This window comes from Herpailurus yagouaroundi, unplaced genomic scaffold, assembly GCF_014898765.1.
Source record: "Herpailurus yagouaroundi ecotype Mexico unplaced genomic scaffold, PumYag 197, whole genome shotgun sequence".
NCBI classification, from domain to species: domain Eukaryota; kingdom Metazoa; phylum Chordata; class Mammalia; order Carnivora; family Felidae; genus Herpailurus; species Herpailurus yagouaroundi.
Window position 1 is genome coordinate 21,233,226 of NW_024412428.1, and position 71,081 is coordinate 21,304,306.

Here is a 71,081-nt window from a genome sequence, read left to right on the forward strand (position 1 = left end):
TGACCTCCTAGGATTGTAGTGCCGTTAGATAAGATAATGTTAAAAGAATCTAGTGTCAAGCCAATATGACCTATTGCTCTTCTGCCCCATACTTTTGCTGCTAAAGCTTCTGCACAGTGAAGGAAAAAATCAGCAAAACTAAAAGGCAACCGATGGAATGGGAGAAGATATTTGCAAATGACATATCAGATAAAGGGTTAGTATCCAAAATCTTTGGAGAACTTATCAAACTCAACACCCAAATAACAAATAATCCAGTGAAGAAATGGACAAAAGGCATGAATAGGCACTTTTCCAAAGAAGAAATCCAGATGGCCAACCAACCCATGAAAAAATGCCCAACATCACTCATCATCAGGGAAATACAAATCAAAACCAGGAGATACCACCTCACACCTGTCAGAATGGCTAACATTAACAACTCAGGCAACAGCAGATGTTGGCAAAGATGCAGAGAAAGAGGATCTCTTTTGCACTGTTGGTGGGAATGCAAGCTGGTGCAGCCACTCTGGAAAACAGTATGGAGGTTCCTCAAAAAATTAAAAATAGAACTACCGTATGACCCGGCAATTGGGATGAATGGATAAAGAAGATGTGGTACATATATACAATGGAGTATTACTCGGCAATCAAAAAGAATGAAATCTTGCCATTTGCAACCACATGGATGGGACTGGAGGGTATTATGCTAAGCGAAATTAGTCAGAGAAAGACAAATATCATATGACTTCATTCATATGAGGACTTTAAGAGACCAAACAGATGAACATATGGGAAGGGAAACAAAAATAATATAAAAACAGGGAGGGGGACAAAACATAAGACACTTAAATACAGAGAATAAACAGGGTTGCTGGAGGGGTTGTGGGAGGGGGGAATGTGCTAAATAGGTAAGCGGCTTAAGGAATCTACTCCTGAAACCATTATTGCACCATATGCTAACTAACTAGGATGTAAATTATAAAAAATTAGTACATTACAGAAAAAAATTAAAAATCCCTTGGAAGCGAGGGAAAAAAAAGGGTCAGAGTAAGCCACAACAGCTTTAAAAAGCCTGCTGGTGGCTGAAAATGCCCTTGGCCCTCACCTCTCCTGCAAGACTTGCAGGATCCTAATTAGACTCTTTGCTCCCTAAAATTCTTCCCAGTCTACGGGCCAAATTTCTAACATTTTGGACTTCACTTTGTTGCTTAAGGTTTTGAACCTTGTGGAAAATCAAACCGCATCAGAAAATGTGGCTCTACTACCAGTCGCTTGGTGTTGGGCTGGGAACAGGTTTGGTTCTGGCAGTTGGGCGACTTCGCGGAGCAAGATCCTCACTCTTCTGAAAAGCTCCGGGCGCAGCTGGGTGGCCGGGACGCCAGACGGGAAGGGAAGCCGTTCACCCGCCCGCCCAGACCGAGCGGCCCCGCCCCTCCCCGGCGGCCCCGCTCCGCCCCTTCTCGGCTTCCCCCCCCTTTTCCTGGCTCTCCCGGCTGCCGCCGGAAGCATGGGCGCGGGCTGGGAGCTGGGGGCTGCGGCGGGGCGCTCGCTGCTGCTGTGCGCCGCGCTGCTGGTCGCGGGCTGCGCGCTGGGCCTGCGCCTGGGCCGCGGGCGGGCGGCGGCGGACCGCGGCGTGCTCGCCTGGCTGTGCTATGACGCCCTGGTGCACTTCGCCCTGGTAAGTGCGGACGCCGCCGCTCTCGGGACCCTCCCCTCCCCGGTAGCGGGAGTTTCCGGTAGAGGACCGGGAGACCCTTTGGCCGCCCCAAGCCCTGGGGCGGGAGGTCTGCGGAGACCCCGAAGGTGCTTGGAGGCCGCGATGCTGCACCCCCTCTCGGTTCCCTAGTCCGTAGAAAGCGCATCTTCCCAGGGGGCGCAGCCGTTCCTCTACCAAATTAAAAACAAGCGAACAGAAAATCTCTGAAAATTATTTCTGTACTGTTATGTTAGTTTGATTATAAGCAGCCCAAAGGCCTTGGCTTTCTTGACTTGTAACCTGCACATTTGAACTGAAACTAATGGAGAGCGAGAGAGTTTTTGAATGCTCCAAAGAGAGCAAGGAGAGATGAGGAGGCGCACTGCGCAAAGTCCGCGAGCCTGTACCAAAACAAAAAAGCCCGGTGTCCTAAAAGTAATCACCATGTTTTGGGTAATGACTGTATGCCAGGCACAGCGCTGTGTTTAATATTTCTGATCTTTACAATACCCTGTAACTTATTTATTGACCCTATTTTACAGAGGAGAAAGCAAGCCCTGGGAAGTTAGGTGACTTCACCGTGCCACCCACCTGGAGTTCTGACTTGAGTCTGGCTCCAGAGCTTGCACCCTTGGTATCAAACCGGGCTTTGAGAATCGTGTCCCTCAAAATTCAAACCACTTTATAAATAGCGAGGAGGTTAGTATTTAAGGGAATTCTATTGAAATGCCCCCTTCCACTATGCACACACTTTTTTTTTCTTTTTTTTTTTTTCAACGTTTATTTATTTTGGGGACAGAGAGAGACAGAGCATGAATGGGGGAGGGGCAGAGAGGGAGGGAGACACAGAATCGGAAACAGGCTCCAGGCTCTGAGCCATCAGCCCAGAGCCCGACGCGGGGCTCGAACTCAGGAACCGCGAGATCGTGACCTGGCTGAAGTCGGCCGCTTAACCGACTGCGCCACCCAGGCGCCCCTATGCACACACTTTTAAGTTTTGTTGTTGTTGTTTTTTTTTAATATTTTTTTAACGTTTATTTATTTTTGAGACAGAGAGAGACAGAGCATGAACGGGGGAGGGTCAGAGAGAGAGGGAGACACAGAATCTGAAACAGGCTCCAGGCTCTGAGCCGTCAGCACAGAGCCTGATGCGGGGCCTGAACTCACCGACCGTGAGATCATGACCTGAGCCGAAGTCGCACGCTTAACGGACTGAGCCACCCAGGCGCCCCTAAGTTTTTTTTTTTTTAATAACTATGCCAAAATAGCTTTCTTGCAAATTTGACCTTGCTTAAATCTAGGCAGACCTGTGGTTGATGTGAAACCAGAGTCTATAGTATTAAGAAAGGAGAAAGCAAGATCTTTCATAATTATTTAGGTTTCTAAATGTTTATCAGTTGGATATGTGCACATACCAGATGTTACTGGAATGCGAAATTCTTTCTTTCCTAACAGTTTACAAGTGGAAATAAGAGACAGCGAATAGTTCCTTCAACTCTTTTGTTTATGGAATTGACTTTTTAAGCTCTCGTTGGACACAGGGTCTCCCAAAGAACAGGGGCAGCAAAACAGGTGGCTAGGCCCGCTTAAAGAAAATGTATTATAACATATTTTAGACGTACAAAAATGTATAATAATACTAAGATATATACCCATATGTCCATCACCTAGTTTAATAAAATCAAGTCTGCCTTTCAAGCGCAGCCTTTTACAGGTAACACCAGGTACATCTCCATTTGTGGCAACTTGAGGTATATGACCCGATGCATGGAGTCGTTGCTCTGGTTTCCTCCCACCCTCTGTCCTGAAGGAAATGTCCCTCCCACAGCTCTTATTATACCTGTCCCAACTGCAGAAGAGTCCTCTGTATGAATGCACCGTACCTTAGTTTTTTAAAAAGTGCACATTTTTCCCCCCATATTAGAATGACCAATGACATAAAACCACTGTGGGCTATTTTATTGATATTTTATGTCTGTGAAATTGGGATGTATCTTTTTTTTTTTTAAATGTTTATTTATTTTTGAGGGAGAGACAGAGTGAGCAGGGGAGGAGCAGAGAAAGAGGGAGACACAGAATCGGAAGCAGGCTCCCGGCTCTGAGCTGTCAGCATAGAGCCCGACTCAGGGCTCAAACTCAGGGACCGTGAGATCATGACCTGAGCTGAAGTCGGACGCTTAACCAACTGAGCCACCCAGGTGCCCCAAAATTGGGATGTATCTTATAATTCATGATGAAATACGATAATTGAACCAGCTCATATTAATGGGTATGTTTCTGTTTTGCCGTTTGCACAGAGTTCTTTGACTAGCATCTGTGTATACTTACCTTAGGGATCGGTGAGGGGGGCACTTGGATTAAGGTTGAGGCCTGCAAGAAAGACACATGCCCGTATTCTCTTTGGTAGGGAGTTTGCTGCACGAATACCGAGAAATGTGGCAGAGGCTAGGATTGGAAAATAGAGCCTCACGGAGAACTGAAACTACAACTCACTTATTCACACTGGAACCTGAGCTGCCTCTTCTTACCCCTTTAACTTTCTCAGAGGGGAGGAAATGTTTGGATTTGTTGGACACCATCAAATGCAGAGCTCCCGGTTCAACAGTGTTTCAAGCTAAGCGTTCCCAGAGGGCACTTCAGCTCCCCGATGTCCAACTGGACTGTGGTCACCAGGGGCTGCCGCACTGGTCTTCAGTTGGTTATGGCCAGGCTGATTTCCCACCAGTGCACCTAGAAGGGGCCATGGCAACATACATAAAGAAATCGGTGGTCTGGCTCACTGTTTCTCAGAGTTGACCGTGGGCGTGTTGTGCACTGGTGCCTCCTGGTTTTTCCCCCTCATCTGCAATCTAAGTATAGCATTCTAGGCATGGCCAGGGCGCGGAGGAAGGATATGTATGCCTGTGTTTTGGGAAACACATCCTGATTGACTAGAACACAGGGTCTACCTGGAAAAGAAATAAATTATCCTGATTGATTCCCCCACGTGCCACAGGACAACACAGTGAGGAGGGCCCGTTGGTACCTGCCCATGCAATGGGTGCATTACCGGTGAGGAACTGCACACTTAGGCTCCCATCTCATATGGAGTTGCTGGTGACCTGCTCCTACTTCTCTGCGGAGAGTGTTTATCTTTACGCAGAATGTAAACAGATCTCTGGGGAGGAAAGGCAGGGTCTTTATCTTTACCACCCTGGAACATCTTGGGAGGGAGAGGTCTCTCCAGGCTTTACTACCTTGGAGTGTCTCCTTATGTAAATATTCTTAAATTGGTGTAAATGCCTGTGCTCAGGGACCTCAGTCAGTGCAGGAATACGAGATATACATGGAGAATGCTCTCCCAGTGCAGTGCATGCTGGATTGCAAAGGATAGTTGAGGGGCAAGAAGATCAGCTAAAAACAATTGCAGTATTTTAGGAGATGAAAGAGGGCTGAGCTAAGGTGTTATTGGAAGTTAAATGGGGAGGAGAGATAAATACGAGAGACCTTCCAGGGGAGAATGTTATAGGTCACAGTGACCGCTTATACATCAGGGAAGGAGATGATGTTGGAGTTTAGAATCTGGCTAACACGGATAATGTTGACAAGGTTAACGAAGACAGGAAGATCAGATATTAGAACTATGAATCTGGGGTTCTGGTGTGTAGTTGAGGAGAAATGGTCAGAAGGCAGTTGAAAGCCCAAGACAAGCTGGTGAGATGGATTCAGGGCAGAATGGAGAGAGTTGGACCTTTTTACTGCGTTGGAGGAGACAGCAGGAAGCTCTGGGAGTGACTGATTTCTGAGGAGAGAATAGAAAGGTGCAAACTCTGAGGAATGAGAGCAGAATCTTCAAGTGTCTAAAAATGTATATATATTGAACGAGTAGGAAGGGGAGACAGTGGACCGGACCAGTGGACCAGACCAAGAACCAGGATAGTGCTGGGCCCTGGGACCCAAGGGAAGGAATTTCAACATCACTGTTAATTATTGTAGCACCATTTAAAAAAAAATGGTGAGGGCTGAGCCAGAGCCTCTGGGTCCAGTGATTAAGAAGCTATTGGTAGGGGGCACCTGGGTGGCTCAGTCGGTTAAGGGACTGACTCTCGGTTTCAGCATGATCTCATCGTTCTTGAGTTCGGGCCCCGCATTGGGCTCTGTGCTGTTAACGCAGAGCCTGCTTGGGATCCTCTCTCTCCCTCTCTCTCTCTGCCCTTCCCCAGCTCGCTCGCTCTCTCTCTCTCTCTCTCTCTCTCTCTCAATAAATAAACTTGAAGAAGAAGAAACCATTTGTAGGGGCATCTGGCTGGCTCAGTTGGTGGAGCCTTTGACTTTTTGATTTTAGGTCATGAGTTCAAGCCCTGCATTGGGTGTAAAGTTTACTTAAAAAAAAAAAAGTCATTGGTAAAAGTGGTATTGTTTGAGAAGCTAAAGACAAGGGCTTAGCAGGTGGGGTAGCAAAGACGTGGAGGCAGCCTATGAAGACCTCCAAGAGATTTGGTGGGAGGAAGAGGTGGGGGGTGTAAGCAGGGAGCTCAACAGACATCGAGGGACCAGGCAGGAATCTTGGGTTCTGTCTGAGAGGGGAAGGTCTGGGAGCATCTGTGAGCAAGACCATGGTCGAAGGAAGAGTGAAGGGGCAGAGAAGTGGGCTGTGTAGCACATGCTGTCTGGTGCGGTGCCTGCCTGCATGAATTAACGCACAGCAGAGCTGAACCTGCCTCAGTCTACCACATGTCCTCGCAACAAACCCGTCTGACTAGTTCCTCCCACACTTCTGTCACTGAGAGCCTGACCGAGGCTTGTCCATCAGGGTGAGGGGCAGTTGTCACTGAAAACACGGGCTTCAGTTGTCTCCATTCATTCCACCTTAACCCCCATGAATCGTTCTTTAACAAGTCCTGAGTCCCAGTGGCTGCCCAAGTCCCTATTAATTTGTGTATTTTGGACATTACCCTTTTCCATTTAGCATCACCATCTGTTCCCACCTTCCACCACAATGACTTCAGCCTCCGACTCTTGGGATTCTAAAAATTTCTTCCTCCTCCTACTTGCTTTATCATTAGGTCTCAAGTTGCCTTTTAGCTCACAGTCTGTTACTGTCTCTGTTTTCCTTTTCCTCTTCGTTGGTTTTGCTCTAAGATAGATACCCTCTCTGGTGAATGCATTTATAGCCTCCGTGCTGTTTGGCAGATCTGGTGAGTCACGGTTGGTCTTGCTGAATATTAGTGGTAAAGCTTTGTGGTGGTTAATTTTCTGTGTCAACCTGGCTGAGCCGTGGCATGGCCAGTTATTCGCCCACGTGTTACCCTGAATGTTCTGCGAGGGTGTTTTGGATAAAGTGAACATTTATGGGGCGCCTGGCTGGCTCAGTCAGTAGAGCACATGACTCTTGATTTCAGGGTCGCGAGTTCAAGCCCTATGTTGGGTGTGGAGCCTACTTTAAAATAAATACATTAATTAAATTAAATGACATTTAAATTGGTAGACTGAGCAAGGCAGATTGCCCTCCCTAAATGTGAGTGGACCCCATCCACTCAGCTGAAGGTCTGAATACAACAAAAAGGCTGACCTTCCGTAGAAGGAGCTAGAATGCCTCCTGGCTGACTGCCTTCGCACCGGTGCATTGGCCTTTTCCTCCTTCAGTCTCAAACTGACACAGTGGCTTTTCCTGGCTCTCAAGCCTGTGTGTAGCCTTTGGACTAAAGCTACATTGTCAGTTCTCCTGGGTCTCAGGACTCTGGCCTCAGACTAAAACTACATCATCAGCTTTCCTGGGTCTCCAGCTTTCACTCACCCTGTGGGTTATGGCACTTGTCAGCCTTCATAATCCTATAAACCACTTCCTCAGACTCAGCCTCTTCGTGTGTGTGTGTCTGTGTGTATGCCCATCCACTGTTCTGTGTCTTGGGAGAACCCTAACACAAGCTTAGAAATGATGCCAAGTTGCAAGTCCAAAGAACAGCACCCATAGTGACCTGCTGGCCTTTTTCAGGGTGTGGGTGCACGGCCCTTGCAGTTCTGCAGACCAGAACTCAGTTTGTTTTCTAACGTCATTGCATAAGACGTGCCACCTAGCAATAGGGACAGATGTCTGTGTAGCCACAGCTCAGAATGAAATCCTATTCTGGTGCTCCTCATGTCCACAAGATTGGAGTCCACCTGGGTGCCCGGTGCTGTGCTGGACACAGAGAGAACGGATGGCCTGTGCCCTCTCAGAACTTCGAGAGCAGCAGAGAATTTTTCCCTAGGTGTTTCATATGGAGAATAACAGTTATTGATGTCACTCTCAGCATAACCCATGTGAGAAATTTCTTTTGCAGGTAGTGCTGGGAGAAGCTTAGTTTCTCCTTAAAAAATTGGTCTATTGCTTTCTCACAGCGAGAACAACGTTAATGTTTTTCCCCTTTCATTTGGCTGCTCGGAAGCTCAGAACCTCATTAAACTATAATAACAAAAGAAGGTCTACATATATATCTTCTTACTGGCCACCTGATCTGGATTCTCAATTTGTTTTTTGTATTTTTTATGACTGATATTTAAAAACTTTTAAGTACATTTTACCATTTAATTGAATGTCTTTTTGTAATTGACCTAAAATATAAGATGAAATGTATAAATACTTCAAAAAATTTTAATGCAGCTAAAATTGATTCCCTTTGAAATGGAAGAGATGTTCTAGGGAAATACCATGTTGATTTTTTTTTTTTCCTTTTGTAACATGAAACACAGTTTGTAAGTATTTGGTCTTCCTCTATCCCCAGTACCTGGCGTGGTGCCTAGTTTGTACCAGCCGTTCTGGAGAATTTGTTAATATTCAATGAATGGAAGAATGATTCTATCATTTTAATTTATAGTAGTTATCGGTCACATGCTAAGCCTCAAATAGCTCAAATATCTAAAAGGTCAGAATGTTTTTTCTGTGTCAGTCTTTTTAAAACAAAATTGGTGTAAATCGTTTTTTAAATTATTGTATTTTTTGGGGCGCCTGGGTGGTGCAGTCGGTTAAGCGTCCGACTTCAGCCAGGTCACGATCTCGCGCTCCGTGAGTTCGAGCCCCGCGTCGGGCTCTGGGCTGATGGCTCAGAGCCTGGAGCCTGTTTCCGATTCTGTGTCTCCCTCTCTCTCTGCCCCTCCCCCGTTCGTGCTCTGTCTCTCTCTGTCCCCAAAATAAATAAATGTTGAAAAAAAAATAAATTATTGTATTTTATTTTTATAAGGAGAGAGAGAGTGCACACAAGAGTGATGAGAGAGAGAGGGAGGGAGAGAGAGAGAGAGAGGGAGAGAGAGAGAATTCCAAACAGGCTCCACGCCTAGCACGGAGCCCGACTCAGAGCTCAGTCCCACAAACCATGAGATTCATGACCTGAGCTGAAGTCAAGAGTCAGATACTTAATCAACTGAGCCACCTGGCGCCCATTTTTTATAAATTTATTATTTTATTTTATTTTATTTTATTTTATTTTATTTTATTTTATTTATTTTTAGAGAGAACGAGAGTGGTAGAGGGAACATTAGTTTAAATTGTGTATTCCCAGGATCGTTGCAAAACATATAACATTTACATATCCAAAAGGAAGAAGGTAAAACTAGCCAGAGATTATTACGGTTAGTATTCTTAAGAATAGTCTTCCAGAATTTATATGAAAATATATATCCAGATAAATGTTTTTCAGAGTTCTTTTTTATAAAAATGGGGTCATACTAATCATTCTCTGTTGCTTTTTTCACTTAACTGTGTTCAGTGACCATCCATATCACTATCTCTTGAACTGCCTCATAATTTTAAATAACTCCAGAGGACTGTATTGTATTTTATTATAATCTATTTAACCAATCCTTAATTGTGGGACTTAAGGCTCTTTTCAGTTGCCGGCAATTATATAGAAGGCATTCTGTGCATTTTCCTGAACTTGTATAATTGTTTACCCAGGATAAATCCTGAAAGTAGGGTTGATGGGTCTGAAGGAAAAGAGTTTTTAAAAACTCCAGAAAGATAGTGACCATTTATATTCCCATCAGCAACTTTCTCACACCTGGGCCAGTGCTAGGTGTCATTATTGAATCAGATACCTCTTTTGCCCTGGCTCAAGTCAGTTCTTGGTCTCATTTCACCCTTGACAAAATGTTCTGTCCAGCCACCACCATGGCAGCCAACTCTAACTTTGACTTCATTCACCTCCCGGAGCAGGCAGCACCTGCTCTCGCCTCCTGCCCCAGGCCCCTTGGACGCAGCTGAGGTGTGAGATCCTTGAGACCCACTCACCTTCTACACACCTGCCATGGAATGAACCTTTGGCAGTGACATTTAGGAGCCCCGGGATCAATTCTTCTTCCTCCCTTCCCCAGAGAAGGACTCCCTAGAGAAGCAGTAGTTCATACAGTCTCTGGAAAAATTCAAGATTGAGACAGCTAGCCTGTTACTGAGTGCTGCTACTAAGTTACTAAGCTTAATAATGCTGCCTCAGACCTGGTTTGTCCTTCTCTTTTTCATTTCCCACCCCCCCCCCCCCCACCTGCTTCCACCTTCCAGTCTCCCTGGGAGAACAATTCCCATAAAAGTAGTGGAACACAGTATAATGCTTTCCAGGGGACCAAAGCCAAGATATCCCTTCTCTCTTTTTTTTAAGTAATCTCTTCACCCTATGTGGGGCTCAAACTCACGGCCCCATGATCAAGAGTTATGTGCTCTACTGACTAAGCCAGCCAGGTGCCCTGATATCCTTTTTCTTAACAGTTGTGTACCCTTCCTTAGCATGGATAATTGAACCGACTGTGCAACCTCAGGTTATGTCTAATTGCTTTTGCCACTAAAACCAGCCAAAAATCTATAATAAATTCCTAGAGCAGGTATCTTTACTTCTGTAGGATGTTTAATAGAACTGAAAACAATCAAAATAAATTGAATTGGCTAGCTCGCATCTTGTCCAGCAGTTGGAAATTCAACCTCAGTTAGTAGGGGTTTTCCTTTTTTTGTAGGGTCTCGTGAGATCCCAGGAGACTTACGTGATTCCCAGAAGAAAAGGAGTGTGTAACCTTTGCTCCATCGTGATCACAGCTGATACCCTCACTGACGGAGCCCCATGCTTTCTAGAAGGCCAGCAAGCCTGCTGTTCTGTGCCAGGCTTAAAATAAGAATTTGAGGCTTAGATCCGTAGAGTCCACCTCCTAATAGCCTGTTTTTCTGTAGGGCTCATCTTTCCTTATTGATCTGAAAGGGATGTCACATGATAGCACAGATGCTGTCACTCACATTTCCTTATGCACGCTCTTCTGTTTGGCCGAGAAGGTGTCTCAGCTGCATTTGTTGACTAATCCATCCTTTTCCCACGTATTATGCATAGATAAATTGGGAGATTTTTTAAATGTGGTTACGGAGGCGACTGGGTGGCTCAGTTGGTTAAGCATCCGACTCTTGATTTCTGCTTAGATCATGATCCTAGGGTCATGGATCAAGCCCCATGTCAGGCTCCATGCTGAGTGTGGAGCCTGCTTAAGATTCTCTCTCTCTCTCTCTCTCTCTCTCTCTCTCTCTCTCTCTCTCTCCCCCCCTCCCTCCCTCTCTCTGCCCCTCTCTGTCTCTCTCTATCTCTCTCTCTCAGATAAAAAAAAAATAATAAGAAAAATAAAAAATAAAATTTGGTTGTTTTATGAATATTTTAGTTTCTGTTCTGTCTATACAGTTTCTATTACTTTAGCCTTATCCTGAATTTTATTTCTTTTTTTTTTTAAGTTTACTTATTTATAATCTTTATACCCAATGTGGGGCTCAAATTCACTACCCTGAGATCAGGAGTCCCATGCCCTACCAACTGCACTAACCAGGCACCCCAAAGGATAATCTCTTTTTTCCCTTTTTTTTATTGAAAAAAAAAAAAGTTTTAGTGTTTTTCTTTATTTTTGAGAGAGAGAGAGACTGAGCGTGAGCAGGGGAGGGGCAGAGAGAGAGAGGGAGACACAGAATCCAAAGCAGGCTCCAGGCTCCAAGCTGTCAGCACAGAGCCATTAGCACAGAGCCCGATGCAGGGCTCAAACTCAGAAACCGCGAGATCATGACCTGAGCCAAAGTCGGACACTTAACCGACTGAGCCACCCAAGCATCCCTTCTTATTTTTTTAAGTAGGCTTCATGCCCAATATGGGGCTCGAACTCGTGACCCCAAGATCAGGAGGCATACTCTGCCGACTGAGCCAGCCAGGTGCCTTCCTTATAGTGAACTTTAGTATCCATCTGACAAAGCAAACTTCTTACCACTCATTTTTAAACACTTTAAAATGAATTCTTCCACATGAATTTCAGATGAATTTGCCAGGTTCTGAAACTTGGTATTTTGGTTTGGGATTTTCTTTCTTTCTTTTTTTTTTTCTTCAATATATGAAATTTATTGTCAAATTGGTTTCTATACAACACCCAGTACTCATCCCAAAAGGTGCCCTCCTCAATACCCATCACCCACGCTCCCCTTCCTCCCACCCCCCATCAACCCTGTTTGTTCTCAGTTTTTAAGAGTCTCTTATGCTTTGGCTCTCTCCCTCTCTAGCCTCTTTTTTTTTTCCTTCCCCTCCCCCATGGGTTTCTGTTAAGTTTCTCAGGATCCACATAAGAGTGAAACCATATGGTGTCTTTCTCTGTATGGCTTATTTCACTTAGCATCACACTCTCCAGTTCCATCCACGTTGCTACAAAGGGCCATATTTCATTCTTTCTCATTGCCACATAGTACTCCATTGTGTATATAAACCACAACTTCTTTATCCATTCATCAGTTGATGGACATTTAGGCTCTTTCCATACTTTGGCTATTGTTGAAAGTGCTGCTATAAACATGGGGGTGCAAGAGCCCCTATGCATCAGCACTCCTGTATCCCTTGGGTAAATTCCTAGCAGTGCTATTGCTGGGTCATAGGGTAGGTCTATTTTTAATTTTTTGAGGAACCTCCACACTGTTTTCCAGAGTGGCTGCACCAATTTGCATTCGGTTTGGGATTTTCTTAAATCCATACATTAATTTGAGATTAAGTGATGTCTTTACAATACTGAGTCTCCTCTAAGAACTAAGTGGATCTCAATTTATTTAAATCTTTTGTTATAGTCTCTTAACATTCTTTTTTTTTAAATTTTATTTTAGAGAGAGCACGATCAGGGGAGGGACAGAGAGAGAGAGGGAGGGAGAATCCCAAGCAGACTCCATGCTCTCTGAGGAGCCCCACATGGGTCTTGATCTCATGATCCTGGGATCATGACCTGAGCTGAATCAAGAGTCAGATGCTCAACCAACTGAGGCACCCCATCTTAAAATTTGCTTCTAGGGGTTTCTGGGTACCTCATTCAGTTAAGCGTCTGACTTCAGTTCAGGTCATGATCTCATGGTTTGTAAGACTGAGCCCCGCATTGGGCTCTCCACTAACGGTGTGGAGCCTGCTTGGGATTCTCTCCCTCTCCCTCTCTCTGTGTCCATCCCCCACTTGCTCTCTCTCAAATAAACTTAAAAAAATTACTTCTAAGTATTCTTAGAGTTGTATTGCTACCATGAGATATTTTTCCTTTGTATTTTAACTGATTATTGCTATAAGTGAAAACTATTGAGTTATATCTATATCTATATAGTAACCAGACACTTTTCTAAATTCTTGTTCTCCCCATTCCAGCTTTATTGAGTGATAATTTGCACACAATAAAACCCACCCATTAGGAATACAGTTTGATGAGTTTAGTGAGTGTGCAGAGCTATGTGAGCACCATTACAGTCACCATATAGAACATTTCTGTCACTTTTTACGGAGGTTTCTCCCATCCCTTTGCAGATGTTCCCCACCCCGACCTCTGGCACCAGGAAACACTGATCTGCTTTCTTGGCATTAACGTTTTACTCTTTCTAGAATTTCCTATAAATGAAATCATACAATAGGTAGTCTTTTATTTAGCTTAAGCTACTGAATATTGTCCCACTACATGGATATATCCCAATTTATGTATCTATTTACCAGTTAATGAAAAATGGTGCTGTTTCTAGTTTTAAATTTTTTTAAGTTTACTTATTTATTTTGAGAGAGAGAGAGAGAGAACATGAACTGAGGAAGGGCAGAGAGAGGGGGGGAGAGCAAGAATCCCAAGGAGGCTCTGCACCATCAATGCAAAGCCACCATCAACGCAGAGCCCAATGTGGGGCTCAAACTCACAAACCGCGAGATCATGACCTGAGCTGAAACCAAGAGTTGGATGCTTAACCAATGAGCCACCCAGGCGCCCCTAGGCGCTGTTTCCAGTTTTAGACTTTTATAAATAATGCTGCTATGAGTGTCTGTGTACAAGTCTTTGTGTGGGCATGTGTTTTCATTTCTCCTGGGTAAATGCCTGGGAGTGTGATTCTTTAACCAGAGTAGCAACTGCCAAACATTTTCCAAAGGGCTCTACGATGTCCATTCCCACCAGCAATGTTTCATTGTTCTAACTGGTCCACATCCTCACCAGCACTTGGTGTCTTAGTCTGCTGCAGCTGTTGCAACAAAAATATCATAGACTGGTGGCTTACAGAACAGACGTTTATTTCTCATGTTTGAGACGCTTGAAAGTTCAAGATCATGCTGCTACCATGGTCGGGTTCTGGTGAGACACTTCTTGCCTTGCGGATGGCTGCCTGTTGCTGAGTCCTGACATGGCTCAGACAGAACCTTTGTCTCTCTTCCTCTTCTTATGAGGGTGCTAATCCCATCATGGGGGCTCTACCCTCATGACCTCATTTAAACTCCATCATCTCTACAGGCCCCACCCCTAAATACCATCACACTGGGGGTTAGGGCTTCAGCAGATATATTTGAGGAGACACATTTGGTACATAACACTTGGTATTGTTTTAATATAGAGAGATCCCATGTGCACTTTATCCAGTTTCTCTAATGATAACACCTTGCAAAATTACAGTATCACAATGAGGATATTGACAGGGACACAATCGGAAGGAAGAACAAGGAGCACATGCTCAGACATTTATGGAATTACAAATGTCAGCAACCCCCAAGCTCATCGCCCCCAGGTTCTCCTATGATTGGTCCAGCAATCAGTGTCTCCCCTTCACTCGTACCCTGTGTTTGAGCAGCCGCTGCCATCACGGCAGCCCTGATCCCGCGGGGCTGAGGAAACTCCATGCCCCAAACCCAACCTGCTGGCAATGGCCAAGACCCAAGAGAATTGCCTTACACCTCACAGTCTATCTTGAGGAAGCTTAGTGATTGTAGCCAAGGGCTCCAACAAGGAGGTGGCATCAAAGGTTTGATAGCCCCATACGCTCCCACCCTGGAAGAGCTGTGGCCGTTTAAATGCTTTGCACAGCCTAGCTGAGTGGGTGGGCACCTTCTCAAAAGAGGGAGCCAGAGGCAGGATGCACATGACTCTCCTTCCTGATGCAGAGAGCTGCTCTGGAGCTGTAGGCACCTCTCTACATTCTCACTAGGCCACCCCCTCCCCGGCCACCTTTTGTCCCCCATGGTGGGGTGACAAACAGTCCCCGTTTCCCAGGGACTGAAGGTGTTCCTGAGATGGGGGGGGGTCACCCTACCTGCTGTCTCTTTCACTTTTGACCTCCATGCCTTTCCTGTGTCTCCTTGTCTTCCTGTTCTAGCTTTTGTCCTGCCTTCTCCCTCCAGAAAATCTGACTCCAGAAAGTCTTCTGTCATCTACCCAAAACTGCCAAGGGTAAAGAAATAGTGATTTGAAGATATCTAACAGCACTGTTTATATTTAAACTGAGGCAGAACAGCTTTTTTTTTTTTTTAATAATACAAAAAGAAGGGAATTAGAAGAAAGCTGGTTTATCCCAAGTCTTGGGATGATTAGTTTCTTGTGGGAAAAGGGCTTTTTACATATTCTGGGTATGTGCGCGCAAACACACACACACACGCACACACACACACGCACGCACACGCACACACACCCCTCTGAGAGAAACCCCTGAGGCAGATTTCATCACTATTTTCTGGTTATCATTATATTTGTGAGCTCTTTATCACGGTGGACCACAGCCTATTTCTGGAGGGGTGTCAGGGAGTTACTGCCTCTCTTGCAGAAGCGGAGAGTCCCTTGGGGACAAAGGCTATTACTTTCCCACCTTTGCATCTTCAAAGATGCACTGCCTGGCTGCATAGTTCATTTGCAAAACTGATTTCATCCCAAAGACCTCAAGATGTTTTATGACCATCAGCTCCATTAGCCAAATGAAAAGCAAGTTGGCTAGAGTGATGCTTTCCACTGGAGAATTTGTTTCTGCCCTTCCAAAATCACAGCCCCAAATCACAACCACTTTGTGGAAGAGATTCAGAGAAGCTTTTGTGTTATTCGAGATTTTACTTGCATGGTATACCTCTTAGTGAAGCTCTTTGGGGCAAGAACCTCTGCATTTATTTACTCAAGCTAGTTCAAGTGATGGATGGGCACACAGGGAAACTCATGGAAATGCAGCAGAAACTGAGATGTAGCTGGGCCACTGGAGGTTGGTTCTGATTCACAGGCAGCTCTGCGTTAAGGTAACTTAACTGCCTCATGGCTCCCCTCTAGGTTTGCTTCTCTTTCTGTTACTTGCTGGCTTTCTCGCCCTTTATTCTTTTTGTGTATCCCCATAGCATCTACTCATATGCATGTATTTTTGGTTGAATTGTGTCCTCCCCTCAACAGAACATGTTGGAGTCCTAACCCTCAGTACATCAGAATGTGGCCCTACTTAGAGATGAGGTCTTTACACAGGTAGTTAAATGAGGCCATTAAGGGTGGGCCTTCATCCAGTATGACTGGTGTCCTTTTAAAAAAGGAAATTGAGGGGCACCTGGGTGGCTCAGTCAGTTGAGTGTCAGACCTTTGATTTTGGCTCCAGTCATGATCTCACGGTTCATGGGTTCGAGCCCCACATCAGGCTCTGCTCTGACACCTTGGGGCCTGTTTGGGATTCTCTTCTGCACCTCCCCCTCTCTTGCACGTGTGCACTTGCATTCTCTCTCTCAAAGTAAATAAATAAACTTAAAAAAAAGAAACAAAAAGGGGAAATCAGCACCCAGAGACACAAACATGTTCCATGTAAAGATGAAGGCAAAGATCAGGGTGATGCTTCTACAAGCCACAGAACACCAAGGATTGCAGGCAAACCCATAGCATCTTGGAGAAGTTCTGGAATACGCTCTCCCTCAAAACCCTCAGAATGAACTAGCCGTGCTGACACGTTGATCCTGGACATTCGGCTTCCAGAACTGTGAGATGGTAAGTATTGTTCTAAGCCGCGCAGCTTGTGGTACTTTATTATAGCAGCCCTAGCAAATACTACACCTTCCTTACTCATCCATGCTTCCTTGTAACTTGAGTTTATTCATAATGTCAAGTTGTTGTCTGCCTCTCATGACCTCTCCTACATACTTGCCTTCAGAATCAGTTTGGATTCACTCCCCTGTTTGTCAGTTTCTGTTTCAGAGAGTTAAGAATGTCATTGGCCCAGCCTGTCCCTGTTTGAATGTGGCTTTTTGGATAGGCCGCTTCGTAGGCCAGCAGCCAGCTTGAGTTGTCTGTTCTGGAGTCCTGTCATCCCTCCTTGTCCTCTGGCTCAGTCACCTCTAGCCAAAGCAGTGCCTGTCACTGTGTAAACCACAATTTCCCACAGCTGTCCCCTCTCTGGGGACTGGGGGGTAGCCTGGGCATGGCATGCATCATGATGAACACATCTAAAGAAATGCCCAGTACCATGTGTGGAGAACAAGACAGCCACCTCGGTCTAGGAAGGGGCTCAAGGGGCCAATAAGTCCCATATCCCCTTTGAAATAGGTATTTTACCAATAACCCAGACAGATATAGGTTGAAAACTTTCAGCCAATACCAGCTTTCCAGAATTAAATAGCTCTGGTGATAAGAAAATTCTTCCTTATGGTGAGGTGAAATTAGTCTCCTTAGGACTTCTCTTCATTGGTCCTAGTTCTGCCCTATGCAACCCAAAAGGAAGTAGAATCCCCTGTCTACACTGCAGCGCCCCCTAGTGTCAGTGCATTCCACCATTTCTCCTGACCTGGTTTCCTGGCGCTTTTCTGTCCTCATTACTCAACACCGTTCCAGAGGGATCTGACTGTTTGTTACTCAGGAAGCCTGGGTCCAGGAGGGAAGGTAGAAAGATTATGGGTTTAGAGGTCTAACAGATGCACTCTTGAATGCTGGCTCTGCCATTTACCAGCTGTGAAATTCTGAACAATACCTTTTCCCTACCACAAATCCTTTCTGTAAGGAGGAAGGGGAAGAAGGAAAGACATTTTCTTTCTGTGTTTCCTTATTGTCTTCATGTGTTTGGGCTGCTGTGACAAAATACCACCGATTGAGTGGCTTATAAACAAAAATTTATTTTTCTCAGTTCAGGAAGCTGGCAGTCCGAGATCAGGCTGCTGTCATAGGTGAGGGCCCTCTCCCTGGTGTCTGGATGGTGCCTTCTTGCTGTGTCCTCTTGGTGGAAAGGCTAGGGATCTCACTGGAGCCTCTTTCATAGAGTCATTAATTGCATTCAGGAAGGCTCTACCCTCATGACCTGAGCAGCTCCCAAAGGCCCCACCTTCTAATATCATCATCTTTGGGAATTAGAATTTCAACACATGCATTTGGGTGGGACACATTCACACCCTAGCATTTACCTATAAAGTATGGAAATATTTTCTTCAAAGCATTGCCATGAGGATTAAATAGAGCTTTGTAATGGGGCAGTATTTCTCAAACTTGAAGGTACATAGGAATCACCCCAGGGATCTTTTCACAGTGCAGATTCTGATTCCATAAATCTAGGTCTGAAATTCTGCATTTCTAACAAGCTCTTGGGAGATGCCCAAGTTGGGATTCACGAGCCACATTTGAATTGCAAGGATGTAGGACACTTGGCATGATGCCTGGCACTTAGCAGAGTTCAGCAAAGGTTGATTCCGTCTTCTTCTGTCCTTTTCGTGACCCCTCTCGCCATACTCTGTCCTAGGATTAGCTTTTAATTTTCATCCTGTCCCTGTGTAATAAAGTAACAATGCACTTGTCCAATTGAGATAAGCCTTGGAAAGTTTCCTTTCAAATCCTTAATCTGAGGAATAACTGTGTTGGCAGGGAAGGGCATATTCTTAAAAGATGTTTTCAAGTTCTAAATGAAACACTAAGCTGCCGCGATGTGGGCACAATAGAACTTTCGCGGGTTCTGAAAAGGCCAGCGCTGTCCTCCATTAATACCAGGCGGCAGTGCGTCTGCACCGGCAGGTTCCATCAAACAGAAGTCATCATGTCATTAAGGGGACGACAGCTGGGCAGCATAGATTTATGAAGTCACCAAAGCCTTGTCATCCAGGTCCATAGGAGGCTGAGCAGCTGATCCTTCCAGAAACAATGATGGGTGCTGTTGCCGTGACATGGAAAAATCAAGTCTGATTAGGCTGAGATTTTGTGAATCTGAATAGGAAATGCTAATAAATTTTGACAGGATTTACATAGTGATTCTATTCTGTTCCACTTTAGTCTCCCACCCTTAATAATGAATGTTGTTCTGTTTTCTCTGGCTCTTCATTCAAACAAGCTAAAAACAAAAAGCTTGCAAATACATTAGAATACGAATTTAGCCTTTACAAATACTAGTACAAATTACAAAAAAAAAGAAATTTGGATTCTTTTTCTTTCTTATTTCTTTTTTTTTAACGTTTATTTTGGGGAGAGAGAGAGAGCAAGCGCACTAGTGGGGGAAGGGCAGAGAGAGAGGGGGACAGGAGATCTGAAGTGGGCTCTGTGTTGACAGCAGCAAGCCCAATGTAGGACTCGAACTCCCGAACCAACCGTGAGATCATGACCTAAGTCAAAGTCAGAGGCGCAACTAACTAAGCCACCCGGTGCCCCTCTTTTTATTTTTTTATTTTTTTATTTCTGTGAAGCCCTTTTTTCCCCCACTAAATTTTCTTTTAAAGGTTGAAATAGTAAATTGAGTATTTTCTCTAAAGTGGTCGTTGAATTACAGAGAGCAGTAACTTGCAGAGCCCAAACTTTTTTTGTTTTTATCTGAGCTTTGACTTGTAGTAGTTGTCTGAAAGCCTACAAAATACTGTGGTTATAATCACATGTCTGTAACACCTTAAATGAAAATTGACACTGGCTGTGGTTACTTTTATTTGCCATGATACGTCTTAGCTTTTAAGTTGATGTTGTTAGCAGCACAATTAGATATATGGTTCCAATCATGTTTTAGAGCATCTACTAGGAATTTTTGTATGTTTTGAAACCAGAAATCCTGATCCGCAGAACTTGAACATTTAAATAAACAAACATTGTGGAATTTTACTCATCACTATAGTTTCACTATCGTTGAAATTTTCAATTGTATGGTTGGAATTTTCACTATAGTTGAAAAATTAATAGCAGGAAAAAGATATTTTCAACATTTATTGCTTTATGATAACCTACACATGGAAAGGCTCCTGAACACTGCCATGAAACTCAGCAACGGTGTCTCAGGGGAATGAGATTGGGGGTCAGGAGGGAAAGAGTTGTCGCTTTCACTTTATACCTTTTTATTTAGTTCTTTTTTTAAACTTTCATTATGTATCCCTTTAATAATATTTTTTAGTAATTAAAATAGTAAAGGTGCACCACCAGAAGAAATGTCATAGAATTAGCATGTGATCCAGTAAGCCCGCTTTTACATAAATATCCAAAGAAATCGAAACCAGGGACTTAGATACGTGCACATAGCAGTATTATTCACCATAGCCAAAAGGTGGAAGCAGCCTAAATGTCCATCAGCAGATGAGCAGACCAACAAAATGTGGTGTATGCATACAATGGAATATTATTCAGCCTTAAAAAGACATGCAATTCTGGTACATGCCACAACACAGGGAAGCTTGTGGACATTATGCCAAGTGAAATAAGGCAGTCACAAAAAGATAAAAATTGGGTGATTGCACTTATATGAGGTACTTAGGGAAAAAGTAGAGTGAAGGTTGCCAGGGGCCAGGGATAGGGGGAGAATGAGGAGTTATTCAGAGTTTTACAGAGTTACACAGAGTTTCAGTTTGGGAAGACTCAGTTATGGAGGGAGATAAATGGTGATGGTTGCACAAGAATGTGAATGTACTCAACACCACTGAATTGTATGCTTAAAATGGTTAAAATGGTAAATTTTATGTCTATTTAACTACAGTAAAAAAATTTTTTTTGTTTGTTTTATTTACACTCTTTTTAGGGGAAAGAAAGCTAGGCCTGGGTACTCAAGACAGAGGAGCTGTGCATGCTCAGGCCTGGAGGAGTAAAAACCAGCCTGAGGCCTTCTGAGAACACACGTATAAGTGCCCTCAGCCCTGGCAAGGGAGCCCAAGGGGCGGGCCGGGGGCTCATCACTGTTTGGCTACAGTGCTGGGCAGGGCAGAGTCTGGACCCACCAGGCCTCACCACGGCCTGCCCTTCATACCCCTGGGCTGCCATCCCTATCCTTCCTTCCACCTCTAAGCCTGCCTGCCAAGGCACAGCTCTAGGACTACCTCCTCCTGGAAGTCTTCCCTGATTGTCCCAACCATAGGCCCCCTCATCTTTTTCCAGTCTATATTGAATTAGAAGTTGGTGTTACTCAGCTAGATAAGCTCTCTGAGGCCAGGGCCCAGGCTAGTCTAAATTTAAATAAATAAATAAATAAATTTTTAAAAGTCCTGGCAATTGATTAAAAAATGTTATTCAGTTAGTAATGTTATTCTTTCTTCCATGTCTCTTGTTCTACCTGTCTGATTTTTTTAATTAAATTTTTTTTGGCCAGGGGAGGTAATTGTAGATTCACATGTGATTATAAGAAATAATACAGAGAAAGCCCATGTACACTTGGCTTAGCTTTCCCCAGTGGTAACATTTTTCAAAACTATAGTGTAGGGGTACCTGGGTGGCTCAGTGGGTTAAGCATCTGCCTCTTGATTTTGGCTCAGGTCATGATCTTGAGGTTCGTGAGATTGAGCCCTGCGTCCAGCTCTGCACTGACAGTGAAGAGCCTGCTTGGGATTCTCTCTCTCTTCTCTCTCTGCCCCTCCCCCCACTCCCTCTCTTTCAAAATAAATACACTTTAAAAAATGTTAAAAAAAAAAAACAACCCGATAACATGTATAGTATCGGTCATTGACGTTGGTGCAGTCCACTCATTCAGATTTCCCTGGATCCACTGGCACATGTGTGTGTATTAAGTTCTGTATCATTTTATCAACTGGTTAGTTTCAAGTGTCCACCACAACAGGATATCAAGCAGTTGCAACACCACAAGGATACCTAGTGTTTTCCTTTTGTATCAACTATCAACTCCCCCCACCTCCTCCAGCCACTAACCCCTGGCAACCACTAATATGTCCTCCATTTCTAAAATTTATCATTCCAGGGGGCGCCTGGGTGGCGCAGTCGGTTAAGCGTCCGACTTCAGCCAGGTCATGATTCTCGTGGTCCTTGAGTTCGAGCCCTGCGTCAGGCTCTGGGCTGATGGCTCGGAGCCTGGAGCCTGTTTCCAATTCTGTGTCTCCCTCTCTCTCTGCCCCTCCCCCGTTCATGCTCTGTCTCTCTCTGTCCCAAAAATAAATAAAAAACGTTGAAAAAAATTAAAAAAAAAATAAAATTTATCATTCCAAAAAGCGTTATATAAATGGGGTGAAAGGGGCACCTGGGTGGCTCAGTCGGTTAAGCGTCCGATTTTTGGTTTCAGCTCAGGTCATGATCTCACAATTTGTCTGAGGCCCGCATCAGGCTCTGCCCTGGCAGTGCTGAGCTTGCTTGGGGTTCTCTGGCTCCCTCTCTCTCTCTCTCTGTCCTTCCCCCACTCTCACTGTCTCTGTCTCAAAATAAATAAATTTTTAATGGATGAATGAGTGAATGAATGAATGGAATCAGAGAGTATATAGTCTTTTGGAGTTGGCTTTCTTCGCTCAGCAAATCCCCTGGAGATCCATCCACGTTGTTGAGTGTATCAATAGTTGATTCCTTGTTACTGCTTGGGAGTGCTCCAGTATGAATGGACTGAGGTTTGTGTAACATTCACCTGTTGAAGGACATCCAGCGTTAAGCTATTACAGATAAAGCTGCTGTGGACATTTGTGTGCTTGTTTTTGTGTGAGCATAAGTTTTTGTTTTTCTGGGATAAGTGCTTAAGAAAGTTGTTGGGTCCTATAGTGACTGCGTACTTCATTTTAGAAGAAACTTCCAGACTCTGGTTTTCCAGAATGGTATCATTTTCATCCCACCAGAAATGTGATCCACATCCTTGTCAGTATTTGGTGTGGTCACTATTTTTTATTTTGCCATCCTGATAGGTGTATAGTACCAACTCGTTGTGTTTTTTTTTTTTTTTAAACGTTTGTTTATTTATTTTTTTTATTTATATATGAAATTTATTGTCAAATTGGTTTCCATACAACACCCAGTGCTCATCCCAAAAGGTGCCCTCCTCAATACCCATCACCCACCCTCTCCTCCCTCCCACCCCCCATCAACCCTCAGTTTGCTCTCAGTTCTCAACAGTCTCTTATGCTTTGGCTCTCTCCCACTCTAACCTCTTTTTTTTTTTTTCCTTCCCCTCCCCCATGGGTTCCTGTCAAGTTTCTCAGGATCCACATAAGAGTGAAACCATATGGTATCTGTCTTTCTCTGTATGGCTTATTTCACTTAGCATCACACTCTCCAGTTCCGTCCACGTTGCTACAAAAGGCCATATTTCATTTTTTCTCATTGCCACGTAGTATTCCATAGTGTATATAAACCACAATTTCTTTATCCATTCATCAGTTGATGGACATTTAGACTCTTTCCATAATTTGGCTATTGTTGAGAGTGCTGCTATGAACATTGGGGTACAAGTGCCCCTATGCATCAGCACTCCTGTGTCCCTTGGATAAATTCCCAGCAGTGCTATTGCTGGGTCATAGGGTAGGTCTATTTTTAATTTTCTGAGGAACCTCCACACTGCTTTCCAGAGTGGCTGCACCAGTTTGCATTCCCACCAACAGTGCAAGAGGGTTCCCGTTTCTCCACATCCTCTCCAGCATCTATAGTCTCCTGATTTGTTCATTTTGGCCACTCTGACTGGCGTGAGGTGATATCTGAGTGTGGTTTTGATTTGTATTTCCCTGATAAGGAGCGACGCTGAACATCTTTTCATGTGCCTGTTGGCCATCCGGATGTCTTCTTTAGAGAAGTGTCTATTCATGTTTTCTGCCCATTTCTTCACTGGGTTATTTGCTTTTCGGGTGTGGAGTTTGGTGAGCTCTTTATAGATTTTGGATACTAGCCCTTTGTCCGATATGTCATTTGCAAATATCTTTTCCCATTCCGTTGGTTGCCTTTTCGTTTTGTTGGTTGTTTCCTTTGCTGTGCAGAAGCTTTTTATCTTCATAAGGTCCCAGTAATTCACTTTTGCTTTTAATTCCCTTGCCTTTGGGGATGTGTCGAGTAAGAGATTGCTACGGCTGAGGTCAGAGAGGTCTTTTCCTGCTTTCTCCTCTAGGGTTTTGATGGTTTCCTGTCTCACATTCAGGTCCTTGATCCATTTTGAGTTTATTTTTGTGAATGGTGTGAGAAAGTGGTCTAGTTTCAACCTTCTGCATGTTGCTGTCCAGTTCTCCCAGCACCATTTGTTAAAGAGACTGTCTTTTTTCCATTGGATGTTCTTTCCTGCTTTGTCAAAGATGAGTTGGCCATACGTTTGTGGGTCTAGTTCTGGGGTTTCTATTCTATTCCATTGGTCTTTGTGTCTGTTTTTGTGCCACGTTTGTTTATTTTTGAGACAGAGAGAGACAGAGCATGAACAGGGGAGGGGCAGAGAGAGAGGGAGACACAGAATCCAAAACAGGCTCCAGGCTCTGACCTGTCAGCACAGAGCCCGATGTGGGGCTCGAACTCACGGACTGTGAGATCATGACCTGAGCCGGAGTCGGATGCCCAACCGACCAAGCCACCCAGGCGCCCCACGTTGTGGTTTTAATTGGCATTTCCCTGTCCGCTAATGATGTGGAACATCTTTTCATTTGTTTGCTGTCTGTATATCCTCTTTGGGGAAATGTGTCTTCATTCCTTTTGCCCATTTTCTAAATGGATTGTTTGGGTGGTAGTGGTGGTTTAACTGTTACTCCCCTCCCCCCCCTTTATTTCTTATTCTTTTAGTAAACATTTGTCAGCATGTACATCTATCAGGCATTTGGGATGCAGAGATAAAAGACAAAGACTTTTCCCTAAAGGAACTGACAGTTTTGAGGAAGAGATAAGCAAGCAGGTTTCTATGTAGGAGAGGCACCCACTTCCCACCAAGAGAATCAGGGAAGCCTTGCTGCCTGGAAGAGGCAGCATCCAATCAGCATGTGGAGGCATGAATATATTTTTTATACTTTACATATATTACAGCTGACCCTTGAAGTCATGAGTTGTACTGCACAGGTCCACTTACATGTGGGTTTTGATAAATACGGTACAATACTGTAAGTGTTTTTTCCTTATGGTTGTCTTAATAATTAATTTTCTTTGGCTCACTTTATTGTCAAAATACAGTGTATAATACATATGGCATGCAAAATATGTGTTAATCAATTGTTTATGTTATCAGTAGGGCTTCCAGTCATCAGTAGGCTGTTGGTAGTTAAGTTTTTGGAGAGTTAAAAATTATATATGGATTTTTGACTGCACAGGGATTGGTGCCCCTAACCTGTGTTGTTAAACAGTCAGCTGCATACTGCCATTATATTTGAGACATTAATATAGTAAGAAATATAGAGTGCCTTCTAAAAGCCCCTCCAGGTACCTTTCTAAGTAACTCGTTATATGAACTTGTCATTAATTCAAGATTAGCAAACACTGGACACAAAATATCATCCTGGGTTCTTAAAGATTCTAAGATAAGACAACATCCCAGACCCTAAAGATGTCTGATCCAATGATCCAATGGTTATGGACGGGAGATCCATAACCAGCAGACAGTTGACTATAGAAGCACAAACTTAGGAACACTGGAGATTGAGAAATTCGTCGCTAAGAGGTTTGGGAAGATTTCTTGGAGAGGAAGGATTTGAGCTGGCATTTGAAAAAGTAATAGAACTTAAACAGGTAGATATAAAAGGGAGAAATTTTGTTAAACACTCATAGGTCCCTGCTTGTTATAGATTGCCAGATCCCCATCTTGTTCTTACTCACAGAGTTGCTTCTGAGGAAAGGTCCTGGACCTAATGCCAGAGTCTGTGTTTTACTAATGCTCCAGTTAAAGAGATTGTGACTGGAAGTCATGTCTAGTTTTAGGATGAGATCCACAATCTAATTTTAGGAGGTCCTTTATCTTACAGATAGATGGACTGAGCCCTATAGAGGGTCAAATTCAGCCCAGACTTATTGCTCCCACTGGCCAGACCAGTGGCTGTATTTTATCTAGAAAGTCCCCAGGCCAAGCCAGGGAAGTGGTGTGGATTTCCTGCTATGTTTCTGCTAAAAAAAAAAAAAAAAAAATTGGTGAAAATAAAGTGCTTCAAAGTGGATGGGGAGTACTTCTTATTTTTAAATATTGCTGTTTATCTCCTATGTAATTTTTTAAAATCTCCTTTAAAGAATATAATGTTTACCAGGGCGCCTGGGTGGCGCAGTCGGTTAAGCATCCGACTTCAGCCAGGTCACGATCTCGCGTTCCGTGAGTTCGAGCCCCGCGTCGGGCTCTGGGCTGATGGCTCAGAGCCTGGAGCCTGTTTCCGATTCTGTGTCTCCCTCTCTCTCTGCCCCTCCCCCGTTCGTGCTCTGTCTCTCTCTGTCCCAAAAATAAATAAACATTGAAAAAAAATTTAAAAAAAAATAAAAAAAAGAATATAATGTTTACATATACTCTGAGGTAAACCCCATTTACCAAGTAAGTAACGTAACAAAACAAACCAACTTTAAAGCTTGTTTGGCAGGGATTAGCATGGGTAAGAAAATGGAAGATATTAATGAGATGGGGAGAAAATCAGATTTCTTCTCTCAGTCAGAGAAAAGAAAGGCAATTACAAACTGTAATGTAAACAGAAATATAAGAAAGTCAGGGCCCAAATATGTAGCAAACTAAAATACAGCATGATTTTGAGAAATTTGTGAGTGTAATAAGGGATATTCCAGCTGCCACATCCTTCCTAAATGACAAGTCAAAATACTCAATCTGGAGAGAGAAGTTGCAGCCCTTTGCAGTGAATGACGTTTACATAATCACCGTGTTGTAAATACTGTTGATTTTCAGCCTTTAGAATCTACATATAAATAAAATAGGAAGACAAATAATGCTTACAGAACAAGAATGGAAATGTAATCAATCTCGGCAATGTACAAAGTAGACAAGAGTGGGGCACTGGAAATGGGGAAGAAAAGAAGAAAGCATGGTGGGGGCTAGCATTCTCCTCTCAGATGGTGTGCAACACTGATGAGTAAGTTGAGGTTTTAAGTTTACTACTTAAGTTACAAATTTGGGTGACTAATGGAAGAATTAAAGAGAATAATATAGCTATTTGAAAGGTTTAGGACATGCCACTCTAAGCTATGCCACTTTGGCATATTGATTATTTTGAGTGGAAGGCAATTGGAAAGCAGCAGATGTGGGAAGGCTTTCTACCTTAGGCTTTCTGGCCTCCTCCTTTCTACCTAAAATCAGATTGTTAAATTTCCCATGAGAAAGGTGCCCTCCCTGTACCAGGAAGAGAAGAATGTTCTTATCACCAGAGACTGGGAGTCTATGCTGAAATGGGCCTCTACAAACAAACCTACTAAAATAACCCTTATCTTCCATTAGTTTCCCTCATATATTTCTTAGTCACTTTCCCACAATTTACTGTCCCTAGTCCAAGCCCCTTTGTCTTGTCACATTTCCATAATTTATTGTTCTTTGTGTAAAAAAGTATGTAAACCTTTTGGCCTAATAGCTTCTTTGGGTCTTTGTTTTCCTTTTAAGGACTTCCATGTACATGTAAAAATATTAAATAAAATTTGCGTGCTTTCCTCCTGTTAGTCCATCATGTCAGTTAATTCTTAGGCCAGCTCCTGGGTCTAAGAGCGCAGAAGGAAGGTTTTCCACCCCTATGCTGTCCAAAAACCTGTAGAGTGTGGGGAAGCAGAGGGTAGACATCTATTAAATCATAGTTTTTCAGGATTGGCAGTTAATTGAGAATGTCTAAAGAAATAGCAGTGTCAAGTGTATTGTGAGTTAGGACAATAATCCCCAGAAATAAATACAGAAGTGGCTCTAAATGGTGAACTCTGGGAAGCAGCACTATAAGTGAGCAGGGAATAGGGAGAGATACGATTTTAATGTCATATAAGCAGTTGCGTTGATAAAAAGAAATGGGAAAAAAAAGTTGTATTGACCAGAGATCATATTTGTTCAAAGGAGGGACCTCTGGGTGGCTCAGTCGGTTAAGTGTCTGACTTCAGCCCAGGTCATGATCTCCTGGTTTGTGAGTTTGAGCCCCACATCGGGCTCTGTGCTGACAGCATGGGGCCTGCTTCAGATCTCCTGCCTTGCTCCCTCTGCTCCTCCTCTGCTTGTGCTCTCTCTCTCAAAAATAAATAAACTTAAAAAAATTTTTTTTTTAATTTGTTCAAAGGAGCAGCATGCCAGTCAGATTCCCCAGTGAATTCTAATTAATTAGTTTTGAAATTTTAAGCAAAGAAACATTTCGGTGATAGAAAAATACTAAGTGTGATTGCAGGTATTTTATTACCTAAAATTTAAAATGTAGCCTGTAAGTGTTTTAATTTTCCTAAATTTGCCCTATGTGCAGGAAAAAGAATTATTTCAGGTCTGGTACAGATAGGTGAATACCATTTTTGTTAAGAGAGATCTTGGATTTTTTTTTTTTTTTTTTTTTTGAGACAAGACAAAATGAACTGCTGTGAGGCACCTCTCAAAGGTGCAAAATTTTTGGAATCATCCAGAATTTAGCCTGTTTAATATAACATTTAAGCTCTTTCCTTGTGCAAAATTTTCAATTTATTTTTTCCCATAAGAACACACCTCTAAATTTATAATGCCAATCATTGAAAAACAGCATTTATTATATAAACCTTCCCTCTGTCTGCAAGGCCTGGGCATCAGTCTCTAGGATCACACCCCACCGGCTTGTGTAGGTGCTTGCAGGTACGATGTTCAGAGGGAGCAGACCAGGAGGTGGGCTCCTGGGGACGTGGCCATGTGAAGCCGTGTATCTCCGGTGCCATCCTGTGGTTGTGATGCTGAATTAGAGCATGTTTTCATTTTCTCTCCAGGAAGGCCCTTTTGTCTACTTGTCTTTCGTAGGAAACATCGCAGATTCCGAAGGCTTGATTGCTTCATTGTGTGAGTAATTTAAAATGTTTGCATTTGAAACGTTTGAGGAGATTAATTGCAAGTGTGGCTGTCCATTAAATGAGTACCTGTAGCACAAATTGTATGATTTCATTTATGTGAAATGTCCAGAATAGGTGAATCTAAAGACACAGATTATAGGTTGATGGTTGCCTAGAACCATGCGGAGAAGGGGTGCCAGAGGAGGGGGGTGAAGAATGAATGACTGATAATGGGTATGGGTTTCTTTGCAGGGGGAGGGGTTAATGAAATGTTTGAAAAATTTCATTGTGATGATTCAAATCTGTGAGTGTACCGAAACCCATTGAATTGGACACTTTAAATGGGTGCCTTGTAAGACACGTGAATTATATCTCAATAAAGCTGTATACTAAAAAATATTCTTAGTGCAGATTGAAGGGTTTGCAGTATTTAAACTGGGTGTTTCCCATATTTTTAATATCAGCTCTCAGTTTATTATATATATGTATCTGCAGTCTTGTAGATAATTTCCAAAACTCCTGCTGCTCTGCAGAGCTATTAACTGGTTTTCCCTATCTTCTTCATGCTTACTGTAAATCAATTGACGTTCCATCAGTTAGTATCGACTTCCTCTCATGTACTGTGTCAATTTTGACAAGTGAGCCCTGTAACAACAGAGTCCTTTGCCACTATTACAGAACTGCCTTGTGCAAGGTAACTTCGTTCAGATTTTGCTTCTGAAATTCTGCGTCATTTATCTCATTTCTTCCTTGATTCTGAAATCAGATCCTCCAGCCAGGATCTGTGTTGGGACTCCGGTTCATCACTTGTGTTAGGAAACTTCTGGAGAATTGAGAGAGCTATAGTTAGTGCTTCTCAAAGCAAACCATGTGTCATCTTTGATGCCTGCCAGGTCCTAGCCAATGGTAGCTCAGGGAGCCTGATCCCCACTTTAGGAGTGAAATGCTGCTTGTGCACCTTTGTGTTTGTAATGTGATGAGTTGGCCAGATTAAACTGTGCTTGGGAATTGCCTGGGAGGCCCGAAGGCTGAAAGACCCCAGCCTAAGTCATTGTCCTCCACCCTGGCTGCCTGGCCTGGCATCAGAGCAAGTGAACAGCCCAGATTTGACTTAGTCCCATGAAATGCAAATGTCTAACATGATTTTTATCAGTCATCTTCAGTTTACATTTTTTGCCTTAAAAAAAGTGAAAGCCCATTTAATGGTGGGGTCCTTTATTCTTGAGAAAAGGAAAATCCAATAGATTTAAGTAGTACTTCTCAGACTTTAAAGTGCACCAGATTGCCTTGGGCTCTTGTTAAAATACAGATTCTGATTCAGAGGGTCTAGGGTAAGGCCTCCCAGATGTTGATCAGTAGACTATCCTTAGATTCACAAGGATGTAGAGCTCGCTTATAAGCATTATGTGGACCCTGTTAAAGGAGAATTATTCATGCCACTGGTTAAAGATGATAAAGAAGAATTTATTTAGGAGGTACTACTAAAGTGGGGGCTTGTAGCAGGGGAGAAAGATCGGGCTCAACTCCAAATACAGCAAGGAAGGTGGACCTTTTTTTTAATGTTTATTTATTTTTGGGAGAGACAGAGACAGAGTGTGAGTGGGGAGGGGGAGAGAGAGAGGGAGACAATCTGGAGCAGGCTCCAGGCTCTGAGCAAGCTGTCAGCACAGAGCCTGACTCAGGGTTCGAACTCACAAACTGTGAGATCATGACCTGAGCTGAAGTTGGACACCCAAACAACTGAGCCACCCAGGCGCCCCAGGAAGGTGGAGCTTTATAGCCAAGAAGCAGGTGGGGTCCGTGGATGGAAAATTACTAAGAAGAAACATTGAGGTTTGGAGGGTTCTTAATAGACTGACTCAACAGGATTCTTGCTGCAGGCAGGCCAGGGTGATATGACATACAGGGTGTAGATGAGGAATTTGATCAGTTATCAAGAGTGATCAAGTATCTGCACCCCCATGTTCACGGTAGCATTATTCACAGTAGCAAAGGCATGGAAACAACCTAAGTATCCATTGATGAATGAATGGATAAAGTGTGTGTGTGTGTGTGTGTGTGTGTGTGTGTGTGTGTGTGTGTATGCACGTGTGCATGCAGTGGAATACTATTTAGCCATAAAAAATCAAAAAATTCTGCCATTGTGACAACATGGTTGTACCTTGAGGGCATTGTGCTAAGCGAAACGAGCCAGACAGAGAAAGACAAATACTATATAATCTCACTTATGTGTGGAATCCTAATTAAAAAAAAAGAAAAGGCAAAAACAAAACTGAAACTCATAGAAAAAGAGATCAGATTTGTGGGGTGTGGAGATTGAGGGAATAAAGTTGATTAAGAAGTGCAAACCTCTAGTTACAAGATAGAGGAGTACTGAGGATATAATGTACCACATAATGACTCTAGTTACCACTGCTATAAGTTTTCAAGAGAGTGGATCCAAAGAGCTCTCATCATCAGGAAGAAAGCACCTCTTTTTCTTATTTTTTTTTGGTATCTGTGTAAAGTAATGGATGTTCACTAAATTTATTGCAGTCATTTCACAACAGATGTAAACCAAGTCAGTGTGTTGCACACCTTATACCTACCCAGTGCTGCTTGTCAGTTACATCTCAACAAAACTGGTGGTGGGGGAAGCGAGCAGATACCAAGAAAGGGGGATTTTTGCTGTCGTGACCTAGTAGGATTCTTGGCTAAAACTGGACTAAGCGAGCCAAGGACAGAGCCCTGGATGGGGGGCCTTGTTGAGGAGAGGGCTCAGAGGACCCCGACTCAAACTTGGTCAAGAAGACAATCTTTGTCACCCCTCACCCTCTCCTAATCACTCTGGGGTGCAGGGCCCAGCTGTGGCTCAGGGACTGGGATCCTACTCCAGCCCCAGCGTGTCTTTCCCTCTAAACTTCTGCCTGAGCCTGGCAGTCAGTCACAGAATAAATGACACTAATCACATCATCAGGCTTACTAACACTCTGTTTGCCCTGTTGCTATCTAGGTGTTTAACCAGCAGAAAAAATGACCAGAGTTAGGTGTCAGAGGAGGAGATGCCAGAGGCTTGATGCACTGGGACCACCTTCCTCTCCAGCAGTGACCCCGGGCCCCATCCACGCGCGTGCGGGCATGCATACACACACACACACACACACACACACACACACACACACACACACAGAGTCTCCTTCAGTTCTGCTGAACTAAATGTGATTTCAGACACACTGTGTTCCCTCCGTTCCGGGCCTTTGTGGTGTGCGTGCTCCTCCCTGAAGCACCCTCTCCTTCACCCAGTTCGTGGGTCACCTCTTGTGGTGTAAGGCCCGAGATTAAAATCCGATATTATGTGTGCCTTGACATCTGATAAAATCTAGAGGGACTCACATGGCCTAACCATAAGAGGAACCCCACTCTGCTTCCTCATGTGAGGTCCCCTAGCCAAGCGACCCTCCTTGTCACAGGGACCAGGCATGGTGCCTACGGGTCCCTGAGGAGCAAGTGGGCTTCAGTTCCTTGCCAGCCCCCCAAATTATTGGAGGAAGCCAATCCCATCTTGCCTCAGGAACCAGGGGCCACCCCATTGTTGTTACTGCAGAACTGGCTCCTGTGGCCCCTCCTAGTTCACTCCGTCTCTAAGTGCACCCCCCACCCCACCCCGTGTGGCCCTGGGTGGTGCAGTGTCATCTCTCCCCAGGCTGTGAGTGTGTGTGACTAGTAAGTTGCCATCAACCTCATCTATCCAGTGCCACCTGTCTTGTGTGGCCGTCCCTATAACCCGAGGGTGGGACTCCTTCCCTCACCAACAGGGGGAAGAGGAAGCGATCAAAACACCTCACCTCCCTCATCTGGCTTAAAGTGTCACTTCCTCCATGTCCCATGCTCAGTTGCCATCACTTACGACAGGGTCCAACCTCATGGAACGGGAGCTCCCAGAGGGCCACCTGTGCCCTAGGCCCTAGCTGATGCTACATTCCCCAGGCCCAGCACAGAACCTTCCATATGCTCCAGAAGATTTGTTGAATTAAAGAATGAATGAATGGTGTTATTTTTGAGTGTCTAAACAACTACTAATCTCTCAGTTCCTAAAGCACTGACATTTTTCTTAAGTGACACTTCCTTAGACTTGGGGTGCACTAGAGGGAACACTTCAGGTATTGTGTATGTGTTTAGATTTACAGGAAAAGCTTCCTTTCACTAGTATGTTGTTTTTCAGTTAATTCCTGGGCTGGCGGTCGGCTAAGGACTAGCAGGAAAGCTCTGCCTGTCCTGCTGGCCCTGTCTGGCCTTTCAGAGTCTCTGCTCAGCTTGTGTCTGTGTGTTATCTCATTAAATGACTAATCCTGTTTATTGGCCTTTCTTTCTGCCAAGACAGCCTTTCATTAGAACCTGTTGTCCCTAGCCCTGAGGGATCCTACCTTGGGCCATTAATGGAGACTAGAGCTTTGTCCTGCTGCTTCACCAATCCCAATTATGTAGCTAATATTTGATGATTCATATCTTGTCTAAATAATGTGAGAATAATATTGAAAGGAGAGAAGAGGTGAAACTTTCATTTAAAAATATTTTTTTTAATGTTTATTTTTGAGAGAGAGAGACAGAGTGTGAGCTGGGGAAGGGGCAGAGAGAGAATCCAAAGCAGGCTCCAGGTTCTGAGCTGTCAGCACAAAGCCTGATGTAGGACTCGAACCCACCAACTGTGGGATTGGATCATGACCTGAGCTGATGTCAGACGCTTAACCAGCTGAGCCACCCAGGTGCCCCAAGACTTTGATTTTTTTTACTCTGATCATTTGAGATCTTAGGACTGGCATGTATTAGTTTGATAAATTAAAAAAAGGAAAGAGGGAGAGAGGGAAGGAGGGAGAGAGGGAAATAGAGAGGAAGGAAGGAAGGGTGGGTTGGCTCTCCCAGTGCATGGCTCTCAGTCCTGCTCTAAAAAGACTTTCTCACCTCATTCTGTCTAGAAGAAACAATCCTGATAATGGGGTCTGGAAAGATCTTTTAGGGCATGCCCACTCCCTGGTGAACACATTTGAGGCCTTTGTGGTGTCTGTTGTTAGTGACTCCTGTCTGGACTGAAACATCCCCTTTGTCCATGTGGGGGATTCATTCTCTGTGTCATTACCATTCCACCGTCCTCCCCCCGAACCTCCCCACTGCCAGTACAGGGCTCAGTTTCTCTTCAGTTATTAATAAACACATGTTTTTTTAATAAACATTTCCTTAATAATAACTTTCCCACATCTGGATTATACCTACAGACTTTATATGGGAATTTTGAAGTAAGGAACTGTAACACAGTTAACAAGCTAATTATTAGAGATGGTCTTTGCAAAATCTGGCTGTGTTGAATTAATTCAGAATTCTGTTGCTTAGAGTAATGATAGCAGGGGTGAAAAGGGCACATGTATGCAAGCACTTTGGGAACGAAATCCTTTTACAAATATACCAAGATATTGTTATTAGTACTTGTGCGGTAAATGCGTTTCAGCCTCCGTTCTCCTCTTGCCTTCCTCTAAGGCATTATGGGCAGCGTAGGGAGTGACAGTTTCTCTCTTTGTCTCCTCGTTAGGGGAAAAAAAGGTCATTTTCACTGACTGTCATAAAAATAGTTGCCAGATGAGTAACAAAATGTATTTCACTTTTAGGGAAAGAATATGGCAAAGCTGATGCAAGATGGCTTTATTTTGACCCAACCATTGTGTCTTTGGAAATTCTGACTGTTGTCTTGGATGGGTCTCTGGCATTGGTCCTCATTTATGCCATAGTCAAAGAGAAATATTATCGGTAAGTGCTCTTCTTCTGGCCTGCTGAAGAGAGGAGAAACATTAGCTGTCTCGATGCCTACATGGCATTTGGAGTAGATTAGGACCACATTCATTTGTTAGATTAGAAATGAAAATTGTTCAATATTAGATAGGAAGCGTGGTGCCACCAGGATAATTTCAGATGATTCAAAATAAAAACGATAGGAAATAGGATTGTAGGGACCACCTAGTCATTCTACGAGGAAGGAAGTGTGAAGAGCATTGGATGATTTTTCACCAATATTTTGGAAAGTAAAGGGTAATGCCTCCAACCCTTTCCCAATCGCCCCCCAAATCTTGAAAACTCCTATTCCAGGGGCGCCTGGTTGGCTCATCGGTTGAACATCCGACTTCAGCTCAGGTCATGATCTTGCCATTCATGAGCTTGGGCCGCATCCAGAATCCACTTCAGATCTTCTGTCCCTCCCCTCTTTCTCTGCCCTTCCCCCACTCGCACTGTCTCTCTCAAAAATAAAAAAAAACCTTTAAAAAAAAAAAAGAAAACTCCTATTTCACTTTACACCAAGTAAATTCTCTTAATTTGGAATTAGATATGCAGGACAAATCTTTTCAGAAACAGGTTGTGGAGGGTGTGAGGAAGGCAGGAGAGAGGAAAGGGAGGAGAAAGGTGGAAGATTAACCACTGTCAGTCAGACTCTGAGACTTTGAACTCTCTTCCCTCCCTCCTACCCTTTCCCTTCCTTTCCTTCTTTCAGACAAAGTGACGTAGGGCAAATAGGATGCCATCCTGGGGATGATTCCCAAAACAATGTCAAATAGGCACGATTGCATTCCACTTTTTAGTGTCTTGAATCAAAGAAGTATTTTTTAAAGCTTCGTCACAAAATTTCAGGTTTGAACGAAACCTCTAAGGTCATTTAGTCCACTTTCCTCCCACCCAGTTTTACTTAGATAGTTGGCAGGAAAAATTAAATTTCTTCCTGGTGTCTTGATATATCTTTGTCTCTATGATCTTGGTTGTAGATTTACTACATGCACCCAATTGTTTAGTACTTGAACCATCTATAATATCTGCATTGTTGAGTACTTACATATCCACGTATCTCGTTTACTCTCCACCATATTCTTTGAGGAAGGAACTGTTATTACTGTCCCCTTTTACAGCCAGTAAAATTGTGGCTTGTAGCAAGATTCGCATCTAGGTCTCTCTTTGCTGGGTGAGATGTGACCTCCATAAATCTTCCTAAGAGTGGAACAGGATACCTGAGAGACTTTATTTAACTCTGAGGATAATCTTCCAGGAAGGGCAGTATTGCTTCTCCAGAGAAAGCATGGATCTCCCATGAATTGGATTGACTTGCCCCATTGAAGGAGCACTGTGGGAAACCTGAGGTCCAACTTCAGAGAGGTCTTCTGCTGTGGAAGACGGTGTAAATGCTGCCATTTAAGACAAGAGGTCAGGATTCAGGGTGACAGGCTGGGCTGAGCTGGCAGCTTCATCCCTTGTTTCTTTCTCTCTAACAGGCATTTCCTGCAGATTACCCTGTGCGTGTGTGAATTATATGGCGGGTGGATGACCTTCTTCCCGGACTGGCTTATGGGAAGCCCCAACCTCAACACCGACAGTTGGCTCTACTTTGGGGTCTATCTGGTATTTTTCAATAGTGTGTGGGTTCTGATCCCAGGACTGTTACTGTGTCAGTCATGGGTAGAACTCAAGAAAATGTATTACAAAGGAACCAATTCAGGGAAAAAGTTTCAGTGACTTTTCAAAATCACAAACACTGATTTCTTGCTTTATAAGCCAGAATGGATCAAACCTTCTTGTTTGGCCAAAATGTAATGCATTCCAGTGTATACTTTCCTTTTATAGTGTTGTTCCTCAACAGCTTATTTCAAATTGATTGCAAGGTGGCAAGTCTTTGTTTTTGTTTTTGTTTTTTTCAATTAAATGACAATATGGGGAACAGAGAGTAAATTTTAACTTGTAATAATAACATCTTTAATTATACACTTTTATGGCTCTATTAATTGTTCCACATTACTAAAGCCAATTATCATAAAATGCTATAGAGCATATTATATTAATTTTTTATTCCAAGAACATATTGTTGCCTCAGCTTTTTTAAAAATGTAAATAAATCCAAGTTAGTTAACATATAGTGTAATAATAATTTCAGAAATAGAATTTAGTGACTCATCACTTGCCTCAGCTTTTAATCATCTCACTTATCTTTCGGTTACCAAAGTGAGACCAGACATGAAATGAATGCTTCTATTTTACATTTGTCCTTTATCAAATTTGTGAAGCCAACAGATATGATAGTAGCAGAACCCTGTGAGTAGATTAGAAATGGACCAAGTTTCACACAGACAGGTGACACAAAAGGATACAAAAAGCTGCAATAAGTTTGACTGCACTAAAAGTACTCTGTTCATCAAGTCACCACTAAGAGAGTAGAAAAGGAACCCAGAAGGTAGAAGGTATTTGCAGTACATATTACTGACAAAGGACCCATCCTGAATAAAGACCTCCTGTAAGTCGATTAGAAAGTCAAATCGAAAGTTAACAAAATATTTATGTTTTTTGTGGTTTTTTGTTTTTTAATTTTTTAAATATTTATTCATTTTTGAGAGAGAGAGACGGAGCTCAAGCGGGGGTGGGCAGAGAGAGAAGGAGACAGAATCCCAAGCAGGCTCCAGGCTCTGAGCTGTAAGCACAGAGTCGGACGCAGGGCTCGAACCCACGAGCCATGAGATCATGACCTGAGCCAAAGTCAGACACTTAACCGACTGAGCCACCCAGGCACCCCTTAACAAAATATTTGAATAACTACTTCATGAAAGAGAATATACAGATGAGAATTTAGGAAACCACAATAAGGTGTTCCTCCACACCTATCAAAATGGTAAAAGTGGGGCACCCAGGTGGCTCAGTTGGTTAAGCGTTCGACTTCAGCTCAGGTCATGATCTCACAGTTTGTGGGTTCAAGCCCTGTGTCGGGCTCTGTGCATTAGGCTCTGTTCTGAGAGCTCAGAGCCTGGATCCTGCTTCAGATTCTGTGTCTCTCTCTCTCTCTCTCTCTCTCTCTCTCTCTCTCTGTCCTTCCCCCACTCATGCTCTTGTCTCTCTCTCAAAAATAAATAAACAAAATGCTAAAAGTAAAAAGACTGACAATGAGGAGTGTTGGTGACGAGGTGGAACAAGAACTCTCATGCAGCGCCAGTGGGAACGTAAAGTGGAAAACTGTTTAGAAATAACTATTAAAACTGGACGTGTACGCGCTTAGAACCCGGTAATCTGACTCTAGGTATACACCTCCCAGAAGTGCTTACTATATGCACCAGAATGGCAGCATTATTCATTTAATAACCCCAAACTGGAAACACCTTAAATGAATATATTGTAATACAGACACACGGCGGACTAGAAACCAATGCAAATTAACAACTAGTGTTACAACAATGCAGATGAATTTTACAATGATGAACAAAAGAAGCCAGACTAAAAGAATATGTATTGTATGATTTTGTTTATATAAGGTCCCAAACCAGGTAAAACTGTGGTGTTAGAAAACAGGATAGGCTCAGTCAGTTAAGCATCAGACTCTTGATTTCTGCTCAGGTCACAATCTCACAGTTCTGTGCTGACACCACAAGGAACCTGCCTGGTATTCTCTGTGTCCCTCTACTAAGTAAACTTAAAACAAAAAAGAAAAAGGAAAAAGAAAACAGGATAAAGGTTGCCCTTGGGGAAGACAGTTGGATGTACTGATAGGGAGAAGTCATGAGAGGATTTCTGAGATGTTGTTAGTCTATTTATTTTTCATTTGCATGGTGGTTATAATCTGATCATTCAGCTGTACACTTACAAATGGTACACTTCTCTCTCTATATGTTCTGCTTCGATTTTAAAGTCTATATTTAGAAACTTTTTTTTTATTTTAGAGAGAGACGGAGACTATGAGTGGGGGAGAGAGACAGAGGGAGAGAGAGAGAATCTGAAGCAGGCTCCACGCTTGGTGCAAAGCCCAGTGTGGGGCTTAATCCCACGTTCTTGGGATCATGACCTGAGCTGAAATCGAGAGTCAGACACTCAACCAACTGAACCACCCAGGCACTCCTTAAAAGTTTATTTTTAAAAATCCCTGGTATGAAGACCTGGAAAATGTCTTCAGTGGACCCTCATGAAGAGGACACTGTGTCCTTGACAACAGATTCAGTGTAACAGGCTGTTTCTAACAGTGTCCCCGATGTGGGCAGAAGGCAGGATGCCAGAGGGAGAGTCTGTAAAAGCCTTTCCATGAGGGATTACCTAGTTGTTTCCGGAACTTTGCTGTCTGCTGATCTGGCTCAATCCAAGGGTGAACAGAGTAGGGAAAAATGGATGGGCCGCAACCCTGCAGGCAGTCCTGAAAACATGATGTCTCTCAACAGTTTTTGCTGAGTGCTGAATGGGAGAGAAATGGGGATTACAGACTTTGACAGGAACTTGGAGTACAGATACACGCTGCTGCCAAAGAAGGACAGATCTCAATGTTTTAACGGTTAAGGGAGTTGGCGAGAAATGGTGTCCCAGTGTGAAAGTCTAACATATCCTGTTAGAAGCCCTTCTCCCCATCAGAGAGAGGTGGGGGCAAGGTGCCAAGGCAATACTGTGTTTCACTGGTGCTAAGATAGATTTTTTCCTCCATATTTTAATATTTTAAAAATTAGAATGCATTTTACGTTTGCCGTGCCTCAGTTCGTTGGAGGTGGGTTTTTTTTTTCTATCAAAGTATGAGGCATCTTATCATTAATGGTATCTCAGATTCAATTAAAGAAGTCACGGGGCGCCTGGGTGGCGCAGTCGGTTAAGCGTCCGACTTCAGCCAGGTCACGATCTCGCGGCCCGTGAGTTCGAGCCCCGCGTCAGGCTCTGGGCTGATGGCTCGGAGCCTGGAGCCTGCTTCCGATTCTGTGTCTCCCTCTCTCTCTGCCCCTCCCCCGTTCATGCTCTGTCTCTCTCTGTCCCAAAAATTAAAAAAAAAAAAAAAAAAAGAAGTCACTATCTTCAATGTTGTTCCTTCAAGCCTCAGTATCTCCAACTACTTGGAGGTGATAGTTCAAATTTACCTTAAAAGTCTAAATTTTGGAGGCGCCTGGGTGGCTCCGTTGGTTGAGCAACCCACTCTTGATTTCGGCTCAGGTCATGATCCCAGGGTCGTTGGATCGAGCCCTGTGCCGGGCTCCATGCTGAGCATGGAGTCTTCTTTGGATTTTCTCGCTCCCCCTCCCCTCCCTAAATAAACAAACAAATGTCTAAATTTTGCTTGGGTCCTTAGGGATCACTTACTTGAATACTCCCCTCCACCCCTCCTTCCATCCCTTCACATTTGTTCCCTGGGAGCCAAGCACACAAGACAGGCTTGGAGGAATACATAAAATGATTTGCGGTAGGTTATTAATTGCTTATATTTTAGGTAACCAGATTCCTGCAAACAGGCTGTCCCGTCCCCAGTATTATTTACACTAAATTTCCTTTGGAGATTCTTCCTTTCCAGGTAACGTTGAGGCAGATGATCAGCATAACCAATCTAAATTCACGGTGTAAGTGATCGTTTCCTTGCAATTAATTATGTCAACTCTACAACTCCTGGAGTCCTAGCACCAGGGCTCCGGGAAAGGTCCAAGATTGCAGAGTATGAAATTGTAAAATAATACTTTGTCAGAGACAGGTTTGATTGAAGACAAAATGCAAAAAGTTTGGGGAAGAATCCTTTGTTTATTTTAAAATTATTATTGGGGGCGCCTGGGTGCCTCAGTCGGTTTAGCGTCTGACTTCGCTCAGGTCATGATCTCACGGTCCGTGAGTTCGAGCCCCACATCGGGCTCTGTGCTGACGGCTCGGAGCCTGGAGCCTGCTTGGGATTCTGTGTTTCCCTCTCTCCCTGCCCCTCCCCTGCTCACTCTCTGTCTCTCTCTGTCTCTCAAACATAAATAAACATTAAAAATTTTTTTCTTTTTAATTATTAAAATCCACGAACCTTTTCTTGTTTGTTGTGGAAGCTAGAGTTTGAATCTAAGGATAAATCATATATAAAGAGAATAATTGGGCAAGGCTTGCATGAACAAGGTAAACTGTTGCTATCTTTAATTTTAGTTAAATACCTGTGAGGTAACAGGGAGGGCCTGGCAGGCCTAAGCATAATGTGAGCTAACTGTGAGGCTTCTCCACCTACTGCCCTTTTAGAATCTCTACACCTTCCCTTCCCCCTTTCCATTGCTTGACACAGACCCCAGACCTAACAAAATCCATTTCCCATCACCACTTCATTGTAGGAAACAAATCACATCCATTAATTAATCTTAAGGTATCAATAATTGATCCTAGTGTGATATTACCCTTCCCAAATGCATTTGCATAAAAAATGTATTACACAACTGATACATTTTCATTGCTGAGAAATGGAAAATTCAGATAAGCAAAAAGAAAACAAACATGCCCAGTATCATCAGGAAGAACCACTATTACAAATTTAGTTTCTGTTTCTCAAGCTCTTGTCTGTGCATGTATTAACATTTTGGGGAGACTTCAACCTTGGAAGTAGGGCGTTCACACCCCTTCCTTCCTTTCTCTCCCTTGCCCTCAGCTGATCATCAAGAAGCAGCGGTCCTACAGAACCAGCTGTGGATAGTATTACAGAACATGGCCCCATTCTTGAGAAATCCATGCACTTACAGAGGTTGATAGGTAGCAGTTATCATTTATTTTTGGAAACTAGTTTCCGTTGATGCTTATGTTGACACAGATCAAGTTGACATCTTAAAATATTTGATTGGCCACATCCCAGCTCTTCAAGGGAGGGATCAACTGTGCTGAGCCTGCTGCAGTATTACGTCCTACGTGTTTAATCCCTTCCCTTCCAGAAGCCTTCCTCAGTCCCTTTAGAGTCAGAGGCAAAGACTGAATTCTTGCAGCCCTTGTCTGTGTCCCTTAAATGGCCCTGGGTGGCCTTGTATTGTTATTTTTGACATCCACCTTCACAACTGCACAGGGGCCTCGAGGCCACACTTAGAATCCTAGATTCTTGTACTGCTTAAGGGAGCCTCGGAGAGGTCCACCCAAGGAGGCTCAAGAGGGCTTAGATAACTGCCCAAGGCCACATAGCTTTTAAGTGAGGTAGGACCCAGTGTTCTTTCTATTCCAGCAGTGTTAGACATATTCCCAGAGCTTATAAGTTATGAAGTTATTCAACTTTGCTTATTTTTTTATGATCTAAAAAATTTGGCCTAAAATGCCTTTCTGATCATCTGAGTCTATTCATTAAACTTGAGTCGTCTCTCAATTTCATTGTTTGGCTTTGTGTTTTGTATTGTCCTGTTAGTACTTCTCACTCGTTGGACCAAGAGGTCAGGTGACAGCAATTAACTTATATAATGCAGTCTGTTTTTTAGGGAAAGGGGTGACAAAATAGAGGACACTCGGGGGTCCCCACTTTACCAAATTTGAGCAACACCACAGAATAGCACACTACTTGTTCCCTGCAAATGTGTTTGTTGATGATGCGTTTCAGTAAAAAGTAAATTAAACGTTTTGTTTGGCTTCTCATTTCTGATTCATGGTACTGTACTGACAGTAAAAGGCGAACAAATTTTTGGCATTTTTTTTATTACATTTTGGGGATTGGACTGATAGTGGTACCTGCGAACATGATCTCATTAGTGAGAACTTAAGAACTGGAAGCAAGACATGGGTGTCACTGGTGTCCCCATGAGCGCCCATGATTTAAACTGCCTTCGTAAATTCAGTGCCTGTCCCAGGACCGGACCACAAATATTCATGCTCCCTGTAACAGTGACATCTGGTGGCCCCAGAGTAGTAGGACAGCAGTTGAGGCCGTGATCTGTGGATTTGGGGGAGATGAGTTTATTTTATGTCCTATAGCAGCTGCCACTCACCACAGGAGCTGCTCCCCTTTCCCTGGGAGCCCCTCCCCATGACACACTTCTCCCTGATCACTGCACATCCAGTTAGCACCTCTGGCCCAAGAACCCTTCAACATCATCCCAACTTCCTCGGGGCACCGTCCTCCCAACTGAGCAGTGGACAAGCTAATGATAACAGCCTGCGTGGGAAGAAGTGCACTTACCTGTGGGGCCTTGTCAGCTGCCATTGGTCGTGTTAGGCTGGGCCTAGCCTGGATTCTGGTGCTAGAGGACCTGTGATTTACTGCCTCCCTGGGCAGCAGGTGGCCAGGGTATTTTTAGTGTCTGGGGCCTTTAGCAGGTTTGGGTGGGGGTAGGAAGCAAAGGTGAGGCCTCGGGGATTCAGCTCTTCCAAGGTTTAAGTTCAAAGCCTCCCACTTGTGGGGTCTCTTCCTTAACTTCCTGTGGGCTTTCAGGCTCCTGGTACAGGGGCCTTCACTTCAGAAACCATGTATGTTTTCTTGCATGTCTTTGCCTTTTTCTTTTCCTAGCTGGAGACCGAGATACCTTTGGAATGCCCGGGTTGTTTGGTATCTAGGAAAGCGACTGGATATTATTAACGCCCTGAGTGCATACTCATTCCATTTCAAAGCACTTCTCCGTGCACTGTGTTATTGGATCCTCACGATGATCCCGTGAACTCTGTGGTCAGCAACTATCATCTATCTTCCTCGTACGGAAGAACCTGGTGGAGAAAGGTGAGCGATCACCCGATGTCACAGGACGTGCACACGGTGGAACCTGAAGCTGGGCTGTCCTGGCTTTGCCACCAGCCGTGCTGAGTTAGAACCCACTTGTGCTGCTCACCAGTGTTGGGATTCAGGGGAAGATGTTTAACTTCTCTCCTTATCCCCAAACTGAGAATCGTGGTCCTTGGCACATGCAGCTGTGAGGATGTCTAATCAAATACGCAATAAACTGTTCTCATCCAAATGCGAGCTCACACGGTCGGGAGCCTGGCTGGCCCAGTCGGTCAAGCATCTGACTTCGGCTCATGTTCTCACAGTTCGTGAGTTCAAGTCCTGCTTCAGGTGAGCTTGAGCCCTGCTTTGGGTGAGCCCTGGCTTCTCTCTCTCTCTCCCTCTCTCTCTCTCTCTCTCCCACTCCCCCCTCACTCAGTTGCACCCTCTCTCTCAAAAAAAAAAAAAAAATTCTCACACATTTATTTGGCTTTGTATGTGTCCAGGGCCAGGCCCTAAATATATGACACTGCCGCTGCCCTCACACGAGAGACAATCTCCGAACCAACTATTAAACTCACCAAGTGCTCAAATCTGGGGCTTCCAAGCAGGCACATCAGAGAGAGAAAAAAAGGTAAAAATGGAAAAGGCTGTGTGCCCAGATGCTTTGTCAATCGGACCCTCCGAACCTGGATTTGAGTTCCCTGGTACAACTATTTGGTGCTGCAAATGCTTTTGTGATGCCTTGTCCTTGGCATCTGTTTCCTTTCCAAGGCAACATTCTGTGTGCGCTTCAGGGAAGAGGGTGTTTTCACCAGCACTTGGATAGAATGGTATCAGCACCATGAGAGACCTGGAGAGACGGGAACAATGAAGTGACCGAGCTTTCTGCAGTGAGGGAGTGGGCGAGAGCTACGATCCAAGTCGATCCAAGTCGTGCTCTCCTGCGTTTTACCTGGAGCAGCTGAGCTGGACCCCCTGGGCTTGTCCTCTCCACGGCTGCCCCAGCATCTCTGGAGCCCAGGCATGCCTCCGTGAGCCTCGAGGTCTCCAGCTGATGGGGAGGGGCTGCTGTCAGTGTGATCCTGGTGTTTCACACCATGGATCTGTGGGCCCACTGGGTTCCAGCCTCCCGGCTGGGTGCCTACATACCTTTTCACTGGATCACTCCCTGCTTTTCTTTGTTTAGTGAGCCATTTCCCTGGGGGGTGGGCAGAATCTGTCTCGAGCCTCAGCTCATTTGCCTGTTGACCCTGAAAGCCTAAGTAGACCTAGCCAGTGAAGAGGACCTTGGCGGTCAGTGGTGGTGTTGGTGCCGACATATAAGGAATAAGGTCCTTTCCCTGTGAGTACTGGCCCCCGGTTCCTTCCCGGCCCCCATGCTGAAAGTGGTTGTTGTCCATAACTCACTAGTTCAATGTCATATTCTGTGTAGAAAGAGTTCCATGGTTGTGATCAGTCTCTAAGATTGGTAATTCCCATCATCATAATAAGAGCTCTGAGATGTCCTCTAGTGGAAAAACCTGTTTAATTTCATCGAACCCAGGATTTCCCAAGTTTGTTGGACCATGGAGGCCTCTTTTCAAGTCAACAGCACTTCCTGTCCTTCAGATTAGAGCTCCACAGAACCCACTTTGGGAAGCATAGCTACCTCCTGAGAGCTGTCAGCTGCCTTGACTCATGGCCGCATTCCACCCCAGATGCATCTCCTAGGATACCGATCCCTCCCCAAAGTGGACCTGAGCTCATCCCATCATGAGCCAGCCCCGGTTGGCCCATCTCCCCAGTCCTAATCCCACTCAGCCCTGGCACTCTGCCACGTTCCTGTTTGCCTAATAGCCATCCTAGGGCAACAGGAGAGGAGAGAGGATTCTCCTGTGTCTTCCCATCTTCACTGTCCACTCAGATCGATACCCAGAGGGTGCAGTTCACCTTCGAGCTGGGATCCCATTGGAGAGTGATCTGCTTGTTTTTCCTGCTTTCTTCCCTTCTGGTTCCTTATCCTGTGCTCCCTGACTTCTGCTTGGAATGCCCTGGGCCTGGCAGGAACCTTTTATTAGGTGAACAGGTCTCATACAGCTTCATTCCTGATTTGGAAGACTTTAGCCCTGGCTATCCTGGCTGGCAGTCTGAAAATGTCTTACTCCATTTTTGTTTTTTCTTAAATCCAAACCAGTTGTAGACCACAGCCCTCAAATATACCTGTCCTTCCTCTCTGGTTTTCTTCCTGTCCATAGTCCCACACAGGATTCTCACCACCCAGTCTCTCCCACCTGTCAGCCCTGGTCCAAGAGCCAACACTGCTGCCTGGATGGGGATGCTTGTTATGGGCCTGGGTGTGATTAGGTCCCAGCGGGTCCTGTCCAACCAAGGTGCATTTCCCCCTCTGCTTCATAATGGTTTCTTCCTCTCTGCTTTGTGATCATCATACTGGAGCCTCTGCTTTGAGTCCATCCCAGGATCTCTGGCCTCTGAATTCCATTGCCTGCTCTTCGCCTCTTTCTAAAACTTGCTCTCAGCACACCATCTAATCCTTGCGTTCACGCTGGATCAACAAAACATCGCCAGGATGGGAAAGAGTTTTATGGCCAGGGACACCCCAAGAACATGTGAAATTGGAAGACCAAGGAATGTCAGAATTTTAAAGTGCAATTTCACACAACTTAAAACTGAGAAGTAGCCAATGTCACTGTGCTCTCCCCCTCTACATCCAGGGGGGCATATTCCCTTGACATGACTGCATTTATGTTGGACTCTCTTGGGTTTAAAGGGTAAAGCATACGCTTAAGTAAGGTAGGATATCTTTACCATCTGCCACACCTTTCTGAAGCTATAACTCCTTTCCTTAGCTCATAAATTATTTAAGCTGTTTTCCTGACTCATACTTGGAATACCATCCCTGAGCATTATTTTATAAGCTTGTGAAATCTTGATATAAAACAGTTCAGTGCCTGTGTTAGTCAGCTAGCGCCAAGGGGGTAAAAAAAAAAAAAAAAAACCCACAAAAGTCTCCTCAGTTCAATGCAACAATAAGCATTTGTCTTCAGAGCTCTGTGTGTTGTCTGGGATTTGGCTGATCTGAATTGGGCTCAGCTGGTCAACTCTGCTCCGGCTGCAATGGCTGAGTGGCTCTGCCTCTCACATCAGGTCTCTGGACCACGTTGGTGGCTTTGCTCTACATGTCTCTCATCCTGTCCTCCTTAGCAGACTAACCAAAGCTTGTTCTTCTGATGGTGCCAGCAGAAGCAGAAGAGAGAAGTCCCAGTGTGCAAAACACTTCCATCCCTGCTGTATCACGTCTACTACCAGCCATTGGCCAAAGAAAGTCACATGGCCAAGCTCAAAGTCCCCGCGAAAGGACACTCCATCCATGATGAGGCTATAGTAAGGGAGTGGGTGGAGAAAGGAGTGAAGAACTGGGGCCGATAGTACCACCATGCTCACCTGTGGTACATAGGAAAGGGGTAAAGGGTTTCTTCTGACCATTGCTACAGCAGCATTTTGTTGCAGAGATGCTCCAGGGAACCCAGAAGTCCTGGGAAACTCTTGAAGGTAAGTCTGAAAGGAAAAAAAAATGTGTGTGTGGGTGGGGGGAACAGCCCCGGTTGGCCCATCTTCCCAGTCCTAATTCCATTCAGCCCTGGCTTTCTGCTACATTCCTGTCTGCCTAGTAGCTGAGCCATCCTAGGGCAACAGGTGAGGAGAGAGGATTCTCCTGCGTCTTCACATCTTCACTGTCTAGTGATTGTTTTTCACAACAGTTCTCTCCTGGGAAGCTCTTCAAGATGCTCACAGGCTCCCTGAGCCAGAGAACCAGGACGCCACCCAGAGTGTTCCCAAGGAGTGTAGAGGGAGCAGGCAGCAGAAGGGCAACATGGCGACCAAGTAACTCTTCCATGGCTAAGGGTGGTGAACCTTTATGTTCTGACAAATGTGCACCAACGAAAGCACTGAGGGAGTGAGAGCCCCTGGAGCAGCCAGGTGAGGATCTGCCTTACCCAAGACAACAACTGTTTTAGCTGTGTGTTCTGATGTTTTCCCTGCTTTCTTCCCCCATGTTTCTGTTGCTGTTTCTTGATTTTTCAACTTTAGACACAACCTATTTTTTTCTTACCTTGGAAGATAAGAATTTAACACTCTTGCACTGTCCCCCATTTCCACCCCCACACATATATCCCTTCCCCCGTATTCCCAATATAGATAGTTTGGTTAAATGAATAGTTGGTATGCACATTGTTGTGAATATGAAAAAGAAAATTGTTTACAACTGGGCCATTTAATATACTATGGGTACATTTCTTCTCAGTGCAACCTTTTGATAATTGCCCTTCTTTGCATATTTGTTTGCTTGGTTTTCCACATACTTATCAATAAGACAACCTAAACTGTCAATACTGAAAACTTCACTGATACAATCAAGCATAAGGTCAACTGTTAGTTTCTTTTGTCTGATGGCTTGAGACAGCCTGCTGGGAACCATTCGTTCTCTTGCTTCCAGCTATACAGGTTGCTATGGACACCTCTGCATAGCTGTTGTTCTGGAAACTCCTTTGCTACCCTCTAGTGTTGAATTCCATGCTACCTGCATCCTGTGTCTTCATTTTGGTCTATCCTCTTGAGGGAGCACAACTACTCATAGCCTCCTGAGAAAAGGTTCATGAGACCTTACTTGTCTGAAAATGTCATTATTCCATCTGCATGATTGATTGATAGTTTGCTTAGGTATAACATTCTAGGTTGGCAATAATTTTCCCTCAGAATGTCTCTTTTCTTACTTTTTATTTTGAATTTAATTTTAGACTTTCAGAAATGTTGCAAAAACATTAGCATTCTATGTAATGCCTTTACTGAGCTTCCCCCCATGCTAACATCTAACATAGCCATGGTACAATGATAAAAACGAAGACATTAATTTGGATACACTAGTATTAAGTGAGTTACAGACTATGGATTTCATCAGTTTTCCCAATAATGTCATTTTATTTTTCTAGGGTCCATTCTAGGATCCCACATTACATCTAGTTGTGGAGTCTACTTAGTCTCTTCCAATCTGGAACAGTTCCTTAGTTTTACTTTGTCTTTCATGATCTTAACAGTTTTGAAGAATAGTGGTCAGTTATTTGGTAGAACATCCCACAATTTATATTTTTCTGATTTCTCATAATTAGACTGAGGTGACAGAATTTTGGCAAGAAATTTTTTTGCAAGAATGCCCTTCTTAGTGCATCCAATCAGGGGTGTGTGAAGGTGGTATAACTTATTACTGACGATGTTAATATTGACCACTTGGCTATATAGTTTGGGCCAGTTTTCTCCACTGTAAGTGGAGATTTTTCTTTTCATAATTAATAAATATAGTGGTGGGCATAGTTTTTATTATTATTACTTTAATTTCATTATAGTTAACATACAATGCTACGTTAGTTTCAGGTGTACAATATAGTGATTCAGCATTTCGTTACAGCACCCGGTGCTCATCACAAGTGCACTTCTTAATCCACATCACCTCTTTCATCCATCCCCCTCCCCCACCTTGTAACCATCTGTCTGCTCTTTATAGTTAAGGGTCTGTTTTTTTGGTTTATCTCTCTTTTTTACCTTTTGTTCATTTGTTTCTTAAATTCCACATATGAGTGAAATTATATGGTATTTGTCTTTCTCTGACTTATTTCACTTAGCATTGTACTCTCTAGCTCCTTCCATGTTGTTGCAAATGGCAAGATTTCATTCATTTCTCTGAATGATATTCCACCACCTCTTCTTTATCCATTCATCTATTGATGAACACTTGGACTGCTTCCATTAATTTGGCTATTGTAAACAATGCTGTGATAAACATAGGGGTGCATATATCCTTTCAAATTAGTGTTTTCATATTCTTTGAGTAAATACTCGATAATGTGATTACTGGATCATATGGTGGTTCTATTTTTAATTTTTTGAGGAACCTCTGGTGAATATACTTTAAAACTATGCAGATATCCTGTTTATCTTCAAACTTTCACCCACTAATTTTAGCCTCAATTGGTGAATCTTGCCTACAACAATTATTACTGTAATGTTCTTAATGGTAATTTTCTGTTTTCCTCCTTTTACATTTGTTAATGGAATTTTTGTAAGGTAGAGCTGTCGCTTCTCTTACATTTATTTAGTCATCCATTTATTCTTCACATCAGCATGGATTCACAGATATTTATTTTATTCTAGGGGGTATAGTCCAGTTTCATTGCTAAAATTGCTCTTAGGTGCCTGAGTGGCTTAGTCAGTTAAGCATCTGACTCTCTCCCCTTTCTCTGCCCCTCTCCCTATCTCTCTCTCTCAAAATGAATAAATACACATTTTAATTAATTAATTAATTTAATTGCTCTCAGAACTTTGAAGGCCTTGCTCCATTATCCTTTAAGATTTCAGTATAGTTATTAAGAAGTTTAATACGGGGCGCCTGGGTGGCGCAGTCGGTTAAGCGTCCGACTTCAGCCAGGTCACGATCTCGCGGTCCATGAGTTCGAGCCCCGCGTCGGGCTCTGGGCTGATGGCTCAGAGCCTGGAGCCTGTTTCCGATTCTGTGTCTCCCTCTCTCTCTGCCCCTCGCCCGTTCATACTCTGTCTCTCTCTGTCCCAAAAATAAATAAACGTTGAAAAAAAAATTAAAAAAAAAAAAAAAGAAGTTTAATGCCATTCTGGGGCACTGGGGTGGCTCAGTTGGTTAAGCATCTGACTCCGGCTTAGGTCATGATCTCATGGTTTGTGGGTTCAATCCCCAAGTCGGGCCCTGTGCTGACAGCTCGGAACCTGGAGCCTGCTCCGGATTCTGTGTCTCCCTCTGTCTCTACCCCTCCCCCACTCTCACTATGTCTCTCTCTCTCTCTCTCTCTCAAAAAAAAATAAGCATTGGGCACCTGGGTGGCTCAGTCAGTTGAGCGACTGACTTCAGCTCAAGTCATGATCTCATGTGAGTTCAAGCCCTGTGTCAGGCTCTGTGCTGACAGCTCAGAGCCTGGAGCCTGCTTCTAATTCTGTCTCCCTCTCTCTCTGCCCTTCCCCCACTCATGCTCTCTTTTTCTCTCTCTGTCTCAGAAATAAACACAAAAAAATTAAAAAAATAAGCATTAAAAAAATTTTTTTAAAAAGAAGTTTAACACGATTCTGATTCTTGATCTATTGTATGTGACCTGTTTTTCTCTTTTAGGATGTTCTGAAATTTCCCAGTATTAAGTTTTTGTATTTATCTTTATAAAATGTATTGTATTAGGCCCTCTATAGACCCTTTCAAGGTAGAAATTCATATGTTCTGGGAAATGTTCATGTTTTATATTTCTGATAATTCATCCCCCTTTACTTTTTTGTATTTCTGGCATACCCATTATTCTGATGCCAAACTTTTGGACTAGTTCTCTAGTGTTCTTATGTTTTAATTTCCTGTTCTATATCCCTTATATTTTATTCTATTTTTCAGGGGATTTTTATTTCTAGTTCATCTCCCAACTTTGTGTTAGATTTTTCCATGTAGATTCCAAGGACTCTTTCTTGTTATCTAAATATTTTTTATAGCAATTTGCCTCATGGGTGTGATATCTATTCTTATTTCCAAGGACATACATATTTTTAAGTTCATCTTATTTTTAAGAGAGAGAGAAAGAGAGAGTGTGATCGGGGGAGGGACAGAGGAAGAGGGAGAGAGAGAATCCCAAACAGGCTCCGCACTGTCAGTGTGGAGCCTTACACAGGGCTCAATCTCATGAACTGTAAGATCATGAACTGAGCTGAAATCAAGAGTCAGTCACTTAACCAACTGAGCCACCCAGGTGCCCCGACTATTTCTAAGGATTTTTATTGTTTGTGGGAAGTTTTCTTTTGTTTCCTGCAATGATCTCTTTTTCCTGAGTTACTTTTGTTTTGTCTCTCTCTTTCATGTTAGAGGCTCTTTGTCACAAGTTCTGTCAACCTTTATTGTCTGTTTTCATTTGAGTAATGCCTTGCCCAGGACATCCACACTGTGCCAGGCATTATCCATGGCCCTCTTGAAGGGCAAAGTGTGGCTTTACAGTGGACAGATCTAGCAGTACCTGCCTTCACCAAACTTAGCTTCACCACTAGTAAGATATGCAGATGTTATCTCCTGATGGGATGCAATATGAGGTAGAAAGCTTCACCTATAGGACTTGCCAAAAACACCTTATCTGAATGTATTCATGCCTTTAGATATAAATTCCAGTTGACAGGATTTACAAGAGATACAGGGACAAGTTAAATGATACCACAAGGAAACAATCAGGACCCTCCTTCAGTTAAGTGGCCTGGTCCCTTCAAAAAAGATAACACTGTGGGGCAAATAAAAGGAAGAGGACTGTTCTAGGAAGGAGAATAAAGAGACATAATAACCAAATGCAATGACATTCTAGGAACAATGGGGGAAATTTGAATATGGATTGAATATTAGAATATATTAGGGAATTATTTTAAATTTTCTTAAGCCTGACCATGGATTATGTGTGGATTTTAATTATGTATGATGATGTCCTTATACTGAAATATGCAGGGGTGAAATATCATAATGTCTGCAGCTCATTTTCAAATGGTTCAGAGAAACAACGTATGTACACACTTCTACCTAAAGATACAGATAAACCGGGGTGCCTGGGTGGCTCAGTCGGTTGAGCGTCCAACTTCAGCTCAGGTCACGATCTTGCAGTCTGTGAGTTCGAGCCCTGCGTCAGGCTCTGGGCTGATGGCCCAGAGCCTGGAGCCTGCTTCCGATTCTGTGTCTCCCTCTCTCTCTGCCCCTCCCCCGTTCATGCTCTGTCTCTCTCTGTCTCAAAAATAAATAAATGTTAAAAAAAAAAAAAAGATACAGATAAACCAAAGGGGCGCTTGGGTGGCTCAGTCACTTAAGTGTCTGACTTCAGCTCAGGTCATGATCTCATGGTTCATGAGTTCAAGCCCTGCATCGGGCTCTGCACTGGCATCGCGGAGACTGCTTGGGATTCTCTCTCTCCCTGTCTGTCTCTGCCCCATCCACTGCTCATGCTCTCTCTCTCTCAAACATGAATAAACATTTATTAAAAAATAAATAAATAAAGATAAAGCAAATTTGTTAAGATGCTAACTATTGTAGAACTTAAGAGGTAGGTATATGGGGGTTCATTATATTTGGAATTTGTTCACCTTTTTCCATAGTAAAAATGGAGGTGGAAAAAAAAGAAGAAGATACCAAAGAGCTGCTAGAAGCTTGTGCGAACCCTGGGCCCATCATTTGGTGAGCCCACTGTTTCATCAGAGGACCTACAAATGTCAATGTCATGTTCCTTCTCTCTAGTTCTGTCTAGAACTCCTACAGAGCCCCCAGTCCCTGCCTGGGGTGTGTAAACCTCACTGCCAGCACACGGGAATTAAATGGGGAAGGGATCTGCGCAGTCTCACCAGTCAATTCACAATCTTTCACTGAATTCTCCTGTTTTCATAGGTGTCTCACACCATCCTCAACTGGGTAATGCCTCCAGCAAATAAACCAACGGCAGCCTACCAGGGAGCACAGGGACAGTTGCCTGGCGTGAGTAAAATAGTGAAGGAGTCTGAGGGTCTGTCTTTTCATATGGGCTTCCCAGCAATTCCGTTTTCAGCCCCATTTTGTTTTTTTTTTTTAATTTTTTTTTTTCAACGTTTATTTATTTTTGGGACAGAGAAAGACAGAGCATGAACGGGGGAGGGGCAGAGAGAGAGGGAGACACAGAATCGGAAACAGGCTCCAGGCTCTGAGCCATCAGCCCAGAGCCCGACGCGGGGCTGGAACCCACGGACCGCGAGATCGTGACCTGGCTGAAGTCGGACGCTTAACCGACTGCGCCACCCAGGCGCCCCTTCAGCCCCATTTTGAAGCTCCCTGGTATTTCAGGTCTGGAGATCGCTTGGGGTTTGGTGCAGCTAATCACTTGCTCATCACTGTGAGACTATAGAGCGTGGTCTCTGGGCCACACCTCTGCAGCTTCTGCTGTGTGACCTGGGCAAGTTATCTAACGGGTCTGTGCTTCATCTCCAAAATCAGGACACAAATTCTAGCATTGTTGGAGGATTATATGACTTAATATACCTTCAACACTTAGACTAGAGCTTAGCACAGAGGAAGTCCTTTGAGCTACACACACACACCCCAAAGCCCAGCCAACTTAGGTTTCCACTTTGTCTGGTCTATGAGATCACTTTCCATCTTCCATAATAGTATTGCTATCTCAAGCCTGCTACCCTCCCTTCCATTTTCTTCATCCTTGTGGGGTTTGGCCCTTTTTTTTTTCTTTTTTTTTAATCCCTTTGCCCTCCTGCTGATGAGGTTTGGGCAGATAGTAGAGTTACATGTATGTTGTATTTCAAAACCTTAAACCACAAGTCTCCACAGCTTTCTTTCTTTGTCCCTGCTAATGACCCCCTTCAGGTAGTATATTAATCATATTCTAGGCTGAATTCACTGGAGTGTTTCAAGCAGAGTCTGGGGAGTGAGTGTCCAGGCTTTTCAATCAGGTCTGGAACTAGCTCTTAATGTTAATCTAGAAAATGGCTGAGAAGTGCCCCAAGATGAATCTACTGGTTGAACTCCTTTCTGAAATCTGAGTCATCACCACTGGCTGAGGGGAAGGAAGGGCTCGTGGTATGACAGGCCACCTCAAAGCTTGTGTAAGAACCTTGTGACCCACGGCTGTGTCAGAACAAAAACAACCAGCGGTCTTCTCACCCCCACAGCCCAGAGCTCTTGATTCCTAGGGATCATCTGATCCCTGGAGAACTTAATCTTATCCCTAAGTGGTAGAAGGGTGGATCTTTGTGAATGTCTTACTTGAAGAGTTTGGAATGCTGGTTTAAAAGAATGAACTCCCTCCCCAGCTAAGATCAGGCCCATGGAATTCTGTGAGCTTCAGTTCTTCTGCCTGGGTCATGGTGTTGGCTGCACTTGGAGAAGCCCTGCTCAAAGTGCAGGATACAACTGAGGAAAAAGTGGCTTTTCCAATTAAAGAATGACGCTACCTTCTGGCTACTTGTCTCTTTTACTTTAGCACACTCTACTGACAGAAGTAAAAGCGCTTGGACTACTTATTTTCCATTTTCTTTCTTTTTTTTTTTTTAATTTTTTTTTTTCAACGTTTATTTATTTTGGGGACAGAGAGAGACAGAGCATGAACGGGGGAGGGGCAGAGAGAGAGGGAGGCACAGAATCGGAAACAGGCTCCAGGCTCTGAGCCATCAGCCCAGAGCCTGACGCGGGGCTCGAACTCACAGACCGCGAGATCGTGACCTGGCTGAAGTCGGACGCTTAACCGACTGCGCCACCCAGGCGCCCCTATTTTCCATTTTCCATCCCCCACCGTTGTCTACTCTGCTCTACACCCTGGGAGACCAACCTCTGATGGAGAGCATGGGAGGGTGGGAGGAAGGAGAATCCAGATTGTTAATCCCCTGCTCACTCCCCATTCCAGAGGGGTGTTCCCAGGCTAACCAGTCAGCTCTCCACTCCTGGGCTCAGGGCCATCTTTTCTAAGTAAGAAAAGGTGAGAAGGTGGCAGTTCCACACACCCAGACCTTCCCTCGGGGGCCTTCTTTCTGCACACAGTAGGTCCTTGCTGTGGGAACAATGAGAGGCATGTGGCCCACATTCACATGGCCTCAAGCAAAGTTGTGAAGTTCCAGCTTTTTCCTTTCTGGGAGCACTTCTTATGTTTTTCAACTGTTCTCAACTTTAAGCTTTGCTTTCTTAGCAAAACCTCTCCTGCAAAGATCTTGAGAATTCATTCCCATTAAAGTGCAGATAACTAACTATCCTTGCTGCCCTTCTTCTGGTAAATGTTCTTTTAAAAACTAAGTCCAAAGGATGAACCTGTAAACGTAGAATTTCAAAGAGAAGTGGAATTGAGTGTGGGATTCAATTTCCAGTCTTCTGAAATCATTCCTATGCGTTCAACCTACTAGCCTTTATAAGAGGAGGGTGCATTTAAATGTGGTGAACAAAGCATAATGCATAAACTTGTCCAATAACTATGTTGTACACCTGAAAAAATGTAGCATTGTGTGTCAGCTATACTCAGGTAATAAAAAAATAAAGTGCATGGAGGAGATACTAATTGTAGGCTTCCAGTACTCATAGTGAACGTGCTCTGGGCCAGGAAGGGGCAGAAGAGAAGCACTGAAACAGAGATGTTAGTAGATGTAGCAAGAAGGCAGATGGAGGCTAAGTGTCCAGAGTTTCAGAATTCAGAAGAGCTATCTTGCTGTCTTTTGACCTCAGTCCCATTCCTTCCCCCCACCCTCCAGCCACTCTCTCACCAGCAGTGACACCCTCTTTACTCCAGAACAAGGCTGGGTCTGGAAAATCCTAAGGGTGGCAGAAGGGATCTGCAAGAAAAGTCTGGGCCCCCAGAACTCTGTGTTTCATATGCATTTTAGCATGACTTCATTGTTGTCCCACATCGAAAGCTAGACTACATTTTTTTTTTAGAGGCCAGGGACCACGTGTCTCCTTCGTCCTGTAGCTCTTGTACATAGTTCAGTGTTTTGCACATAGTGGGTGCTCAAGAGATGCGAGTTGACTACATGGACGCATTACCACACTGAATTCTCACAAGAACTTTGTGAGGTACCCCCTATTATCATTCCCATTCTGTAGATGAGGCAGCTGGAACTTCATTGGGCTAAAAAAAATCTGCCCCAGGTTACGGAGTTGGTGAGGCACAGAGGTGGTGTACTAGTCAGTTCTGACTGACTTTATGGCCAGACTCCAAGCCAGCGCACTTGACTGCATTTAGACAATACCGATTTGAGCGAAGTGGAGGGGGGTGGGCAAGGTGCTGTAGCTCCATCTTGGTAGTGATTCTCTCATGGAAGAATTTTTGTAACCCTGAAAATCTTTATGTACATTTCTTTATATTCTTTATATTTTCCCTCCTGGTTAGGTTAACATTTAATGAAGTTTGTGGAATTCAAAAAGGTAGGTAAAAATGGCAAAATGACATAGTGTCAATGTTCATAATCTGGAGATAATTTATAATCATTATGCCTCCTTTTATTTGAAGAATGGGAAATGCTTTTATGAGAATTAATTTGTTTAGATTTGTGATTTCATGCTTGAAGTAGGTTGCAAAAATATCCACATGGATGTTTCCAGGCTCCAAATTGTGGCAGGGGTGGGGGGAGGGGGGTCAGGGGAGGGAGAAGGATTCATTATGAGGACCTAGCTTGAAATCTGAGGCAGAACAATGCCATTTCTTCATGGAAAAGTTTTAAATACTTATGCTCTGTAGCTACATAGCCAAATTTCCTTGGGGGTGAATGTGTCAGAGGAGTGGAAATCAAGACAATGAGGTAAAAATGAAAGACTCCTTTTTTTTCCTTTCTAAAATTATTTTGTTTTTCCTCAGCTGCTGCTTTTACGAGCCGTGTGGGAAAGGGATGCAGGGGTCACGCTTCACCACACCAAGAAATCCTTCTCTCAGTAAGTCGAAGGCAGTCACAGGTTTCCATGATCTTGTGAGAGGAGAATGCCATGGGTCATACTGAACTCATGTTCCTCGTTCCTAATTAAGTGTCCTCTAGAAACCTTCTAGCATGCATTCCGGTTGATTACCCCTTACCAATGTGATTGTACTCATCATGGGTACAACCAGAAGTTCACAGAACCAAACCAATGGGAGCTGTTGGGGAAATATAATTAAAATCAAATCTCCTGCCAACCCAGAAAACTTCTCCACAAAGGTAGTAGAGAAATAAAACAGTTTTCTTTTTTTAAAAAAGGTTTTTTAATGTTTATTTTTGAGAGAGAGAGACAGACAGAATGCGAGTGGTGGAGGGGGTAGAGAGAGAGGGAGACACAGAATCTGAAGCAGGCTCCAGGCTCTGAACTGTCAGCACAGAGCCCGATGCGGGGCTGGAACTCATGGACCGCAAGACCATGACCTGAGGAGAAGTCAGATGCTTAACCAACTGAGCCACCCAGGCACCCTAAGAAAACAGTTTTCTTACTGAATAAGCGTTCAACCAGAATGTGATGTGCATCATAGGCAATTGGCTAGAGATTGCAAAGACAAGAAGGAATCTCACTCTTTTAGATGGCTAGGCAGTCACACAACCTATTACCGACATAATAACCAGTCCTCAAGTTAGAGGACTTAACAGCACCATTTGTCACTCAAGGTTCATCCTAGATTTACCTGGTAATTGGGGTCACCATCTGTTAGGTAATTGACTTTAACCTAAAGAGAAACAAACTTCTCAGATCTTTATGACAGGAGGTGGTTTTGCAACTTGAAGGGAGGCACCTGCCCAGTTAGGCTCCTACCCTCCTACAGAGACTGAGAGATAGGCCCCGTCTCCCTTGATGATGACATTTCAAAGGGATTGGTCCCAGATCATGGAGAAAGACATTCCTGAGTCCTAAAGCTGGCAACAGCCTTAGCTTTTTAAAAGGATTTACATACATTTCACGGGGCACCTGGGTGGCTCAGTCAGTTAAGCATCTGCTCAGGTCATGATCTCGTGGGTTCAAACCTCGTGTTGGGCTTTGTGCTGACAGCTCAGAGCTGGAGCCTGCTTTCGATTCTGTGTCTCCCTCTCTCTTTTACCCTCCCCTGTTCACGCTCTCTCTCTCGCTCTCAAAAATAAATAAACATTAATAAAAATTTTTGAAAAGGATTTACATACATTTCAAAGAGATGGAGGAAAGAACTTACAAATTGTCTGAAGTAAATGCTCTAAGAAAAGGGATGCAGGGAGACATCTCTTATTTTCAACAGGGACAGTTAAGCTTCCTATTTTGAATTTGTATTTGCCCTCACAGGCAGCCTAGGTTAGCCTCTCTACCTCCTGTTCATTCAGGGACTCTCCCATCTTGTGCCAGGCTCTGCAGAAAGAGGCACACGCTCATCATTCATAGCTCATTCATAGCTCATCATTCCTATTTGACTTCCATCTGTCTGAAGGCTGGGCCTGGGGCTTCTGGAAGGGAGTGCCCCACCCCCATTCTCCACTCACTCTGCCGAGTTGTGTCATTTTGGTTCTGAGGAAGGTGCAAGTCTTGTGTGAGGGGACCTCACCACACCACCTGAGGTTGGGGCAGGGACACTTGAAGTGTCAATGTGTGTTTTAAATCCTTGAGGACAAGAAGGAAAGACAGGGTCCTGGATCACCCACATGCGGGGCATGGGTGCCTGGTCCACACTGAGGGACACAACTACCCCACCTCAGCAGTAGGAGGCACATGTCGTAGACCAGTGAGGACGGACCACTGAAAACCACAACATACAGAACCGAGTCAAAACCAAAGCCTGCAGCTCACTTGGCAAAGGATGGATTCTGACCAAGGGAGGAAGGAGAAAACCCTTCCAAATCAGTGAGCCAGAAAGGGAGAAACTCAGCCTCACGTTCAGATGGGTAAGCAGCTCTCCAAACTAGAACAGTTCTCCCTGTACACAGTGTTACAGAAAGAGAAAGACCAGAGTCATTTCAATATAAGAAAATGGACACCTGCTGTTCTGCATGTAGAGCTACATCCGCTGGCACATGTTCCTGCTCCTTCACTCGCTCTTGGGGACTAGTGGGAGGCTGACGGATCTGAAAGGTGTGGGGCAATTGGAACAGGCCAAACACCTCTCAGGTAAGGACAGCACCATTAAAAACAAAACAAAACATATATATGTATATATATATATATATATATATATATATATATACATATGTGTGTGTGTATATATATATATATATAATGAATATGTATGTGTATCTCTGAGCAGGAGAGCAGGAGGGAAAACCTTCCACCTGCCCCCCTGCCTCCCGCTTCTGTGGCCCTGGAGGGTGCTGGCCTGTCTCAGGCGGGGAAGCAAGGGCTGAGGCTCCCCTCCTGACTACTGACTGCCCTACTTTTCAGTTGCCAGTAAGAAAGGGAGTGTAATTCCCAGTAGTAAGGGCTCTCCTGGACCTAGTGTCACTTTTGCTTCTGGACAGGCAAGACTATCTCCCCCATGGTCCTCAGGGAAGGCCCTGAGAAAGGATGGAGTCCCACCCTCCCTCCAGCACCACCAGTGTTAACAGGTGGAAGCAGAAGGAAGGATGGGCGCCCCCTGGCACCCTCCTTTCAGGCACTGGCTCTGGGCGCCATGGCTGCTCTCAACGGCTGCCTTCGGGGGCTTGGCCTCTCCTGAGGTCTCCTAGCACACCCTGCTACCCTCACTTAGCCTTCTCTCTCCTGCTAGGACTAAAATGCAGGTGGTTCTGAGCATGACATGTTCCAGAAACAGCACAGATGACTTTTTCCTGTTGTTTGTACTACAGAGGATGCCTGACGTGCAGGTTTGTCCTGGCGTTTTGGCTCCCGAGCTGATGAACCTCTTGGAGCTCTCATTTTGGGGATTTCATTCTGGACAGTTCAGAGGGCCTGAGGACTCCCTGCCAGCTCATCCAGTTCAGTAGCTTCAGTCAGCTATTCATTTCTCACCCAGATGCTTAATGAGCAGCCCTCAGTACCTAATATCGTTACAGGCTTCCAAGAGGACCAAAGGCTGTAAGGCATCCCCTGATCTCTAGGAACTTAGACCATACTTCTGGAGGCCACATGCCCACACATGAAACAGCCCCACTTCAGGCACTGAGAAGGGGGTCAGCACCATGAGAGTTCAGGAAGGGGGGTGAACATGGGCTGAGGTATCCAGGCAGAGCTTCCTGCAGAGGTGGGACCTGAGGGTCCTCAAAATCATGGGCAAGGTTCAAACAGGAAGACATCCTATGCCTAAAAAACAGCAGGGGTTTGGGAGGCTTCCCTAAGGTTGTGTGACCCTGGAGGACCCTGCCACGCTAGCATCCCTCATGTAAGTACAAGGACCGCCCGTTGACACGGAAACTTGAAGGGCTGGAGAACATGCACAGAGGGGCATCAGAAAGCCAAGGAAGGTGCTACGGGACCTTGCGTCCTGTGGGATTCCCATGCTCACGTGAGGTGAACGTCTCAGAAGCTGATGAGGTAGAAGGCCAGCAGAAATGCCCTTGGACTCTGAGGCTCTCAACCTCACCTTCCGGCCAGAGGATTGTATAGTGAACATCCCAGAACTCACCTGCTGGGTAATCGTCTGTGACATTCCTTCCTTCCAAGCAGAGACCAGCAGGGAGTTACGGTCAACGCTACCTGGGCATGGTTCTTAACGATATTTTGCTTTGTTATCCTTCTTCCCAAATCTTATCCAAGGTGGGGTGATGAGAGGAGCTCTCCTGGGGCTTGTTAAGAGCACATCTGCCTTCAAGGATTTGGGACTCTCGGCATGTACCACCTGCTGGCCCCTTGTCCACTCTTTTTGATCTAAGCAGGGAACATACACTTGGAGCTGGACAAGAGCATCGTGCGTCCTGGTGTCAGAAAGGAGACTGGCAATTGTCAAGAGAAGAGAGACAAATGCCATAGTCTGATGGCCGCTGTGGTGACGGGATGTCTGCACCAGCAGGGCCAAGCATGTGCGTGTCAGGCAAAAGAACCCCGGTCTCCCTCTGTAACTTGCCTTCCTGCCTCAGGATCCTGTCTCCACCCAAAGTCAGCTACCCAAGCTATTTTCCTAAGTGCAGATCTCCCTGCCATATATCAAAACAGTTCAGGAGACAGTTCATGGCTGATGGACACTTGGCCATTACAGAGATACAGAAATGTTGGGTAAACTATTACCAAAACCATTGTATTTTAACACACACTGTCCTTGAACAAAAGAAGGGATATGCTCAAGTGGCAGAAATGAAGACAAATCACAGCCAAAGCAGTTAAGTGTAAGCTGGGAGCCTGGAGTCCATGGAAATATGAAGGAAGCCAAGTTTAGGCCCAGTTCCTAGGGCCTAAACTTGTAACACCTACATGGGAACAGGAGGTATGGCCTTAGGCTTGCTTGGAAAAGAGAATATGTTGATCTGAGCTCAGTAGAAAAGCAAGATTATCAAAGAGACATCCCTTCCTTAAAAGGAGATTGGGAAATGCTACCCATTAAAAGAAGTATGAGGAAGCAAATGATCTATCTTGGGACAGGAGTACAAAAAAAAGAAAAAGAGAAATGAAAGAAAGAAAGAAAGAAAGAGAAAAAAGAAAGAAAAGAAAGGAAAGAAATAAAGAAAGAGAAAAGAAAAGAAAGAAAGAAAGAAAAAGAAAAAGAGGGGTGCCTGGGTGGCTCAGTCGGTTGAATGGTTGAATGTCTGACTTCGGCTCAGGTCATGATCTCGCAGTTTGTGAGTTTGAGCCCCGCGTCCGGCTCTGTGCTGACAGCTTGGAGCCTGGAGCCTGCTTCGGATTCTTTGTCTCCCTCTCTCGCTGCCCCTTCCCCGTTCATGCTCTGTCTCTCTCTCTCTCTCAAAAATAAACATTAAAAAAATTAAAAAAAAAAAAGAAGAAAGAGAAAGAAGAAAGAAGGAAAGAGTCACCTGTCAGAAATTGAATCACTAGGGCCTATGCCATGCATGGGCACAGAATCCAGATCGATGCCACCCATGAGGCCCATGGGCCCCGAAGCAGAGAAACTAACATAATGTTTGATCTAAAACAGGTGAAACCTCCAGGAGCCTAATAGATACTAAGGTGAAACCACTCTGTGTAGTGACACTGTCACAACCCAGGGCACATGGGAGTCACACAGGAAAAACAAATCCTCCCGAAGATGAGCTCACAATACAAAGTGACAAATCACATGAGGAAAGGAGGCTCTGTGCGTGGGAACCAGCAAATGCATCCAGCAGGGCATTCACCATCTCAAGGACTGTGGGTCATAGAACCATCTGGAAGAAACTATAAACACATCCACACCCAGCGCTTCAAGAGTAGAACCCAGCAGTTCTGGCCCCACCCCAACTTGTTCCTCTTGTGTCCATCTTCTCAGATCATTCGGATCCCTCCTGTCACACTCAACATCTTGAGCCGTTTCCAAATTCTTCTTCTCTCAGCTTTTACCCTTAAAACTGGCTTTCAATTTCCCATCTCTTTCCCTCCTCTCCAGTATCACTATGAAGGCCACCTAGCGGGTCTTCCTGCCTGCCTGCCTCCAGTGTCTCCCTTCTGTTTATTCCACCGTCTCACTGCCACTAAGTTATCTTCCTAAATGGCAAGTCCAGAGGTTTCGCTTCCCTGAGCCAGATTTCAAAAGTCCAGATCTTCCCCAACTTGGACTTGAGTTCTTTCCAGTTTTGTTTCCTATTATAATACACCCACCCCTCACTCCAGCCTCCTGCTTGGGCCACTCCAGCTTACTTGTTCTTCCTTCACTCCCCCTTACACCTCCAAGCAGTCTCCTCCCTTTGACTAGGCTGCTCCTCTCGTAAATCTGCTGAAGGTCAACCTTGGCTTAAACCTTCTAGAAACATGTCCTGGAAGAACACAAGTATCATTTGGGCTGGACTTATCTGGTTTCAAATTCCAGATCTGTCACTTAATAGCTCTGTGCCTCAAGCAAGTCGCAACCTCTCCCAACCTCAGTCTCTAATTATGCCAAATGAGAATGATACCTACTTTGCAGAGTTGAGAGAATGACAGATAATCTATGGAAAGCCCCGAGCACAGAACTTGGCCCCAGTGAGTGCTCAATCAACAGTTGCTGAATTGAGACTCTATCTGCATTGTTATGGGAGTTTTGTCTTATTGCTTTCTTAGCCAGAGCTCCATGAGGGCCAAGGCCTTGTCCAATCTGTCTTTGCATCTTTGCACTTTCCTGTGTCTGACACAGGAAAACCGTCTACTGACAAGTACTGGAAAGAACTCGGCATGACTAAGCTGATGTTAGAAGGGAAGAATTTGAGTAGGAGGACCGGGTGGATCTCAGATGTTGGAGGGGTATTGAGGGCCCATTTATACTGCGTCACTCCAGACAGGGAGCTATAAGGAGCATAGTTGTAGCCCAGGGTAGCTCCAAAACATAGAGCTGTTTAACATGAGAGCACGCGTCAAATATAAGCTGCTGGCCATTAAAAACTCAGATTATAGGGGTGCCTGGGTGGCTCAGGCGGTTAAGCGTCCGACTTCAGCTCAGGTCATGATCTCATGGTTTGTGAGTTCGAGCCCCATGTCTGGCTCTGTGCTGAGAGCTTAGAGCCTAAAGCCTGCTTTGGTTTCTATGTCTCCCTCCCTCTCTCTCTCTCTGCCCTCCCCTTCTTATGCTCTCTCTCTCTCTCTCTCAAAAAATAATAAATAAAACATAAAAAAAAAAAAACCGCTCAGATTATAGAAAGTATTCCTGGGTTGGATGATGGATAAGACCAGATCAGTGATTCTTAACTTTTACGAGTCACAAAATGGATCTTCTTCCCCACCCCACCCCCAAAACAGGTTCCAAGCAAAATATTTTGCAAATAATTTCAGGAGCTTTGTGGTTCCTAGGTTAAGGTCACCTGAAAACCCTTGTAGGATGCTGTGTTCAACTTTCTTTTTTTACTATTAATAATGAGAAAGAAGCATTTCTGTTGCATGTGTTTTCAAAATTCACACTTGACATCTAAAGAGCCTGGCTCATAACTAAAAACTCAGTGCCTTTTGTCCAAATTCAATGTTCTATACATTTTTTAAAATTAAATGAATGAATTAATGAAATCTTTGATTAATCTGATCTTTAAGGGAAAATGTGTGCTGTAAGAAGAAAAGAGAAGGAAAAAAAAGACAAAAATGAAACGCTTTAGACAAAGACCAATATAGGATGATAAAAGGTAGAGAAGAGGGGCGCGTGGGTGGCTCAGTTGGTTAAGTGACTGACTCCTGATTTTGGTTCAGATCATGATCTCATGGTTTGTGGGTTTGAACCCTGTGTCAGTCTCCACACTGGCAGTGTGGAGCCTGCTTAGGATTCTGTCTCTCCTTCTCTCTCTGCCCCTCCTCTGCCCTCTCTCTCTCTCTCTCTCTCAAAATAAATAAATAAACTTAAAAAAAAAAAGGTAGAGAAGAATTAATCAGGGTCAGAGAAAAGGATAAATTTTGGAAGGTCTTAACTCCAGCCTCTTGCCCAGGGCTCAGTGCCCCTGTGAACTTCTAAACCCAAGACTCTGTGGGGGCAGAGTCGCCTACTCAATTCTGCTGGTCCTGGCTGCTGGCACTCAGAGTGATCTCGGCATATACCCAGAGGCTCCCAGGGAAAAATCACTCATAAGATTGTGACCATGTCCAGAAGATATTCTAATCTGATTTTGAAACCTCGTTCCCTCTGTGAATTTAGATCTTAATTACCATGCAACCATTCATTGTTCTATTATTACAATTGCTCGGTTCACCCTGAGTCATGAGTTATTAAATGAAGTGTGTGGAGGCATTTTTTGCCCCTTAGGGTATTATTCAAAGAAGAGTTGATTTTCTTATTTTTTCTTTGTAATTAAAAAAAATTTTTTAATGTTTATTTTTGAGACGAGTATGAGCAGGGGAGGGGCAGAGAGAGGGAGAAACAGAATCTGAAGCAGGGTCCGGGCTCTGAGCTGTCAGCACGGAGCCTGACATGGGACTTGAACCCACAAACCATGAGATCGTGACCTGAGCTGAAGTTGGACGCTCAACCAACTGAGCCACCCAGGTGCCCCATAGTTGATTTTCAACATAAACACTAGTGACAACAAGCTTCAAGAGGAAAATATCCTGTCCAAGCACAGAAGGACTTCTCGTCTGATAAACTGAGCTTAAGATTCTTAAGGCCCAGCTGATTCTTTCAGGTCGTATCAGCAAAGATATGCTGCTGTGCCCAGATCGCGTCTTCCTGCTCTCCCCACTCCCTGCCCCGCCTGTGCTCACGTAGACACGCAGTGGCTGCGGGATTTCAGGAGGCTCCTCAGGCTCTGTAGGGCCTCTGGCAGCCCAGCGCCAGTGAGGGCACTGCAGGCCCGAAGCTCCCAGCTGCGGTCCTGGAACCTCTCCAGGCCCAGCCTCTCTCGGATCTCCAGCAGCGGCAGGGCATCTGGCGCCTCCTGCTTGTTGGCCAGCACCAAGAAAGGGACGCTGGCCATGTGTGGGTCGTCCAGGACTTCCATGAGCTCAGCCACTGCCTCAGGTAAGCGGGCTTCATCGGTGCTATCCAGCACATACACGAGGACATCCGTGCCTTCCAGGTGGTCCTTCCAGCTGGCCCGGAGCTGGGTCTGCCCCCCCACATCCCAGAGAGTCAGAGACACGTGCCCCGGTGCTTCCAGAGGCTCCACGTTGAAACCAACAGTGGGCAGGGTCTCCACCATCTGGTGGCCCTTCAGTTTGTACAGGAGCGTGGTCTTGCCTGCTGAGTCGAGGCCTATCATCACCACCTGGGCCTCTGCCTTGTGATCTCGGGAATTCACAGAACCCATGGTGGCCACTGCTAACCCCTAGGGGAGAAAGGCCAGGTGCGCACATAAGCCATTCTTTTCTGAGGGAACACACATGCATCCAGGCAAATGTTAGAAGAGGCTCTGCTCCAAAAGTAGGAAGTGTTTATACAAGGTCAGGTTTCAAACACAGGCCAGGGCTCTGAAAGGGCCAGGAAGTAAGGGCCTATGAGTCACCATGAGCTGACCTATCTCGGGAAGGTGGGGAGGGAGCTGAGTCAGAGAAGAGGGTAGGGCCCCCTGGAAGACTCCGAATGCGGGCTCACTTTCCTTGGTAGTTAAAGCAAAGTGGCAAAAGGAAGTTCTAGTTAGACATAACCTAGTTCAATAGAAATGACCAAAAGATGGCTTCAGCTCTTGCTTGTCTGTGGCTTCCAGGCTCTATTTTCCTCCTGTAAGCCTAAACCCTGAAACGGAAGCTAGCTTGAGTTCAGTGCACGCAGTGAAGAGTCCAATCGGCTCATATAAGCTTCTGCCTCTGGAACTCTCCTCAGGACCAGCACCGTGCCTGGTAAACAGTGGCTATTTATAAATACTGTCGCCTGGGGACAAATTTACAAGTTGGGGCAAAGTGGTTTCCTCCATTGCCTCATCAAGGTAAATTACCTCTAGAGCACGACTCACGTTCCTCGAGAACCCGTTTCTAAAACCAAGACCTGTTCCCGACTTAGGGGAAACCTGGCTGGGACAGGGGAAGGGACATCTGTCCCCCAGGGGTATATTCGGGCTGCCCATTCAGGAAAATAAGACAGGTTCTGTTCCTTCCTTATGCCGGGGTGGGGGGTGGGGGGTATGAGGAAAATTAAAGTTACCTCTGTTACTAGACTGTGGCTGAAAAAGCTCCTCCTCTGTGGCCGTCTGCCCGCATCCAGCTGCAGCTGCTCTGTCCTCGTCCTGTTGTGTCCCAAGAGTGAGATGTGAAGGAAATGCAGTGACCGTTGCTGGTTCTCCTTTCCCACTTCCTTTCCCAGGTGGTCGGGGGCGGGGCAGGCTCATCAGCCCCTCCCTTAGTCCCCCCTGGACTCCCCTGGCGGTCCTGCTGGGGACGCGCCACAGAGATGTCCCCAGTTCTTCAGCTCTTGATAGAGCAAAGTCTAACACCAACCCCATTTCTTAGCTCAGAACACGTGCCTTGATGTTTTTTCTGGAGCCTGGAGATTTTTTTTTTACCATTTATTTATTTTTGAGAGAGAGAGACAGAGCACGAGTGCGGGAGGGGCAGAGAGAGAGGGAGACACAGAATTGAAGCAGGCTCCAGGCTCTGAACTGTCAGCACAGAGCCCCATGCGGGGCTGGAACTCGAGAACAGCCAGATCATGAACGGAGCGGAAGTCAGAGACTTAACTGACTGAGCCACCCAGGCGCCCCTGGAAAACATAATTTTTAAAACATTGGCCAATCAGAAGCCATTGATTCTTTCTGTAACTCTCTAATTTGCATCTGCAGTTGCAGTGCTCTGGCTCTCATACCAGGTAGCATTTGTGCTTTCTGCCTTCCCACGCGTTTCATTAAAAAGTCAAGAAGCAAATTAGGAGCTATGACTCTCCCATTTTACAAATAAAGAACAAGGCTCAGAGTAAATGATTTACTTGAGATCTTGCTGGGATTTATTCATCTCTTCCTCTTTCATGGTGCCTGCTACCCACTGAGAAAGTGCTTTGCAAAGAGCAAACATCCTGTTGTAATTGTAGGGTATTTTAACAGGAGGAAGTGGTTAGGAAAAGTCAGAAACACGGAGTGTATTATGTACGGAGTGTATGTATGTTATTTGTTATCGACATCACTGTTTAGTTCTTTGGGGTGCCTGTGGCTGTAGGCTATAGTCACTTTGCAGCCAGCCTGGGCAAGTGGAAATTTATAGCCAAGGATCAGGGTGGGGGTCAGCAGATAGAAAATTACTAAGAGGTTCTGGGGAGATTCTGGCTAAGCTGACCTAACAGGATTCTTGCTGAAGTCATGTCACGTGACCAGACATCACCTGGGCGTGGCATGAGGAACCCGATCAGATATTGAGGGGATTAGATATTGAGGGCAGGGTGTTCTGGTGAACACTTAGGAGGGTTGTTGCTAAAACTGGATTTTACAAGGAAATGTACAGATGGGCTGAGAAGAAGTTTCAGAAGCCTGACTGAAGTTTGGTCAAGCAAAGAATCTTCGTTGTTATGCCAAAGCAGGCTCAAAGCATTAAAGACCTGTGTGAAAGAAGGCTTGTTTGTCTTATCGTGGTGGAGGGCGATTAGATCAAGCTGAGACTTAGTCCTGTCCAGCTGATGAATCCTTGGGGAACCTGCCAGGATTTGATTTGCAGGAGGACTGGAATGGGCAGATGATAAGGACACAGGGGCTAAGGTTAAGGTGTGCCTGGGGCTTGGGAGCAAAGGGAGCAACATTGCCTTCACTCTGACCCCAGTTCCTTCTGTGTGGTCCTGGGGAGGGAGGAGAGGTGGACAGAAGCTGAAGAAGCCATTGATTTGCGAAGAAAGATTGGACTAGGTACTGTTAGGTTTCCTTCAGCTCAAATATCTTATGGATACAATGGAATTTTTTTTAAGTTTATTTATTTATTTTGAGAGAGAGAACAAGCTGGGGGGGGGGCGGGCAGAGGACCCAAAGCAGCTCTGTGCTACAGTAGAGAGCCCGATGTGGGCTTGAATTCACAAACTGAGATCATGATCTGAGCCGAAGTCGGTCACTTAACTGACTGAGCCACCTAGGCGCTCCAGTATAATGGAATTTTTATTGAGCAGCTATAAGCAAAGCTCTGTATAGTCTATCACATGAGTGAAAAAAACAAAAACAAAAAACTTTTCAAAGTGCAACTGCATGGCATATGAATGGGAGAAATCAGCATCACTCTTGTATATGAAGACTAGGGCACCATATATCAGAATTAGATATAGGATACATTGCAGACTCTTAAACTGTCTTTATTTTGCATTTTGAGTTGTACTTAGAATTATTATCACTTTTAGTGGCCTGTGAGTGTTTTACATTTACAGCACAACTTATCTCCCCTTTCTGCCATTCCTAGTTTCCATTTTATTGGTGACACCATCTCTTTATAACCAAATGAGGAACCTGGCAAAGTTGGAGGGAATTTCTGTGCCTCTCTCTCTGCTCTGTCTCCCTCCCAACAGAAACAGTATCTTGACAGTCAATCTCTCTCTCTCTCTCTAAAAACAAAACAAAACAAAAAAATAGGAAAAGGAAATAGCAGTGGGTGATCTACTTTCTGAAATAGTGAGTGCGAGAAAGATCTAAAGGATGTGGGGAGCCTGGGTGGCTCAGTTTGTTAAGCATCTGACATCAATCATGATCTCGTGGCTTGTGGGTTTGAGCTCTGCATCGGCCTCTGTGCTAATGGTGTGGAGCCTGCTTGGGATTCTCTCTCTTCCTCTCTCTCTGACCCTCTCCCTCTCATGCTGTCTCTCTCAAAATAAATAAACTTAAAAAAAAAAGTCTAAAGTGTGTTAGACTTGCATTGAAGCAGCTTCAACTTCTGCTTCTATGTATTTGCAGGAAATTTCCTGACACTAAAAGGGAAAACAAAACAAAACAGTGGCCAGGGACTGTCTCTTGAAAATGTGCAGGAAGGACAATGTGGAGGCCAAAAGTGTGATGTGCTCCAGCCGCGCCTCAGAACAAGAGCTGATGACAGGAAGCTGTTGCTTTTTATCTTCCAAGGTTGTTTCAATATGCAAAGTTGGTCTTCAGTAGCAGCTGCTATTCAGTCAGCCACATTTCCTGAACTGGATAGTGTATTTTTAGTTGGCAGGGGGGAAAAAAAAAAAAAAAAAAAAACTTGATTAGAAAGGAGGTTGGAAGGTCGCTTAGTAGCTAGAAACTCAAATCAGCACTTAAGACTTCCTGACATTTCCCGTATGAGTTACTGTCACTCTGGGCAGCAACGAGCAGTGTTTACTTCACTTCTTTTCATAAAAAGAAAAAAAATCACATAAATAATGATGAATATATTGTTTTTTCTTTGAGTGTCAAACAATATAAATGCCTACAGGACAAAATTCTTAAGTTCACTCTTTACATCACTACTCCCCTCCTCTGAGGTAATCAGGATTAGTAGTTTGATGCATATTTTTGCAACTATCTTTCTATATATGTACTTACATATTTTGGAGCACATGCATATGTTTTACTGTTTATTTTTTATTTTTTATTTATTTTTAAGTTTTTAATTTTATTTAAATCCAAGTTAGTTAATATATAGTGAAATAAGGATTTCAGGAGTAGAATCTAGCAATTCATCACTTACATATAACACCCAGTGCTCATCCCAACAAATGTCCTCCTGAATGCCCATCACCCATCTAGCCCATCCCCCTCACCCAACACCCCACCAGCAACCCTCAGTTTGTTCTCTGTATTTGAGAGTCTCTTATGGTTTGCCTCCCTCTCTGTTTTTATCTTATTTTATCTTATTCCCTTCCCCTATACTGTTTATTTTTTGTTTAGGTCTTTTTAAATGTAATTGTGATATCTGTAACTTCTTTATTACATTGAACAATAATACATTTATGAGATCTTTCCATGTTAGTGTATATACTAACTCATATACACTTATATTTTTGTTATTATTTTTAAAGGATTTATTAAATGATGAGAAGGCCACAGGAAAATACAAAAAGCATAATACTAAAATATTCACAGATGAAATTACATGATTCTGAGATTTGTTTATAAAGCATCTGGTAATGGAGAAGAAGTAGCTTGGGATATAATATAACAAGACTGGCCATGAATTGATAGTTGTTGAAGCCAGGTAGACAGGGTATATTATATTAGTCTCCTTATCTGGCATGCCTTTGAAATTTTCCATAGCAAAATCTAAGAAGTATATGTAAGAGGCATAAAGTATTCCAGTTTACCAAATCTTTGATTCTGCCACAGCTCACAGGCCTACAGGGCTCCTAGCACTTGTTACACTCCATATTTTTGGCCTTCTCCAGAATCTGCCGTTACCCCTGGAGGTGTGGGTCACTCCTACTTTACCCTTACGACACTTTGTATATATACAAACACACACCACACAGTCACACTCACACACATACTCCCACATTAAAGGAATTATCTTACTAAATTGAGAGCTTAAAAAATAGTTATCACCGATTGAGCCTCTAATCTGCATCATATACATTGTCTGTGTTTGTTTAGTTACTCCTCCCAACAGCTGAATGGTAAGACTATTTCTGTCCCCTTTTATACATATGGAAACTGAGGCTAAAAATATTAAGTAACTTGCCTAGTCTTTTCTTTTTTATTCTCATTTAATTTTATATCATTGTGTCAACTACGTTCATATAAATATGTGTAAAAAGGGACCAGTACAGACACTGAGAAGCAAGCACAAATCTTACCGAACAGGAACATTGCCATTATTAGATG

At 44.2% G+C, this 71,081-nt stretch overlaps 3 protein-coding genes across 5 annotated transcripts in view; 2 read left to right on the plus strand and 1 right to left on the minus strand.

The window, feature by feature from the left end:
• Positions 1-1,450: 1,450 nt before the first annotated feature.
• EBPL (EBP like) lies at positions 1,451-36,878 on the plus strand. Its single transcript, XM_040448374.1, has 4 exons — positions 1,451-1,660; positions 28,907-28,976; positions 34,603-34,741; positions 36,247-36,878. The coding sequence occupies exons 1-4, from the start codon at positions 1,490-1,492 to the stop codon at positions 36,485-36,487; spliced, it is 621 nt and encodes a 206-aa protein (XP_040304308.1). The 5' UTR covers positions 1,451-1,489; the 3' UTR covers positions 36,488-36,878.
• A 6,913-nt stretch (positions 36,879-43,791) lies between these two features.
• Positions 43,792-71,081, plus strand: part of RCBTB1 (RCC1 and BTB domain containing protein 1) — a 103,065-nt gene continuing 75,775 nt past the window's right edge. Inside the window, exons 1-5 of one of the 3 annotated variants that reach the window (XM_040448364.1) lie at positions 43,792-46,922; positions 47,132-47,351; positions 52,834-52,920; positions 56,303-56,337; positions 56,768-56,841. The gene's annotated coding sequence lies outside the window, so the exon portion shown is untranslated. The remainder of the gene's footprint in view (positions 46,923-47,131; positions 47,352-52,833; positions 52,921-56,302; positions 56,338-56,767; positions 56,842-71,081) is intronic. The other 2 variants (XM_040448365.1, XM_040448366.1) reach the window with 2 other exon arrangements.
• On the minus strand, positions 64,813-66,714 carry ARL11 (ARF like GTPase 11). Its single transcript, XM_040448376.1, has 2 exons — positions 66,494-66,714; positions 64,813-65,681 (listed from the first exon to the last, which is right to left on the minus strand). Exon 2 carries the CDS (start codon positions 65,661-65,663, stop codon positions 65,115-65,117), a length of 549 nt encoding a protein of 182 aa, XP_040304310.1. The 5' UTR covers positions 65,664-65,681; positions 66,494-66,714; the 3' UTR covers positions 64,813-65,114.

What these genes read in the sequence shown, in the direction of transcription:
- EBPL (XM_040448374.1), top strand. Translation starts at nt 1,490, where the DNA reads ATGGGCGCGGGCTGGGAGCTGGGGGCTGCGGCGGGGCGCTCGCTGCTG. An exon ending in CCCTGGTGCACTTCGCCCTG is followed by an intron (nt 1,661 to 28,906) that starts GTAAGTGCGGAC and finishes TTTTCTCTCCAG; the next exon opens with GAAGGCCCTTTTGTCTACTT. An exon ending in AGGCTTGATTGCTTCATTGT is followed by an intron (nt 28,977 to 34,602) that starts GTGAGTAATTTA and finishes TTTCACTTTTAG; the next exon opens with GGAAAGAATATGGCAAAGCT.
- ARL11 (XM_040448376.1), bottom strand. Translation starts at nt 65,663, where the DNA reads ATGGGTTCTGTGAATTCCCGAGATCACAAGGCAGAGGCCCAGGTGGTG.